Source organism: Bombus pascuorum, chromosome 16 (genome assembly GCF_905332965.1).
Source record: "Bombus pascuorum chromosome 16, iyBomPasc1.1, whole genome shotgun sequence".
Taxonomy (NCBI): domain Eukaryota; kingdom Metazoa; phylum Arthropoda; class Insecta; order Hymenoptera; family Apidae; genus Bombus; species Bombus pascuorum.
Window position 1 is genome coordinate 4663827 of NC_083503.1, and position 57616 is coordinate 4721442.

A 57616-nucleotide genomic window follows, 5' to 3' on the forward strand; every position below is an offset into this window, starting at 1 on the left:
ACAATAAAACTTTTTGTTAAAGTAAAAATATATAACGTTTTATTAAATACAAAATTTATATATAACAGAATAACTATTTTATATGTAATATAATAGCTTGAAGTATTAACGAACATCGCTCTATTCTCTTATACATCTCAAACAAGAATGAATTTGTTTTATTACATATTTATACTGTACAGCCCTCTTCATGGACATTGAAAAATGATTTGACAAAGTGAACCATGAAAGCCTCTTACAAACAATCAAACAACACTTCCCGGAACAAATCCACCACTTACTCAAATCATACCTAAGCAACAGAACCTTTGTAATAAAAATGAGGGATATATATTGTTACGCCACGAGGCTTAGTATAGGCCGTATTTCTAACCGTCGCTCGCGTTTTATGTATGCAGTTAGAATCTTCAAAAGAGATTGATTGCCCTTCGATCATTTTTTTGTCTTCTCGGGGAGACGACCCCCACTACGCTCGGATCACGCCACCGTTTGCGCCTATGATCACGTATGCCGCCTTCTTTGTGAGAATAAAATAACAGACCGTAATCGACGTTTCTGGAACTCGCTGCTTGGTGACAACTATGCGCTCGTCGATACATTGTATATTGCCCGTCAGGCAGATAAGACGATCCATCTGTGACACTGTAGGACCCGCGAGCGACGGTTAGAAACACGGCCTACGCCTCGTGGCGTAACATATATTATGAACTAAAAGACATCAAGGCAGGGGTACCGCAAGGAAGCGTCTTAGGCCTAATATTATACACATTATACACGGCCGACATACATCTAACATCTACCAACGGCAAAATACTGACATTCGCGGACGACGCTGTACTAATCACACTAATCCAGAAACAGCATTCACATTACTACAAGAGCACATCACAAAAATTTGAGGTGTTGTTGGATGCAAGTGCCCAAGAAATACTCTCGAAGTTCAACAATAAAGATTATTTAACAATTAACAGTCAACAATCAACAATCAACAATCAACAATTACGCTTCTGGAATGCGTTTGCTTCGCAGTTACGCTAGTGTCACGAATCAATTTTCTTTTTTACCATGTGGCACGCCAGATGTGACGGTCCTTGCGAGATTCCCCGTAGTCCGGACGCCAAGACCTATCTATTGTTCTATTAACTCGCAACAGGCCTAGGAAGACAAACATAAACCGAATCTGTTCAGTTTCAGTTTCCTTCACGTAAACATTTTCGGTTTATGTTTGTTGCACGCTCTTACCTAATACGGAGAAAGCGGGTGTCTGGCAAGATAAGAGTTTTTCCACGAACAAGGATGCCCACGAGCCATATCTAGCTCTCCTTGTCTTTACTACCTAATTCATTTACCAATGGGCATCGCGGATCATTACCCTCACCTTTCCACCAAAAAGTGTGGACAACGAATCCGCGTTTTGAATTCCAAAGGGAACACCCACACCGAGTTTTCCTCAGTAAGAGCAGTAGAGCAGTCAGATAGTCTTGAACGGTCACGTCTAGAGCTCGGAAGTGTATTGTAAACAAAAGAGAAAAATAAAAGTTTCTTTTCTCCTCAAATTCATTATTATTTTACGTGACATTTTGGCGATCCTGCCAGGATCCATTCGCTTCAGTGAAAACGAAATTACGATTTCGGCGTACGCGCATCATTGAAGATCGAAGGATCAGCGGACCACTGCGAATCTTTGGTACTACGAAACCCTGCAGCAACTTTCAACGTTCCACTACGGTGAAACTAGACGAGAGGACTACGGTCAGCGCAGAGCAAGCCTACAAATAAGATTCGGAATCTAGAACCAACCAGAGAGGAAACATCCCAGAGACTCCTCAACGGCCATAGCTACTACGGTAAGCTGGAAATCTGGATTCATTTGTACATTACCGTACGAGAAAATCAAGTTTCTCAAGCGTTTCGAGCGTTTCGAGCTCAAATAAATAGTTCAGACTCAGTAAACTTAATTAGAATCATGTCTACATCGCGAAAAGACGAAACCGAGACCGTTTCCGCAACCGGAGTTACGGATAATCCGATTCGTGCCACACTCGACGCGATATTAAAACAAAACGCACTTATTATGCAACGTCTGGAAGAAGCGGACAATGAAAACAAAAAACTTGCAGCGGAGGTAGAATTATTGGGAAAACATATGTCTAAAATAAATTCAGGACGTGACGCTACTACCGAATTAGACTCCTATGTTACGATAGATGAAATTAATACCAGCAGTATTCAGATAAAGCGACCACCTGTAAAATCTGACAAAACGGACGATATGGACAGTGAAGAAGAAGTAATAAGTGGTGACAACCCCATGTACAGTGCAAAAACCTGCTTAGACTTTATCCCCATACTCAACGGACAAGATGATATAGGAGTAGAAGGGTTTATTAAACGGGTAAGGGAAGCTCGAGTCGAATGTAGAGAAAAACGCACATTACTACGACTAATTCTAACACAAAGAATCATCGGAGAAGCGGAACGTAGTATCCGCCACTCTGAAATCAAGAACTACGAGGACCTATTCGAAAGCCTCAGAAAATTTGTATCCGTAAGTATTACTTCCAATGGAGCTCGTGATAAGTTACAACGTACGCGACAAACCGAATCGGTACACAATTATGTGAAGAAATTCCGACACAACCTCAACGAACTGATATACGCGCTTCAACATGAAATTCGCGATCCAGTGCGCCGAGCAGTCGCCATAGATCTTGAAACTGAACGAGCAACCAAAGTTTTCGTGCTGAATTTAAAACCCGAAATAGAGATACGCACATCAGCTACAAGGCCGAAGAATCTTCAAGAAGCGCAAGATGCAGCTTTCGAGGCGGAGTTAGTCATAGGGGAGATCGAACGCAACAAAAGATTAGGAAGAACAATGTATCAACCAATTGAGAGAGCTAAAACCCGATTCCAAGGAACACCTAAACCAATGCCAAGAAACTTCCAGCAAGCAGAGCGAACGCCACTTACCCAAAGAACTCAACTGAAGTGCTTCAAATGCAGCCAAATCGGACATGTTTCCAATCAATGTAGAAATTTTCGAACACCCAGCCAACACCCGAGACCACCAGCAGTTCACAATCTCGAGACACACAACACAGAAACGGAAACTTACGACAAAACGACGGAAGACCAAGGAAAATCCCAAGAGTCAACACCACGACAGGCAAACTTCTCACAATACGGTTTAACACAAGAACTGGACATGTGACACACCTCATCGACACAGGAGCAGGAATCAATCTATTGAAAAGGGGCAAAGTAGACTGTCAAACCTTCAAGGCCGATGAACCTCGAATGTTCTCCATGGGACAAGACAGATATACCACTAACGAGTTTATTAGATCTAAATTGTTTGGCAAGGAACATAAATTTTATATAGTACCGGATGACTTTCCCTTAATAGAAGATGGAATAATAGGTCTACCTTGTTTAGAGAAGTACCAATATGAAATCTCCAACGATAGATTAAAACTCGATAGCAATATTTTAGATTTTCAGAAACCAGAAGCGATACAACCAGGCGAAAAGAGAGTTCGAACCATCTACCTCGAAGGCAAACCAACGCGAGTATGCTTCTTCAATTCCGGTGAGTCAAACCATGAAATTTCTAACGACATTGATAACAGTAAAGAATTAGATCAAATTGTTAAATTTAAAACCGTAGTGAGAACAGATCATATTGAACGCGAACTCCGCGAACCCATAGAGAAAATATTGATACATTACATCGACGTATTCAATTTAGAAACCGACCTATTACCATGTACTAATCTGACAAAACATACAATCACATTAAAACAAGACAAAATCATAAACACCAAATCATACAGACCCCCAGAGTGCCACAGACGAGAAATCGAGGAACAAATGACAGACATGCTAAATAAAAACATTATAGAAGAATCAGACTCTCCTTTCAATTCACCAGTATGGGTTGTTCCCAAGAAACTAGATGCATCGGAAAAACAGAAATGAAGAATAGTTATTGACTTTAGAAAACTAAACGAACTGACTGACCAAGACGCCTACCCACTACCCGACATAGAGGACATATTAAGCCAACTAGGTGACGCGAAATTCTTCTCAGCACTTGATCTATCATCCGGTTTTCATCAAATCCCTATGGACGAAAATTCAAAGAAATACACCGCTTTCTCAACACCGCAAGGACATTTCCAATTTAACAGAATGCCTTTTGGACTCAAAAACGCACCAGCCACATTCCAAAGAATGATGGATACAGCGTTACGCGGATTAATTAATAAACACTGCTTTGCATATTTAGACGACATTATTATATTTGGAAGCACTATTCAAAAACATAATGAGAACTTAGCCATAGTATTACAAAGACTAAGAGAATTTGGACTAAAAATCCAACCAGATAAATGTGAATTTCTAAAACCAGAACTCGAATATTTAGGACACATAGTAACGTCAGAAGGAGTAAAACCTAATCCGAAGAAAATAGAAGCAGTCGAGAACTTTAAAATTCCTAGAAACCTTACCGAAGTCAAATCATTCTTAGGACTCGTGGGATACTACCGGAAATTTATACGTAACTTCTCTAAAATAGCCAAACCCCTGACGGACCTAAACAAAAAAGACACCAACTTCCATTGGACGGACAAACAACAGAACAGTTTCGATACACTCAAACGAAAACTTTGTCAAGCACCTGTTCTGTCATACCCAGATTTCTCTAAAACATTCGTATTAACGACAGACGCTAGTAACGAAGGACTAGGAGCCGTACTATCACAAGACGGACACCCGTGCTGCTACATCTTTCGAACGCTAAACCCTCCAGAGAAAAATTATACGACTACAGAAAAAGAATTATTAGCTATCGTATGGGCATTGAAACGACTACGACAATACTTGTTAGGAAGAAAATTTGTTATTAGAACAGACCATCAAGCCTTGAAATGGTTGAATAATTGCAAAGACCCGTCGTCTAGATTAATGCGATGGAGACTAAAACTAGAGGAGTACGAATACACGATCGAATACGTTAAAGGCAAAGAAAACCCAGTCGCAGATAGCTTATCTAGAATTCACGCGTTTCGAAAAGTAGAAATCCCTGAACGAACAGTAGCCTTAGATTTCTTACAACATTTTACTAAATGGAAAAGGAAGTCAGAAACCCCAAAACGATTAGAAATGAAACCCAACGATCAATCCTTCTATCAGTTAACTAAGACAGAATTAGGAGAGTTCGACGAGGCAATATGGTTACGGAAAATCGGCAACATATTACGAAATAACAAGAAAGTAGGTATAGGAGACAACACGTTTACAGAATTAGAAAAAAACCAGATCAAACTCATACTTATATATTTCAATGATACCCGATACCCTGTCATTTTCGCGTGGGACCTAATCCAAGAATTAACCGAGGAAGAGATAGAGAAAATAATTCACGAAAATCATAACGGTACGATAGGACATTTAGGGGTACAAAAGACCTACCAAAGAATAAAGGAACGATATAAAATTCCATATTTATTGAATAAAGTCGAAGAGTTTATAAAGAAATGTGAAGCTTGTCAAAAGGAGAAATTGACGCGTATTAGACCGAAAGAAGAACCAATAATATCTGACACACCATTACAACCTAACGACAAAATTGCTATGGACATCATAGGACCTATGACCAAAACTAAGAAAGGAAACCAATTTATACTCTCAATACATGACGAACTGACAAAATACTTGATCCTAGTACCACTAAAAACACAACGGACAGAATCCATAATAAATGCTCTCTTAGAACACTACATTTACATATTTTCTGCACCCAAAACAATTCTAACAGACCAGGGACAAAACTTCATTAGTGAACTTATGTTAAAATTCGAAGAGGCATTTAAGATTAAACACATTAAAACCACTAGCTTTCACCCTCAGTCAAATGGATCTCTAGAAAGAACACACGCCGTAGTAAAAGATTTAATCCGTACAAGTCTGCATGATAACAATGATAAAGAATGGGATGAGATATTAAACTTCATATGTTTGGGTTATAATACAGCCGTACACGAAGGTACCGGATTTTCACCTTTTAAACTAACGTTCGGTAGAGACGCAAACCTACCATCGGCAATCGCGAAAACTTCGAATTTAACTTACAATGATATGTTCTCACTCTGGCAAAAGCAATTAAATAAATATTTAGATATCGCGAGAAAAACATTAATAAACAACAAGAAACGATACCTTCGAGACCAGAAAAGAAGGATAGTTCGAACTCAAACGGTATTTAAAGAAGGAGATTTTGTATTAATCCATAATGATCACAAAAGGGACAAATTAGACACTGAATGGTTAGGACCATACAGAATCCACTCTATCAAAACTCCTTATTACGAAATCCTAGTTGATAAGATTATAAAGAAAATACACGGTAATCGTTTAAAACCTTACTTTCCAGGTCGACGCCCCTCTTTGTCAAAATAATGTCCGCGCAAATAAGTATTACACCACTAGAAGGAAAGGATATTTGTATAGCGATACTGCCAATATTATTGTAGGATTAGACATTAGCACGCCACGAAAACCTTCGATAGTCAATCGAAGTACGAGAAACTTCGACGATGCACATAGATTGTAGTATAACTATAGGGTTTCATTATAGGGGATGCTTCGGAGTAGGCACAGTTTGATATATAATGCTTTTTCAAGCACGTTAGAAAAATAATTGGTAAACTGTGGATATTTATGCAATTTTATGTTTTTGTGACTAACCTAACACCAATCTAACTAGAAATTAAGATTTATAATAGACGTTGTACTTGAAATATCGTTTTATACTTCTGTATATTATATGCATTCTGCAGATATTTGGATCCTAAATTTACCAAAAATGCATAAGCACCCACGGTCGAATAATTGGTATGTAAAAATGAGATTGGCGATCTTTTTCTTTTTTTTTATCATTCATGTAAAACACACGAATCTAATTGTACACGGCCTAAACAAGATAGGAGTATTCAAATGCGTCAAGAAATGTATACCGAATAATCCATGTATTAATTTATTTTGCTGTCGAAATGAAACCGTGATCAATAGCCACGATGCTACATCCCCACCAAGCGCCCCGGTCGCCACATCCAACGTCTATACCCCAACCGACTCATACCACTTCGAAGAAGGAGAGGGATCAGCTGTGATTTTCGAGCCACGCCGAGTCCGATTCCACAAAAGTCTTCTGAAGACAACTTGAGGGACCAAGTTCAATCTAAGGAGGGGGGAATGTCACGAATCAATTTTCCTTTTTACCATGTGGCACGCCAGATGTGACGGTCCTTGCGAGATTCCCCGTAGTCCGGACGCCAAGACCTATCTATTGTTCTATTAACTCGCAACAGGCCTAGGAAGACAAACATAAACCGAATCTGTTCAGTTTCAGTTTCCTTCACGTAAACATTTTCGGTTTATGTTTGTTGCACGCTCTTACCTAATACGGAGAAAGCGGGTGTCTGGCAAGATAAGAGTTTTTCCACGAACAAGGATGCCCACGAGCCATATCTAGCTCTCCTTGTCTTTACTACCTAATTCATTTACCAATGGGCATCGCGGATCATTACCCTCACCTTTCCACCAAAAAGTGTGGACAACGAATCCGCGTTTTGAATTCCAAAGGGAACACCCACACCGAGTTTTCCTCAGTAAGAGCAGTAGAGCAGTCAGATAGTCTTGAACGGTCACGTCTAGAGCTCGGAAGTGTATTGTAAACAAAAGAGAAAGATAAAAGTTTCTTTTCTCCTCAAATTCATTATTATTTTACGTGACACTAGACTCTTCACACTTCGCTGTTCGAAACGGAATGAATCTTTTGTTCAAAACTGAACGGATTCTTTTCTTTGTTGCCCCCGATATCCCCACTACGCACGCGTTTGTTAGACGTCCGCGACCGTTGCCGTGTATACATTTTTCCGAATATTCGGCAAAAGAACTGTAGGGATATCGATGGTACATTAGGCACGTCGGCCTTACGCTTTGGTGGTATAGGGCTTTGTGTCGTGAAGCCCTCGGAACGTTCCGTCGTCGAGTGCTGCCACAAATAGAAAGATGGCGACAAGATAAACAAATAAAAGCAAACACCAATAAGTGCAACCATATTACATTTACACTAAGAAAACGGAAACCACCAAATATCCAATTGAATGACATGCACATAATACAAACTAGGCAAGCTAAATACCTAGGACTCCACTTAGGCACACAACTTACATGGAAACAACATACTAAATTAATTATAGACAAAATATGGATAAAAAAAAGACAAATGTACTGGCTAATTAGTCGAAACTCTAAACTCGAGCATGGAAAATAAACTAAAAAACGATAATAAAACCAATTTGGACGTACGAAATACCGCTATGGGGGACAACAGCAATGAGCCACATAAATAAACTAGAGTCGCTAGAATCGAAGATACTGAGAACAATAATCAACGCCCCATGGTATGTCAGAAACGAGGATATATGCAAAGACTTAAAAATGTCAACGATCAAAGCAGAAATTAGCAGGTACGCAGAAAAATACAAGGAAAGAACGGCAACACATCCAAACCAGCTGGCTGCTGAAGCGAGCAAAACTCTCATAGAAAGAAGACTAAAAAGAAAACACCCCAGTGACCTCACTACAGAAATAAAATAGTCAAACTCGAAGATGATATAGCCATTCACATGTTATTCAGCAATTAAGTTAGAAAAATTTACCAAATGTCCAGCTGGACAAATTGTAAAGTACAAATTAAATAATAAAATAGAAAAAAACATTCTAGTGGTGGTTCCCCACTGGTTCCGTCAGAGTTCGACAGTTCAAGGTCATAGTAACAGCCCGCCGCATTGTCAAGACAATCAACGGCGATCGATAATTATTTTTCGTTTCGCAGCCACCGTTGGCATTTTCAAATTCAAATACTGAGGCAGTTTCAGCCGCTAAATTTTCAAAAATCTAGATTCTTCAATGAGATGAAAAGCAGGCAGCACTATAGATTGATGAGCCGTTGTCGGCTTGCGAACTTATAATCGCGAGGTCGCTGTGTACTTGCAAATCTACCGTTAAGTACTGTCTTTAATACGATGACGTAAATCTAGTCTAAAAACTTTTTAATTGTATGCGCTGGGATTTTAATTAGCACAGATTATTTTTAAATGGACTCTGCTCCCACATGCTAGACCGCGCGCATATGTTTTACCAAGTGTATTGTATAGCGATTGTGTTTCTTTTCATCGGTCGTTATCTGTTCTTCTTTGTGTCATCTGTAATACCTGTAATATCTGTAATATCTGTTTCTTTATTTCTAATCCCTGTGAATTCTGTGTAGGACATTAATCTTGAGTGATAATTACTTCAAAAATTCTGCTATTATGATTAAATTCTAACTTTGGTAGCTAAATGCATTAAAGATAGTTATGCGTAAAAGAGGCTAAGCGTTCGACGTCGATCAAATTTAAATATGTTGTGAAAAGTATTATGAAAAACATTTTTTATGCGTATGTCGCTCGAGAGACTGAGTATCGAAGCATTCAGTAAATATTAATTAAATGCCCGCGATAACCTGAGATCTTTAATTAAAAGATCAAACTTTCTTATTTTTGATTCGTGATCGTTGAAACTTTTACCAATATGCTCCTTATATTTTTATGATTAAAATGACACCAAATACGATATAGTTTGAAACATATTAGCTTACATAATAAATGATAATTAAATACACATCAATAAGTAACTATAATTCAAATTATATCGTGTTTGGTCTCATATTAATTAGAAACGTCACACAAATACGTTAGGAAGAGTCTCGTTTTAAAAAAGACAAAAATAAAAAAGTTTTGCTTTTGAATTAGTACTTAGGTACATTGTGACAATCAATATCTGACATTAGAGCATGTTACACTACTCGATCGCGGCTGGACGTCGAGTTTCTCCGTGCGTCATAGAGCTAGCCCTCCTCCCTCGGAATGCAGCTAATGACACTGCAATTATCAAATGTTTCCTGTACTTGCAATAAATTACTGCTACTAATACCATATTGAATCGCTTATCTACTGTTTCTATAAACACATTGCGACCGTCGGAAAACTACCTGTATAACAAGTTAATTTGTCGACAAGGTAGACTAGAAATACTTTTTAAAGGGCAATGATTGCAGTTAGGAATAAGAGGCTATTAGGTGTGAATTGGTTCAAAAGTCGTGGAGAAATACTTTTTTTGAATACGCAAAACTTATGTCACGTAGGAGACACAAGAAATCGCGAAATTAGCAGATCATCGGTGATCTTTTCGCGTCTTAGTTCAAACGTTTCACAAGTAACGTAAAAAATTTGAATTTCAGATATGGTAGTAAAATTTATTGTACGAATCCAACAGAGTGACGGTTCAAAGCGTTATAACAAAAAAAGTGCTGAGTGCTGATTTGGGAGGGTTCTTATACTAAGGTTTGGTCTCTCTGGAGGGGTTATCGTCGGATATATATCAGACGCGGCTATTCTGTTACTATCTGGTTATTATTTCGATAGCTGTGGCATGCAAGATATTTTGTCTACTCTGTTACTGTTTCTGAGCGAATGACATTCACAGATATTGACGCCCGCTATTTCAATCTACATAAGCTCAAACCTTGTTACAAGAAAATGAAAATATTTATTATCCGTATTGGATATGGATTACTTTTTTTCAATTTGACTGTCTTAGTGAACAAGATGATATTAATGCCAGGTGATAGCCAGCTTGCTCACGACAGCTGGATTAACCAGTATTTTTCATTTTTCCTTTGTGTACTTTTTAATAGCAGCTGTTAACACACGTCAGATCTATGCGTCTAAAAGATCCTTTTCTCATTTTCGAAGTAGTTTCAGGTTAATAAAAGAAAAAAATAAATATTTAAATGTTTGTGCGCTATAAGAGTTGTTTGCAGGCTGTCACGATGTGTTTTTAGAAGTAACAGTTGAGTAGACGTACAATGCAAACACGTACGTTGCCATGGGCATGCATATATGGGTAAGATTAAATGTGGTAGTAGCAACAATCTTTTGCAAATATCTCGCAAACTAAGGCCGAGTGATAGTTATGTATATAGAAAAAATTTTAAAATGTTGAACTTTACAACAAATTTAGATTTCACCAAAATCGGAGGTGTAGTCTCGTTTATGAGTAATTACAGAATATCATTGTACTCTGAAAATTTTTCTAATTAATTTGCGTAAGCAATACCATACGTTATTCTTCCTTTTATATTCCATTATTTATTATATGTGTTAGAATTTAATCTTGAAGTTAAGATTAATAATCTGTGCAAGACACAATATTTATGTTGAAATAATATTCAGTGATGTTTATTAAACAGAACTACAGAACCTGATGTATATAAGCGAGTGATATAATTAACAACTTATACAAGAATTGTTGATAGTTGGCCAGTTACTCTCAGACTAGACTTAGATAGTGACCTATGATCCCTTAAATATTTTGAACCCCACTCTCTATACAATAATGAGTATGACCTGTGTAAGTGTCCTGTTCAAATTCCTGTGTGGGTGACTGTGTAAGGGTATTGTGCCTATACGTGAAACATCGTTGTATTTCAACAATATGTTATTATTTATTATAATTCAATAATATCAAAAATATATTCTCAGCCGGGGAACCATTTCCATATGTTACTTTACTACATATTGCATAATAATTGCATAAATTATCGATTCTTATACCAACATATACTTACAGGTGCAGGATAAATTATTCCATTCTAGACTCATTTATGTTTTTGTCTTCCTTATTAACATCATAAATGTTAGTAATGAAAAAAGGTGATATAGATATTTATATCATTAATTTGCACATACACATATCATGTAGCTAACGTTACATTACATTTATATTTATACATGTATTATTTTTTATATTTTATCAATTACATTGCAATTTACATTTATGTCATAGAAGTATAGTAGTATTCCGTGTAGAAATCTAAGAACTAAGTAAGTTTGTGTTACAGTAGAATTAAATTCTAATTTTCTTAAATGGTACATACATTTAAGAAAATATTGTATCCTGCAATCGTGCAAACATCACACAAGGCGCAAATATTTTTTTATTTATTTGGATAAGCAAGCAAGCCATATCATGATGGAAAGAAAATAAACTGTGTTCTTTATATCGTATATTACGTTATATATTTCACCGTGGTCCTGTAGAGGAATAAAAAATTTCTTCGTAGTCATGGCGGTTGATCCAAGTGAGCGCCATGTAAACACTATGTTGAATATACAGAGTGGGACGTTTTGATAATATATGAGTGTTTGTTTGTTCTATGTATAAGTATTTGTAATGGTTCAATTAATTACATTTCTGTAGCTCGTATAGGCTCTATAAATTTCTCCATACTGAAAATGAAAAGAAAAATCAGCTTATTTAGCAAATTGTCAATTATTGATATTAATAAATGCTACTAGTACTGCATTCATTCTATCTAAAATTTCTTTTTCACCAGTGAAAACAGTTCCAGTACAATTACAACTAATGTAATTAACACTTCAATAGAAAGTGATGCAGATACATCTTCTAAGCAATCTACCCGAGAATCACAAAAGTTTACATCAGAATTCATGAAGTTAATAATCTAATGACTCGGTATTTTTAATACCAAATTTCTAACGGATCTACAGACTGTCCGGTTATGAGTGTAATAAAATTTATAGAGTGATTCTTGGAACCAAAATAAAACGAAAATTATGAACAAAAAGATTACGTATTCGGCTTTCTTTTTTAGTTGTAAACAATTAAATATCGGCTAGTTGTAAACAATTAAATAACTCCCCTTACAGGGACGAAAGTAGATTAGCCTGAGCAACAGAGTACAGAGCGATTCCAAATCGAACGATACATGGGTAGCTTATCTACAAGTCGTAGAGAAGAAGGTTATGGGATTCGCAGACGTAAACAATCCTTTTTTTTTTTGTGCGCCAGAAGGGGAAAATGCTGTTACGCATACCCAGCGACCCGTATCGCTGAGTTATGTGGGACTCGGGCAGATGTCGCCATACCCACTAAAAACCCCTCCTCCTTCCTCTCAGCTTCTTGATCAGGCAACCCCAGCAGAACCGTTCGGCATTCATCAGGGTTGCCTTGACTTGGTTCTATTTTCTCATTCTTTGTTAAATTACAGTCGACCTCCTTTAAGCCAATTTGTTAGTTTTCTTTGCCTTCCATCTGTGACTTGTCACTGTCTTTCGGAACTGCTTTCCCTACTCCGCGCTGTTGTTGCGCTCGTCCTCTTCCTAGCCGCCTCCATGGCCTTTTCCATTTCCCTCCTGTGACACATGACTGTCTTGCAGAACTGTCCGAATTTCTTCCAGTTCTCGTCGCTGGCGGTCACCGTGGCCATGAGGTTGTCCACGTCTATCTTTTCGCCAAGGCTGTTCTCCAGTGCGGTCCTTCTCTCGGTCCATTTTGGGCACCCGAAGAGGACGTGTTCAGCGTCGTCGTTTGGATCTCCGCAGTCGTAGCACTTGTAGTCGCTATCCTTGCCTATTCTCTTCCTAAAGGCGCTAAAGATTCCGTGACCAGTTAGTAGCTGCATGGTGTGGTGGTCGATGTCCCTCCTCTTTTTGGCAAATAGGAACGTGTTGGGTATTAGCTTCTTCGTGAAATTCTCTTTCTTGTAGGCACTCCACTCCCTTTGCCATTCGTCTTGAGCCTCCTTCCGGATTGCCTCCAGCTCTTTCTTCAGTGCGCTGTCGTCTCCTTCGCCGATCCTGGTTTTGTGGATCTTGGTTCTCTCCCAGGATTCTCTCAGCAGCTTCACCTTTATGTAGATCGGTAGATTGCCGGTCAACACGCTTTTCACTATCTTCTTATTCTTTCCGATTTCCATAGCGTCCGCCCATACCAGTGCACCGTATGTCACGATCGATTCCCATACTTTGTAGTAAAGCCTACGAGCTAAGCTGGGCGGCCCGTTGATGTTCGGTAAAATGCCCCTGAGGGCTCCGGTTAACTTATCGGCTTTATTACAAACCGTTTCAATGTGTATAACGAATTTCCTATGGGTGTCGATCGTGACACCGAGATATTTCATGTACACGACCGTTTCGGTGTCCGAGGTACCCAACTTGAGTTTGATCACTCTCATCCGCATCCCGGTAATGAGCATGACCTCCGTCTTTTCGCTTGCCAGAGTGAGACCGACTCTCTCGCACCAATCTTTAACGATTCTCATCATGGCGTAGACTTTGGTGGACGCCCCTTCGTTCTTTCCGATGGCACCATGTTATCCACCATCTCCAATAGCCGATTGTACACCAAGTTCCACAGGAATGGTCCAATAACCGATCCCTGTGGAACTCCCGCCGCCACTTCGTGTTCCACGGTACCGTAAAAGTTACTTACGATTCTTCTTCCAGATAGGTAGTTGCCGATCAGCCTTTTGATCTTCCATGACAACTTCCTCCTGTCGAATTCGTCATTGATGCTGTCCCAATTCAGCGAGTTGAAGGCGTTGCTGATGTCCAGGGTGATCATCATGCAGATTACCCTCTTCTGCTTGCAGGTGTCGGGAAACTTCATCACCTGCGTTGGAAATATTGCCTCCGATGGAACGAATCCACACCGATGCATCTTTTGATGTTCCTTTTCAAGCATTTCTCCCAGATCTTGCTCAAGGCTGGGAGTATGCTTATCGGCCGGTACGCGTTTGGAAGTCTGGGGTCCTTACCCGGCTTCCTGAGGAGTATCACTCTGGCCGTTTTCCAGCATTTAGCGATCCGTCCTGAGTCGGTGATGTCGTTTAGTACGCTGGTCACGAGCTCGCTCCTACAGCTCGCTATCAGCCTCATGATATCGCCCGGGACACCGTCTACTCTCACGGCCTTCTTCGTGTTTATCCTTCCGGCGATGTCAACGACATCGGCTTTGTCGATTACGATGCTACTGCTTCCTCCTTCGTCCTCCGTTGTCTCTTCGTAGCCTTCGTAACGAGGTCTGTGTCCCACAGTGAACAGCCTGTTTAGAACTGCTTCCACCTTATTCGTGAAACATTCGAACTGCGACGCGAGGAGATTATTATCGATTTTGTTATTTCTTGCGTCTCCGACGTGACACTGGTGCCAACGACTGGTAAAGCTGTGTTATATTTTTATGTTGACTTGGGAAAAGAAGGAAAGCATTTCAATTTTCATGTATTTTCCCTTTTTTTAATGTGTGTTCGCCGATTTCTTTGAAACGACGACCGATCGAGATTTTTTGCATCGTGCGGAGAATATTCTCCCGTTGGCCCCGTTAGAAAATTTTTTTGCATTTGTTTTTTGTAAATTATTTTTTTTTCTAAGAATTCAAATTTTTCGTATGTTTATCTGTTATTAAGGATTGCATTGAGCAATAGAAATGAAATCTGATAGTAATTTGTTTTTTACCAATTTCATTTATGTGTGTTTAACGATCAGCGATACCAATTGGTTAGAACAAACGTTAATAATGAAGATAGGTCTAGGAAGCCTCCTACCAATGTGGATTATGAGTGACATTGCTCGGGATAAGAAAGAACACCATGATTTTTAAGAACGAACAATAAGCCTAAGGAATGTTTTAAGGAACATTCGTAATAAAAGATATTTGTTTAGTCTGAAGGACCTTAACTATGAAAATGTTAAGATTAGTCTATCCTTAAGACTATTGAGGATGCGAAGTAATGGCATGTGGACATATGGTTGCCATCTTGTCTGCGGCGTGGAGCCTGGTTTAGGTAGAAAATCACCGGACATAACATAATAGATAGACAGAAATAAATTATTAATGACTACGAAAACAATTTTACTGTTTAGCTGGCTCTGAAATATTGGTCGCTTCACGAAAAAAAGGAAAATAAGAGATTTTTTGTCAAGAAAGTATGACCGATTTGAAAACGCCAAAAATTATGAAATAATTTTCATCCTATTTGTATTGTATTTAGGCACGTATGCAATAAAGTTTATATTGACCATTTATTTACGAAATAACATTCTAAACATACCGCAACCTTCTCCAAAGCGGTGCAAAATTAAAAAAACTACAAATATATTGCCTATTTCCATTTCTAATTGCATAATATCAATAACTGTAACGATTGTAGCGTGAGTTAACTTCAATCTTGCTGCTATTGTCGGCCATTTAATATCATCTTGTATATTATAGCTTGCAGCCGAAATGAAAAAATTAATCCAAACACAATACGGACGCACAATTACAATTATAATCTACTGCAGTGGTGAAGATATTTTTTCTGAATATCTCGGGAACTTGTGTGATTTTAGGCTTGTGTTCAATCTATATTTTCTGACTCAGAAAATTAATTTCGGATAAGAAAGGCCCCACGCATCTAACGCTTTTTTTATTACTAGGTCTTTCAGAGTCGTTATTAGGCAACACACAGATTGTACAGATTCTACGGGAAGATGTATCTGAGGTCACTCGTTTGGGGTGTCGATAACCTTATCCTCCTTGGCCAGTTCCATCAGCTTCTCCAAAGAAAACTGTCGCGATCTGCCTCTTTGTACTTCACCATTTGCTAACATCCTGAAAAGAAAATAATGTTTCACTAAGAATTGATGGAAGTGGAGATCACAAACCATCAGTTAAGAATTTCGATTTTAGAAATTACAATTATTATTTTCACCAACTGCTCTATCCGATCTTCTAAACATCGTCGAATTAGCATAAGGATCATAGTCGATCACAGAAAACGTTGTCACGATCTCATCTCATGCAAAATGTGGTCTATCCACTCGGCCAGTGCCTCCAGGTTTTACAATCTGGTCCAGCGATCTCTCCACTTTACATTCCAAAGATACGATAGATTTTAACCCTGGATTGCTTTATTTTCGTGCCTCGTGTTTGCCATTTAAAGAGCGGTTTCGAGTCCTATAAAATTCTAATTTTTCTTTAAATAAATTGAATATATATATAAATATACGCGCCACGTGCTTTCTTCCTGAATTCATCGTGATGTTTCACAGACTTGTTCCAAGGTACATCTAATGGAAAGTTTAGAATTTTCTTCGTCCATTCACGCGGATGTATCAGCGGTTTTTCGCACGGAACCATCAGATACCTGTCTCAGCCAATTTCTTTACACTAGTGTAGGAAAATGGTATAGTGCTAGTAGGTTTGATAACGGTATGATTATTACGATATCGGTTGAATCTCCGTCAATCTATGTTTACGCAATCACTATTCGTTACTAACTGACTTCGTAACAATGGTTCTTTTTCAAATACGCTGACAACACTACATGACAACGCTGAAAACATTCCATGACAACGCTGACAACACTCCATGACAACATTGAATTCTGTTATAGCTATCTGAAAGAAAGATCGTCATCTACGTGGTTATAATCAGGCAGAATACTCCTAACCTATATATTAGGTTGTCCGAAAAGTTTCTCTGTTTCATAAGGTGATAATAAATGAAGAACAATTTCTGTTTTATATTATTTTATTGAATTAGGTATGATCCATTTCGTTACATTTCTATTATCATGTTCGTGCATAATTTAATAAACCAATATAAAACAAAAAACATTGTGCGTCTATTATTTCCTCATAAAACGAAAGAAACTTTTCCTAACCTAATATTAGGTTGTCCGAAAAATGTCTTTCTTCAGCAAATGTAATTTCTATAACAATGCACCTTCATACAAGCGTGAAACCAAGTCTGTAAAATGTCGAGGTGTTTATCTCAACAGAACAAAATAGATCGTACGTAATTCGACAAAATAATATAAAACAAAAAAACGTTGTGCGTCTATTATTTCCTCATAAAACGAAAGAAACTTTTTGGACAACTTAATATAGTTATTGAGTTATTGGAAAGATAATTTACGCTTTTCGTTACGTTCCAAGCGAAAAAGTTATATTTTATTATTTATTAGCTGCATAAAATCAACAATAATCTCTGTTACAGAATTACAAACGGCATTTAAATTTTCATGATTTTACATGCTTTCATCGCCATTTAACTTTAATTTAAATACGCAAATTCCAGTTCGCTTGTTCACACGAGTACGTCGGATTGTAATATTCGCCGATGAAGTGGAATACATTTGCATATAAAATCCGAAACAGTCGGCAATACAAAGGCTAAGTTAATCGAAGCTGATGATTTTCATATCTCGATTTTTGATGGCATTGGTCAGGAACACTCAATGTCGATCTTATCGGCCGATAATTGGCAATTTGTCCGACAAATGGAATTCACCTGACGTCAGAGTGATGTCAGATAATGGTAGGTTAACGATAAAATCAGCTGCATCGCGTATTTCTGTAAAATATACCCGTCATTAATATTTATATTTCGTAATTGATTTACCAGCCAGAATAGTGAATCAATTCTTTGAACATACGTGAAAGGAAATACCCGACGAGATATGTTCACGCCTTGTTTGCCAACAGAGATATAATTAAAATAGAAAATTAAAGCGGAGCTGACTAAAATTTGGTAAGTTTTGATTCGCGTTGAGGTGCGGTAATTTTCCGAAGGTAACTTCTTCTTTGCTTCGCTGTTGACATTTATAAATTACAGATGACAGTAATTGGTCAATGAATGATAAGAAATTCTGGGATGATGAAATATTCAAGTTATACTCATATGGGGAAAGGCGCAGCAAAATGGCACCTATATAACTCAAGAAACACATGTACAAAACCGAAATGTTAATTGAGACGAACTTATCAGACGACCCAGTACATCGTCTGCTTGTGAAGAGCTGTCGATTTCGAATAGGACAGAATTTTTGGAAAGATATATTCGAAGGATGTGTTGGAAGGAGACGTCAATTTCTCCCTTGAAAACATCGAGAATAAAAGCCACGAGGAGATTAGAATTTAGCTCGAGAATAAATCAAATCGCAGTTTAGTTTGTAATACAAATAATTGTTCATAGCGGCAGCTGAATTCCGTTGGCACTTTTTGTACTTTAAATTCGAATAGAAATGAAATAAAATAAAGAAATGGATTTCAATACTTAACCATCTCGTAACGATATCGTAAAATAAAAATTGTTGGTAGCAGAAGGTAGAATTTCCACGTCTCACGAGAATTCTCCGGCCGGCTGACGATTCAACGGCAACTTCACAGTCGTGGTTTTTCTTGGGGAAGAGTCGATGTTTACCAGGCATCCTGCCCGCCGCAATATAATCAGCTGGACGATACGGTGTCTCGGCAATTGGTCCGTTAGGTCACGCAGACGGATCTTTCTGGCCAGTGGTGTAATCTTCGCCAACTTTCGCGGCACCAATCGAATCGAACTGAGTAGGTTTGATGCGTTTCTATCCCCCAGTCGATAAAAAGACGGTGTAACCCGTCGCGGTTTCTTGCGAAAGATCTTTGTCCCAAAGGTTGGTATTTTCGAAATGCCCTAGCACGGCGATGAGCATATCTGCTGTCAAATTTTTGACCTTCGGATAGTATGCCATGGACTGCGCAAATATCTCCCAATTGAGCGTTTTACATTCTTTAAAACGAGTGATGAAATCTTTGGAAAATAGAATATAGTGAGATATCTGCTCCTAAAGCGTGTAGGCCAAATAATAGGGGATTTCTGTTTTCAGATTTATTTTTTTAGGTGTTTCTCTCAGATTAGATTTGGTCGATTTGGAAAATCATTTATCATGAGAAGAAGAGGAGGTTGATCGAAAAAGGTTTGATATAACAAAAAGGAATTATGCGTATCCCAATAAATATATTTTAGATAACAATTAGGCACCCTTGACTACAATGATTAAAATTTAGGATCTAACTTTTTAATAACGGATGTAACCTTTTTAATAGCTAACATCAAATCATCGTCTGTAATTTCGAAAGAAAATACAAACCTAATAAGTGAATCGGACAATGCCAAACACTTGACGACAACGTGTTCGTTCTCGGCATCATCAAATTCTAGCAAACAATGAATAAACTTCGTTGCGTCAATGGTATCAGATTCGATGTTAACGAAAACTATATTTGTATGTACAATACTCAAATCAATCGAAAATATAGACGATTGGATTTCATTTAGCGCAGATGCAAAAGCGTAAGCCCTTCTATGATCATGAACTAATTTGGGGATATTTTCAAGAGCTACCAGCCCAGCTGCAGCAAGAATACCAACTTGTCTCATATCCCCACCAAGTACTTTCCTGACTCTTCTTGCACTAGTGATAAAGTCTTTAGTTCCACACAGAAGAGAACCTACAGGAGCACCTGAATTAAAATGAATATGTTTTAAATTAAAAATAGTTTTGGTTTTGTCTAATATAATCTCATTATAATATGATATAATATAATATAATATAATCTCAATTTTCCTTTGTGATATGTGATGTGTTTCATGCAAACGCGTTTTATACTGCACTACATATAGTGACTTGATTTATTTAACACGTTGAATGCTACGCCAGTTTCACAAAAGTTTAGCCGTAGTGCCACGATAAATTTTTTATTATGCGATACATATAATGTTGAAATATTACCTACAAGAGATATGTTACAATGTATAATCATCATTAACGAATTTATCTCACTGAGACCACCGGTAACCCCCATGGCGCTATATCACATTACTGTATTAAGTAATTATTTCTGGCTACATCGTATTATGAGTTCCCTTTTGACTGCCGAAGAGTGCAGACGTGCCGAGTGCCCGGAGAGGTCTCTCCCTCGAAACAGTACGTGGAGAGAAAGTGTCCCCGAAAATGCGAAAAACAGGGAAAACAAAAATGCAACGAGTGCCACCGCTCAGGACATCACACCATTGCAATGCACACCATTCTTCAAATAATGTATTTTTACTAATCTTGGTACGCCGGTCTCCGGTGACCGCTACAACCAAGTTGAGTGCCACTCACCGGTGAACCCCATAGCATTCAACATGTGAATGAATGGATTTATTTACAGTAATACTGTAATAATGACAATATAGTAATGTGCAACTAAATTAACTAAATTTGTTGGGGGGGGGGTCTACGACCGATGCTATCGTTCGGTTCCGCATTCTCGTTGAGGAGGCCGAGCGACGAAGAGGGGTGGCGTTAGCGGTGTCACTGGACAGCGTCAACGCCTTCAATAGCTGCCCCTGGGGGAAGATAGAGGAGGCCCTGGAGTTCCACCGGATGCCTCCCTCTCAGCAAGACCTAGTTCGAGCATATCTCCATGACCAGAGCATCATCTATATAGCGGCCAGGGCGTACTCAACGAAATGGCAGAAGTGATAATGAAACTGTAATCAAAAATGGAGAAGAGAAGGGCAATACAAGACGGGGAGGAACGACAATAAGGAAACACAGCAAGGAGGCAAAAGCCCAAAAGTTGCAACAGTTATAGTAGAATACAATATAACAGAGTGCATAACAACTGATGTAGCAAGAAGTCGAGAAGAGTATTGTGACGAGTGCTTATAACGAAAGTTGAAATGAGCGCAGTAGCAAGAGGTCGAGAAGGGTGTTGAAAATAATGTTGGAAGTGTTGTACGCAGTATTGAAAACAGAGTTGCACGAGAACTCATGAATTGTAGGGTCGTTGTATATTATAAGCTATAAGCTATAGATCCACAGACTTTCAATCATAAGTTGTAAGTTGAATTGTGAATCATCCATCTAAGATGCTTAGATATATCACATTACTGTATTAAGTAACTATTTCTGGCTACACCGTATTATAATAAATAACTTAGTAGAGATCACGTATCAGAAGAATTCTACTCTATAATATATATCAGCAAATTCTGCTGAATATCGCTTCATAAAGGACAATGTTTTCATGATTATCACAGTTAAAGAAACTACGAGGAATAATGGTAAATATATCCAGGAAATTTTAAGAAAGAATTTCGTTTAAGAAGATGTTTACATTCTTTTGTGATATTCCCAAAAATATTCGGTAACACTGATCAGGTCCGTTGCAGTGCTACGGCGCAACGATGTATTACAACATATTGAGAAGTAATAATAAATTGTAGGTAACATATAATGCTGTCTCATTTCAATGACGGATATAACTAATTAAAACCATAACAAAATTGGAATGTTTTCTATTATTTTATATTAGCGAGCGGGTCTACTGATGATTTAAATAACCAGGGAGCTGACATTTGAAAGCTTGAATCTCTAAAGGGGATCATACAAATCTCTAGAGCAAAGAACACCATTCCACGTGCAAGAATATGGACATTCGCACTGCATAGACAAGTATTTCGAAATGCAGGAGAGACAGTGCTAGATCTACACGTAAAAAATGTAGTTGACGTTATAACACGATGGTAAACAACGAGAAACTTAAATGTATAACAACCTGTTAACATATAAATGTAAAAGGAAGTAATTGTAAGAGCATTATGAAGCATCGATGGAAAACGAAAACAGTAAAATAACTTCACTGTATCGGAACAATTAAGAATACCAAATACAAGCAGTGAAGGAAACGCAGTGCTCTGTAATCGTGTAAATTGAAGGAGTTGCCTGCGATATCTTTCACTATATTGACTTCAATATCACAAACCTTTGGAAGGATTCACTGAATAGTGAACTAATGAAACATGAACTAGACTATGTTTCGTGCTGTGTATTGTCGTGTTGAGTTTTTGTTTAAGTAAAGTACAACATTGTTACAATACGCATCGTTACGTTTTCTTCGTTTATTCGAAGCTGGTCTCTTGGCGTATCGTTGGGGCCTCGACGAATTATCCCAGATGTACAAGGTGTTTGAGAGAGTGATAATGAAAAAGATTGAGCGAAAGATGGAAGGTGGAATGAATGATGCTCAACGTGGATTTCGTCGCGATAGTTCGACTGAGAATTCGTGGATAACAGCAAAAGGCTACATTCGCCTGAGTTAATACAAGTATATGTTGAGTATTTTTCTTAATTTCAACATTAATACAGTGAAATATTTGGATTTTATAGGTCAACACTAGGAGGTGTTTCCCTCATTTTAAGCAGGTGTATGGCAAGGCAAAGGCGTTCGTTGGCGCTATTAGAAACCTGTTGCCGAACGTAAACGGATCCACGGACTCCATTAGGAAGCTGTACTATGTGGTATGGGAGTCGGGAGTACTCCACGCTGCACCAATATGGCCATGTGTGCTGAGCTATCAAGAAAATAGCTAAGATAAAGTGTCACACGTGGCCCTATGTGTCGTAACGGGCAGTATGCTCATACACATTAATACCAGGCAGCAGGAGGAAAAGTAACCACTTAAGAAGAGTTTTGCCGCACTCCGGAAACAAGATACACAGGATAAACAAGAAGAATCTCTGATCAAGATCGACTGACTCAACTTTAATCAAGAGGCGGTGAATCGATGGAGGGAATGAGCCTTTTATAAAATTTCATCCAAATTTACTTTTGTCGAATTCGCTCGTCCTATTATTGCAGTATCTGCTGTTGATAAATGACAAATATGCATGTACACAGTATACAGTGTACAATATAGAGTTCGTATATTATTCGAACGACTTCTCAGCCCATTTTTAAGGGATTAATGTATGTTCTAGAAATTAATACAAAGCATTCATAATGCATGCATTAAAATTAAGGGGAATCAGTAAGTAATTCGTAATAATGTAATATAGTAAGAATTATAAATAAACGCAAGATTGGTATCTATAAAAAATTCAATGTATTTCATGTTGGAATATATTCAATTTTCTATACGTGGCAATCTTGCATAAGAAAGACCAACGCTTTGAATTGGAAGTGACGTAAATCTACAATCAGTTTATTTCTACGTTATATCGATGCGAAAAAGCAATTTCTTAGTGACTACGCAATTTTGTAATGATATTATGGCGAGTAGCTCGCCACTATTTAGCCTTACAATAATTTATCACTGAGCATGCGTGTATGAATGTTTGGAAAGTTGATATTAGACTCGAAGTCGCCGAGCTGAAGGAGAAGAAGTCGATGAGATGAAGAAACCGTTGGGTCGGGGTGCCGCAGGGGTCGGTCTCAGGACCAGCCCTCTGGAAACTCACGTACGACGCGGTGCTTCGGGCAACAATGAACCCGGAATCGGCACTGACGTGTTACGCAGACGACACGTTGGTGCTGGTCAGGGGCTCGACATGGGGTTGGACCATCCGTCTTCCGGAGACGGCGGTGGCCTGAGTGGTTGCGTTCATCAAACGATTAGGATTGGAGGTGACCTTTGAGAAGACTGAAACCCTGTGTTTTTTGTAGCAGGGCAGATCACAGAACGCCTCCAGCGGGATATCGCCTGAGACTGGGATTAGGTTGAGCCTGAGACAGCGAAGCTAGATCCCCCGGATGCGGGTCTAGTGTGTTACGCAGACGACACCCTGATACTGGCAGGGGGCCGATGGTGGCACGAAACCGTCAGACACACAGAGGACGCGGTGGCGTGCGCGGTGAACGCTATCAGGAGTCTCGGACTGAGCGTGTCACCAACCAAATCGGAAGCCCTGGGGTTCTTCGACCGGCGACGAAGAGGACCACCACCAACCGGACTGTCCATCAATATCAACGGAGAGGAAGTGCCGGTGAGACACCAGATGAGGTACCTGGGTCTCATCATCGACAGCCAGTGGACCTTCGAGCCGCACATTGAACAACTGGTCCCAAGGGTGACTGCCGCGGCCAACGCCCTATGCGGCCTACTGCCGAACGTGGGTGGAGCGGGAGTGGGCGTTCGCCGACTGTACGAGGGAGTCGTAAAATCCCGAGTACTCTACGGAGCCCCAGTGTGGGCCGAAGACATGATGGAGAGCCGGCGCAGCCGGCTACTACTAAGGAGGCTACAAAGGACGACCGCCATCCGCACAGCAAGAAGCTACAGGACGGTGTCATACGCGACGGCGACCGTGCTGGCCGCGTCCCCCCCCCCCTTCGAGCTGCAAGCCCTCGCACTTCGAAGGGTATACGACAAAAGGAAGATCTCACGCCTGGACGGGCGCGCAATGACGCCACCACCCGACAACAGACCACCGTCGAGTGCACGGGAAGAAGCCAAACGGGAGACATGGGAGCGATGGCGCTCTCAACTGGTCGAGGAAGACACTACACGGCAACACCGGGCTGTTCGCGCCGTGCTCCCCAACTGGGAAGCATGGAGAGAACAAGGCGGGGTACCGCTGACATTCCGTATGACACATATGCTCACAGGTCACGGAGTGTTCGGTGAGTACCTACTACGGATCCGGCGGGAGGTGACCTCCATATGTCACCAATGCGAGGAAGAGGAGCATACGGTACAACACACGTGGGAGCGATGCCCGGCATGGGCAGACCAGCGCCGCGTCCTGCAACTCGACATCGGCGAGAGCGTAGCCCCAGAAGCGATCGTGAAGGCCATGTTGAGAGGGCACCAGGAATACACCGCCGTCCGCTCCTTCTGCGAGCAAGTGATGCTAGCAAAAGAGCGGGCGGAGAGAGAAAGGAAAAGGAAACGCGACCCAGTAAGAGTGGAGCGACAAAGGATGCCCAGGCGCAACAGGGGGGGGGGTGGCACCGCCGCCGCCCCAGCCCGAGCGACAAGACTAGGAAAACGGAACACAAGGAATGTGGTCCCCTCCTAGCGGACCAACACAAATATGGACGCCTCCCTCCTGATAAAAAAGGGGAGAACACGACGAGGCGTGCCTCTGGTAGAAATTCGCGAGAGAACCCGGGGCCCCCCCTCCAAAACGTAAGGCTGCCCACCGTGGAGTTTTTAGTCGGTAAGAGTCCGACACTACTCGACCGGTGCGATGCAACGGCGAGTGTCCATGAGGATTTCTCCACGTCCAAAAAAAAAAAAAAAAAAAAAAAAAAAAAGCGAAGCTAGATGGAATATCTGGGTCTCATCCTCGACAGCCACTGGGCCGTCGGTACCCACTTCGAGCGCCTAGTACCGCCGGTCGAGGGCACAGCGAACGCCTTAGGACGTTTGCTGACACAGATTGGAGAGACAGGGGGCAAAGGGTACCAACTATACGCCAGGGTGGTGCGGTCGAAGTTCCTTTAAGGGGTTCCGATCTGGACGGCGGACTTGAAGACTGACCGTCGCAGTCTCCTGCTAGGCAGGAAGTTGCGTAGGACGGTGGCGATCAGGGTAGTAAAAGGAATGCGCAACGTCGCAACGACGGCAGCGGCGGAGCTGGCGGAGTTTTCCCCGTTCGCGCTGCCCAGCGGTGTCGTGAGTCTGTTGGGTGCGGTTGACCCTGCAGGTACCGAAGTTAGAGTCCGGGCGCGACAGAACCTGCCAGAGAGTTGGTGGGTAAGCTTCGATAAAAGAGCGGTCGCGCCCTGAGTTAGCGTCATCGAGGCCATCCTGCCAAACTGGGACGTTTAGTTGCACTACGTGCCATCGAAGAGGGGATTGTCATTAGTGTGTGACGGGGGGAGGGTCATCGTGGAGTTTTTGCCGGTATGAATCTGGCAGTACTACGTGCCTTCACTCCCAAGGGCGCGGGCTGCTTATGAAGGTACCCTCCACGCAAAAAAAGAAAGTATCGAGAAGAACGCTCCGGCGAATGCTACAACGAAAGTTGAAACGAACGTTGTAACAAAATGTGGAGAAGAGTGTTGCGACGAGTGCTACAATGAGAGTTGAAACAAGTGTTGTAGTAACAGGTCGAGGAGAGTGTTGCGACGAGTGCTACAACGAGAGTTGAAACAACTGATGTAGAAAGAAGTCGAGAAGAGTATTGTGACGAGTGCTTATAACGAAAGTTGAAATGAGCGCAGTAGCAAGAGGTCGAGAAGGGTGTTGAAAATAGTGTTGGAAGTGTTGTACGCAGTATTGAAAACAGAGTTGCACGAGAACTCATGAATTGTTGGGTCGTTGTATATTATAAGCTATAAGCTATAGATCCACAGACTTTCAATCATAAGTTGTAAGTTGAATTGTGAATCATCCATCTAAGATGCTTAGATATATCACATTACTGTATTAAGTAACTATTTCTGGCTACACCGTATTATAATAAATAACTTAGTAGAGATCACGTATCAGAAGAATTCTACTCTATAATATATATCAGCAAATTCTGCTGAATATCGCTTCATAAAGGACAATGTTTTCATGATTATCACAGTTAAAGAAACTACGAGGAATAATGGTAAATATATCCAGGAAATTTTAAGAAAGAATTTCGTTTAAGAAGATGTTTACATTCTTTTGTGATATTCCCAAAAATATTCGGTAACACTGATCAGGTCCGTTGCAGTGCTACGGCGCAACGATGTATTACAACATATTGAGAAGTAATAATAAATTGTAGGTAACATATAATGCTGTCTCATTTCAATGACGGATATAACTAATTAAAACCATAACAAAATTGGAATGTTTTCTATTATTTTATATTAGCGAGCGGGTCTACTGATGATTTAAATAACCAGGGAGCTGACATTTGAAAGCTTGAATCTCTAAAGGGGATCATACAAATCTCTAGAGCAAAGAACACCATTCCACGTGCAAGAATATGGACATTCGCACTGCATAGACAAGTATTTCGAAATGCAGGAGAGACAGTGCTAGATCTACACGTAAAAAATGTAGTTGACGTTATAACACGATGGTAAACAACGAGAAACTTAAATGTATAACAACCTGTTAACATATAAATGTAAAAGGAAGTAATTGTAAGAGCATTATGAAGCATCGATGGAAAACGAAAACAGTAAAATAACTTCACTGTATCGGAACAATTAAGAATACCAAATACAAGCAGTGAAGGAAACGCAGTGCTCTGTAATCGTGTAAATTGAAGGAGTTGCCTGCGATATCTTTCACTATATTGACTTCAATATCACAAACCTTTGGAAGGATTCACTGAATAGTGAACTAATGAAACATGAACTAGACTATGTTTCGTGCTGTGTATTGTCGTGTTGAGTTTTTGTTTAAGTAAAGTACAACATTGTTACAATACGCATCGTTACGTTTTCTTCGTTTATTCGAAGCTGGTCTCTTGGCGTATCGTTGGGGCCTCGACGAATTATCCCAGATGTACAAGGTGTTTGAGAGAGTGATAATGAAAAAGATTGAGCGAAAGATGGAAGGTGGAATGAATGATGCTCAACGTGGATTTCGTCGCGATAGTTCGACTGAGAATTCGTGGATAACAGCAAAAGGCTACATTCGCCTGAGTTAATACAAGTATATGTTGAGTATTTTTCTTAATTTCAACATTAATACAGTGAAATATTTGGGTTTTATAGGTCAACACTAGGAGGTGTTTCCCTCATTTTAAGCAGGTGTATGGCAAGGCAAAGGCGTTCGTTGGCGCTATTAGAAACCTGTTGCCGAACGTAAACGGATCCACGGACTCCATTAGGAAGCTGTACTATGTGGTATGGGAGTCGGGAGTACTCCACGCTGCACCAATATGGCCATGTGTGCTGAGCTATCAAGAAAATAGCTAAGATAAAGTGTCACACGTGGCCCTATGTGTCGTAACGGGCAGTATGCTCATACACATTAATACCAGGCAGCAGGAGGAAAAGTAACCACTTAAGAAGAGTTTTGCCGCACTCCGGAAACAAGATACACAGGATAAACAAGAAGAATCTCTGATCAAGATCGACTGACTCAACTTTAATCAAGAGGCGGTGAATCGATGGAGGGAATGAGCCTTTTATAAAATTTCATCCAAATTTACTTTTGTCGAATTCGCTCGTCCTATTATTGCAGTATCTGCTGTTGATAAATGACAAATATGCATGTACACAGTATACAGTGTACAATATAGAGTTCGTATATTATTCGAACGACTTCTCAGCCCATTTTTAAGGGATTAATGTATGTTCTAGAAATTAATACAAAGCATTCATAATGCATGCATTAAAATTAAGGGGAATCAGTAAGTAATTCGTAATAATGTAATATAGTAAGAATTATAAATAAACGCAAGATTGGTATCTATAAAAAATTCAATGTATTTCATGTTGGAATATATTCAATTTTCTATACGTGGCAATCTTGCATAAGAAAGACCAACGCTTTGAATTGGAAGTGACGTAAATCTACAATCAGTTTATTTCTACGTTATATCGATGCGAAAAAGCAATTTCTTAGTGACTACGCAATTTTGTAATGATATTATGGCGAGTAGCTCGCCACTATTTAGCCTTACAATAATTTATCACTGAGCGTGCGTGTATGAATGTTTGGAAAGTCGATATTAGACTCGAAGTCGCCGAGCTGAAGATACCGACAATACGATTGCTTAATAATATATGAGATATTGCATTGTTCAGATAGTAATTTCCTTTCTTCCATCTATATGTCGCTAGCCGTATCTTTAAACAGCCAACTTCGTTCTAACATAAAGAATCATTACACATTTTCACAAATAATACTTCAAACTTCATTTAAAAACAGAACTTATTTTGCATCTACCAAGTCGTTTTTGTTTCTTTCGTCGTATTAAAAATGAGAAACCAAAGTGAGCGTTTTCATCGTTTGCTCTTCATTACCGTAAAGACGTAAATGTAGTGCCAGTAAGAAAAAGCAGAAATTAAAAGGTAATTTCGATCTTAAGAATGTGCCACGTTCTAAAAGGCCGGTTGAGGCTGATAAAGACCAAATAAATTGTTATAACATTATGTGTACTACTCTTAAATCATTAGGTTTTATCATTCATTTTTTTACTAATTTTAAATACATTGTTGCTATTGAGTCATTGTATTTTTAGTTAGTTCCTTTAATTATAGTATATAGTAGTTAAGTCAATTAGAGTATGGTTCTCAATTGTTAATGGTTTTCTCAATTGTTAAAACACAACCTGATGATTGAGGGAGTGCAGCATAAATTTCTTAGAAAAATAACTTTTCGCTTAAACAACTTTATGCTGCCTATGCAACTATATATAAACCATTGTTAAATATACTTAATTTGATCTCATTACCTGAACGCAGAATTGTCAACAATCTTCCTTTTTTATTTCAAATTATAAATAGCAAAATCTCATCTCCTGCAATTATTATAACTAATTTATTTGTTTTCGTTCAAAAACTCTTAGAAAAAGTCACATATTTTATTCCGTTGCCGTAAAATCTAAATATAGTTCAAATGATTCAATTAATCGAATATTGAAACTAGGCAATACATTTACGAATAAGATCGATTTTTTCTGTAATTTTATTTATTTTGTGTCAAGACATCTTTATATAGAGCTTTACTTGCTGTTTCAATCGTGTTTTTAATTATAGAACTTTTGTAATTGCATTAAATTTAGCTTTTGTATTACTATGTTTGTTTACTTGAATACCAACCGAGAATAAGCGTCTAATCCATTTTGGTCAAAACTGAGTTAACGACATAGTACGGTTCTACAGTTGCAGTTTGTATCAATACAGTCTACAGTTTGATAATTTGACAAAATATGATGAAAACGCATGTAAAAAACAAAGAGAAGAGAGTTTAACAAGAGTACTTAATCAATTTGTAAAAAGCCTCATACGTTTACAATGCTTGGAAAGAAAATATGCGAAATAACTTATCTCATTTGACATATGCGAAATAATTTAACTCACTGAACATAGATCGCGTGCGTGCATCAAATATGATGCATATGCATGTGATCATACTGTATGAAAAAAATTCGATGTTCAAAAATTCTATACGGAAATCTGAAACGACACATAACGCTGGTCGATTAAGAAATATCGAATGACAGGGCTCGCACATAAAAATTCTTGCTACGTTGCTTTTTGTATGGATTTCTCCAATTTCACCAATTCTCGAATCGCCATAGAGCGAAATCGTGTTTTAGTAATATTGTACGGGACTTCTCCGACTCTCATACTCTTTTATAACAAATCAGTGTTATATATGTCGAAGATGAACGGACACTTTGCCTTCCCTTTGGAATTCTTTGGAAAATCCCTAATACTTTAATCTTTACTTATTATTCAAATTATAATTGTCTGAGATTTGCCATAATGAGCTTGGGCTTGAGGCGACAACTAGTCGCCGAACGTAGCCGCGGTCACGAGATGAACGTTTTTACCTAATAGAGGTATAGAGTAATTGTATAGCTCTCCTTCAAAAGAATAGTTTTAGCTGCACTCGACATTAAACATTCCAATGGTTTCTGCCCCGTGGCTCGCCACACACAGACCCTATTCTTCGGGTAAGATGATTACCAGATGTCGATGCATCTCCAAATTTGCTTTTTTGCTAATTAGTCCATAATTGTTAAGATAATATAGATATTCCCTAAGTTATGATAGTTTTTGTAAAAAAAAAAAAAATGAGAGTAAGATATATCTAAAGAAATGTAATCGTATTCTTATCAATTTATATGAGAAATAATTAACTTACAAATTGTTAAAGGATGTTAAATGAAATGTGTAGAAGACCAGAATTGTTGTTAAAGGAACACATAGAAAATATCGATCTAAACATAGAAATAGTAAAAGAATATATACCTAGACCTTTGCTGAGACAGAATGTTACTGAATCAAAGCCTGAAACAATTTCCTTCCCAGATATTCCTGATCCCACGCTTGCATTCCATAGCCTGGTTCCGTCCATGTGTAACTTCAAGTTATATTCTTTGCACAGTGATACTAATTCCTTAAGCCAGTTTAGGGGAACAATTTTTCCATTAATTGTATTTTCCACAATTACCAACGTAGAAATGGGCTCGTAATTTCTGTCATGGCGCAGCTTCGATCGCAGTTCAGAAAGATCGAAAGTGCCATCGATATTGTTGCGTAACGATCTAAGACTCACTCCTCCGATTTGAACAGCGCCGCATTGTTCGTGTAATAAAACATGAACAGAATCGCCACAATATGCTTCACATCCACGAACGTTGCAATGGCTCATTACTGAAAATTTAGAAAATAATTAAAAGTTTTTTTAAAAATTAACGTGCAAAGTAAGATTTAAATAATTATGCAACTCTCGAGGCCTAGAAGATTACGGTAAACATTTTGTTTGCCTACAAGTATTCGGTGAAGGATGAAGATTTTTGTAGAGAACTTTCAGCAACATCTTGACTCTATGTTCATATTTTTTCTTTTTTCTTATATAAAATTACAAAGTAATAGAATGGTGGCAAATGTGATTGGATTTTGCAAAGTAAACAGTATTTATGCGAACTTACACAAAAATAGATTACCTTCGTCCGTAGGTACGATTTTTCCATAATTTTGGAAAGTAAGAAACTTGAAGGTGCCCTTAAGGACAAGATCTTACTTTCACTGACAATCTGGGGTGTATTTTCGGCTTATCTGGTCTAGTCGTTTGATTTTTGTTTCTTTGTCTTTTTTAATTTTTTCTGAAAGTTTTTGGCGCAGCTCTATGATTTTGGGGCACCCTTTGTATGACGCGGGGTGTCCGTAGCTTTTGCAGTTGACGCAGAATATTTTATCCTTTGTGATTGAGTCGTCTTTTTTTATTTTGCACTCGCCTGGGCCATGGGGCTCGGTGCATTTTACACAGCGGTAGATTAGGTTGCAGTTTTGTGCTGTGTGGCCTAATCGTTGGCATTTGTGGCATTGGGTAATGTCATTTTTTCTTATTTTTTCCCACGTTATTTTGTAGTAGCTTAGTCTATTTATTTTTTGTAATTTCACGACGTTGCTATTGGGGGATACCTGTACTATGTATATTGGGAGCAGTCTGTTACTTTCCCTTGACTTTCTTGTCGAGAAGCGCGATACTTTCGTAAACTGTATGTCGTCTATTTTTAATGCTTGTAAGTCTTCTAGTATTTCTGTCTCTGTGAGGTTAATGTCTAGTCCTTTTAATAGGTACGTGTGTTGTTTTTGTGCTTTTGGTGTGTATGTGTAGAATGTTGTGTTGGTTGTTATCAGTAATTCTTTTGCTTTGATGTAGTCGTTTAGATTATGTAGGTATAGAGCGTGTTTGCTCGCGTGTATTCTGTTGATGTGAAAGTTTCTGATTTTGAGAGCGTCTTGTAAGAGAGCAATGGTGTCTTTTGGGTCTTGATGCGTTATGTTGATTGGCGGGGGCCTGTTACCTTTTGTGGGTGAGGGGGCGTCCTGTTGTTCCTCTGTAGGGTGGTTGGTGGGCTGTTCCTGTTGTGCTTGTTCCCTCGGTGCCTTTGTCGGTGGGGGTTGCTCTTTTGGTTTGATCAGATGAGTATGTCGATTTTGTGGTGTCGGCGGCCTCCTAGGTGGGGCGAGGGGGCTGTTTGTTCGTGTGTCGTTTGATTTTTTTGGGTGTGTGGTGTTCCCACTGTGGACGTAGTCCTCCTGTTTGCTTTGATTCGCATTTCATTGTTCTTCCTTCTTATGGTTTCCACGATCGCATTTTGTATTGTTGATTCTTTTGTTGACGTTGCTTGAGTGTGATTCTGTTGTTGTGGTAAGGTGGTTTCCTGTGTTTGTAATACTTCAAATCTGTTTTTTGTTGGTATCACTGGTGAGGGAAGGCTTCTTGTAGTTTTCATATTTTTGTTTTCTTTGACGGTGGTATCTTGTGTATTGTTTTCTTCTTGGATTAGTACGAGATCTTCTTCTGTGTTTTCCGGGTTGTCTGGTAGACTTTTGGACCTTCTCACTAGCTTTGGTTGTGGGTTGAGTTTCCGCGTTTTTTGCGCGGAAAGTCTTATGCTAATGTTGTTTTCTTTGTCCGTTTTTGGCGAGATTGCTTTTTTTTTAATGGTTTTTTTTGTTGGGCTTACGGAGGGTTCCGTTTTTTTGCTTTCCGCTTCATTATCGATGTCGCCTATTTTTTTATTTATTTTGTTTTATTTTATTATTATTTTTTTCCCCTATTTATAGCGATGGTGTCACTAATCAATTTTCCACTTTCTGCCACTTTTTTCTTTTTTCCACTTTGTCTTTCTCTTCGCGAAAGATTGTCTAGTTGGCGCGCGCACTGCTCGGGTCTGGGCCAGCTGTCCCTTTTTTTTAGGGCTGAGAGGTCCGTTTGGCTCGGAGGTTCGCAGTCGACTGGCACTAACCACTGTGCTGCCGTCGTCCGGCTGCATTTGCTGTCGAATGCCGCCATATTAGACAGCACGAAAATGCGCATGACATTCGAGGGTGAAGAGATGGGAGAATGGAAACTGTCCCAGTTCTAGAAGAACTTGAAGAAACTGACTGCCCCGTCAATATCGAATGACCTTATTCTGATACTGTGGAAAACCCGCAGAACAGAGGTAATTCTACAAAGTATTCAATTACAAAAAACATGGAAAACCTTCACTAGGCGAAACATCTTTTCGACTCCAAACGCAATATTGGGCGAAATACCCAAAGCATATCGATGCGACGCCGCGAAAAGAATCCAACGCGTTTATGGCAAACTTTAATAAACACCGCACACGGTGGAAGTGCCCTAACCGCCCACACTGATAACCATGTTAACCTTCATCTAGTGTCAAAAAGTAATGTGTCACCACAATCCAATCACTGCAGGTCTTCCACTTATCGCAATTGCAACTTTACGATCTTTCCTCGTTCGGTCAGAACTCTTTTCATAGCTTGTACTTGATGTCCCGATAATAATCATCGAGCAATGTTTCTAGCATCTGTATTCTCACAGAAATGACGGTCAACTAATTACGTATTTTATGTCTAGGTCTAGATCGTACGGAGGCTCGAGATGAGCTAGCCGTTTCTTCGCGGGCTAGGAAACAGAAAGGCATCGCGAAGAATGTGCCGACTTTCCAGCATATAATCGTACGCCTTAAAGGCTGTTAGCTCCTGATAGCAATCGAAATGTAGAGGTGCATAGCTTCGCAGATGCATTAGAATAGCTGCATATGGCGGCAATATATGTAGGGATCGTCGACAGCTATAACCATGTTAATCGCCATCTGGTGCTATCCAATGCCAAAATTGGGTCGCTGACGGTCATCCTCCTACCGCCGTTAGAGCTGTACGATCTTTCCTCGTTCGGTCTGAACTTCCTCCTTAGCGCTGACTTTCCGGCACATTCTTGTTAGCAAACGAAATATAGAGGTACATAGCTTCGTACATGCGTTTCAATAGCCGCTGAATGTATGTGCGAATCGCCACGCCAATAATTGCTTCAAATGTAATTTCCAAACTCGAGAACTCTTCCAGTGGTGGGGAATATATAAAAGAAGTGTGCGGTTGTGATTATTGAGGATGTATCTCAGAAGTGTATGAACTCATGTGGAATTGTCGGAATATGGCCGAGAGTTGAGACGAATGTTATGTGTGCATAAAAGTCTATACAGAACATTATTATACACACAACTCGGAACCCGCGCTGGTAATCCCTTTGCGGACGGGACAGTTCGAAGTCAACCATACTGGGGGACACTCTAAAATGTCACATTGTAGACATATTTACATGCACAAATTCTAGACAGGATAAATAAAATGACACACATGTGAATCTTTTAATTTTATCAGTTGCTTCCATCGAACGCATATATGAATTCCTCGACCAAATTGATGATTTACGCGGTAGCCCACAAAGATAAAAGTATATATAGTATATATAGTGTATATATAGAATATATTATATATATATAATATACTATATATACTATATACATACATGTATATAATATATATATGTATGTATATAGTATGTATATAATATATATAGTATATATAGTGTATAGTACATATAGTATATATAGTGCTATTTAAAATAATTCCTCTGAAACGAAAATATCACAAGACAAAACCTTAACATCAGAAAGACAAGCAAAAATCGCAGCATATCGCGGTGAAGGCTTACTTATCCAAGACATCTCTACATCTATTCATTTATTTATTTAAAAATGCCGGAATAGTAAAAACTATACAGGCGGTAATACTAATTTCACAAGACAGGATCGTTCAGCTGAACTATGTAAGAATTAGCGAAGTTTACGGTAATAAAAGAGCAAACCATAAAAATGTTTACTCTGGTTTCCATCGTCGATATGACAACAAACAAACATATCCTGATAGATTCAGACGTAATTCTCTTTTAAATGAAGCTTGAAATATCAAGCGTCAAAATGTATAACGCTTTTATAGACGTGTCATTACTTGTTCAATGATTTTAGAATGAAAATCGCTGCTTAAAAATACGACTAACGACATCTAAGTTAAAAAATAACGAAAGTACTTTCCGAACAACCCAGTAAGTGAAAATGGCGCAATTGAAAATAATGTGGAAGAGGAAATAATGCGAGCTTGGAATGCAACTCCCGAATCCTTCACTTGTTTAAAAAAATTAGCAACAGCTATATTATCAATTTTGTTCTCTACATATGTTTGTCTAGAAGTTCAGTATAGAAACACTTGTATATTCTGTATTTTATATTCAGTTTAAATATATTTTTTATTATATTTCAAAATGTGTTGTCATTCACGGACTCGCTACAATTATGTGTTGAAATACCCAAGTAGTGAATTTGATAAAATACATAGTACATTAATTACCATCAAAAAAAACTTTGAATAGAACCTAAAAATTTAAAAATCGTAAAAATATTATTAGAAATTAGATGCGAATATTTGTCGAATTGTAGCGAAATTAGAACAAAAGGAGAATAAATTATTGGATTTGAGCAACGATTTAGTGCATCGTAAAGCAACTGAGAAAATATCGTTTTATATTTCGTCAACGATGGAAAATGTTATATACGCAAGCCATGAAAAGATTCGCATATCAAGGAATTAATAAGACAATGGAATATATGTGTCGGAGATGAAATGACACCTTTCTTTCGGAATGTTTGGGAAGGTCCTCAATGCTTCAGTCCAGACTTTTTATTATAGCCGTACTTAAACAATAAAACAGAGAAATAGCTGTTTATGAGTTACGTCGATTATGATCGTCCGAGATTTATGACAATGGGCTTGGACTCGAGGTGACATAACGGGTCACTGAACGTAGCCACGGTCACGGGAGGGACGTGTGTCTAACAGAAGTATAAAGTAATTAAATAACTTTCCTTAAAGACAGAGATTGACCTGAGGGATACAGAGAGATACGGAGAAGAGAATATAAGGGCAGTTCCACTTGGACTGACTCTCAATCTGGTAAGTTCGACTAGCCCAATAAACACGTACATCGAGTTCCTAATCGCAATCGTCATCCCGTTGACCGTGTGTTCGTTATCGAACCTAAACTCATAGTCACCGACATCTCAATTATTCACTCACCGAAATCATTTGTTAACCTCTGCAATACATTCTCTTCAATAAATATCATCTGGTATACAACAACTAGCAGAAAGATTCATTACACGCCCCGACTTACAACGTTACCACCGACATATAAGTCAAGTATATCGGTTTCCATTTACGAAAGATAAAATACAGAAAAATATTTAAAAAAATGCGTAATATTTACAACCACGGCGAATCAGGTCAAGAGATAGATATCTCTTTGGTATATCTCATATCTCATATATCTCATATCGGCCATTGTGGATCATTGGAACGAACGAAATATCCTCAAAAATATATCCAGGAGGGTGTCAATTCGGTATTAGAACATCTTTTTATAATTAGAAAAATTACTGGAAATAAAAATTCGGTGTATTAGAGACTGTTAATTGATATTTCCGTTACATACGTTTGCTTATTAATCAAAAGAATTAAATCAAAACGTCGTTTGATATTTGAACGGCGTAGAAACGCGCGTTTCTCAGCTACCATCTTTGTGACGTCACGACTCTGTCTCTCCCCATGCACAGTAGCGTATGAAGATATTCGAACTTCAAAATAGAATAACTGTTTTAAAATTGGTGCAAACGATTCAAGCTTTTTTGAGACATTAGCTGGATCAGTTGGTTAGATGACATGTAAAAAACAATTTTGAAGAAAATGTAACTGATCAGAATCGTCTAGAAAAAAGTAAGAGTCAGTTCTTCCAACTTTGTTCAATTTCACTGAAATTGGTTATCGTTGCTATGAGCTACAAAGGTTGAAAGTGATGAAAATCGCAGTTTTCCACGACTTTCCATTTTTTGGTGTCTGTTGCCTGTTCCTGCATCAAATTTCGATGAAATTTTCAGCATGTGTATATTTGGCATAACCTAAAAATATGTTGTTTAAATTTTCATTACAGGGCCAAATAAAAAAGTTATAAAACGTAAACTTTACCATTTTCTTCGGCATTCCGACCAACTATAATTAATGCGAAATTTTTTCTACACGATATCAATAGGTCCTTTTATCTCCTCAGAAAAAATTAAAATCGCCTGGTCCAGTTTTATGAAAGTTGTTCTGTTCTGAAGCGCGAATTTCTACGTGACCCACTGTAGATACACGATCGTATTTTGATGTAAACGCGTCGGTTATCGGATTTATATAGCGAGTTGAGAAAAAGTATGTAGCGCTCTTGCAGACTTGTGACGTCACGTGATCTTCGGGTATATTCGGTGCATGGTCGGAAACATTCGATTTTTCTCATTTCGAACTGCTCATAACACTTTTGTTACTAATATTTTAAAAGAGGAGACGTGCCTACTATTTTTGCTTCCAGAAAAATTTTGCTTCCATTTACATAATTAGTAAAAAAATGTTCAAATATCGAATTACACAAATCACTGTTGCATCGTCGTTATCATTACCAATTCTTGGAATCGTAAAGATTATTACTTTAAAAATTGAACTTTTATAACATTAACCGATTTTATGTCACAGTTAATGCAAGATCTGATTGAACTGAACTACTCAACACCAAACATGTGTTATTTTTCCCTTATCAACTCCAAACAAATGGAAGGTCACCTAAGGTTAAAGCATTAACTAAAACATTATATTAGTGAAAAACAGATGGATTGTGACGAATTCAGGTAATTATCGATATCTCAGCCACTTCACCGATGTGATGATTTATGATTCCGTTATCCATCGAACATGATTTTTATTACACATATAATCACCGCTCGGTCTTAGTTTTTGAGATATTTGTAAAAAACTATCGATGCTACTATAGTGAATTCTGCCCATAACACTGCTGTGTTAAAACAAATTCAACAAATTTGTCACGTGTTTTGTCAAATTATTTCGCTTTTACGTCGAAATCAAAACATAATTTTCTAGTTTTTCTCGGTATTTCTTAATAAATCTGTCTGCTCTATCACGTATTATGGTATTATGGTAGCAACTCGATAATTGCTACAGTAAAACTCAGTAAACATCTCGAAAGCTGAAAATTTCACATCTTTTTCCGAACTGATTTTTTCAAAAACTATAGGTTCTAGTAAAGGACGGTTGGCAGAATCATGTTTAACTCGCAAAATATTTAGCTCTACAAGAATCGCTCATTGAAAGTTGCAAAATTCTACGTGCGTACGTGTATGTGTATGTAATTATGAAATTACATACGAATAAAATTATAGATGAACAGATTATAATTTATTTAGATATTTTCAAGCAAAGAGTTTGAAGAAAACATAGTAAGATAATATGGGCACGTATACTTTAGTAATTAGTAACACAACTTTTTAAAAAGTCAATACAATTTTGTATGATATATTTTGATGCAAGGGACTACGCGGAGTCCAACGTCACAACTTTAAAATTCGTAGTGTGACCTTCGCCTTACATCGTTTTTTGTATGCACAACATAATTTCTCTTTTTTGTGTGTGTGTTTATTGTTTTACAAAAAGACAGGAAATGTCATCTAGCAAAGTTGGTCTGCGATAGATTTATGCCAATTGTTAAAATTGTTATTTTTCTCTCCATACTTCTTTACGATTTCGTTAATTAATTGAAGCTAAAATGCGCGAGTTGCCTTTTTTTGTACAAACAAAACGCATTCTGAATGACTGCATCAAGTAGATGGAAAAAATATTTTGTGCACTGCTATATCTACGACATAATGAATAGGGACAGATTATTATATTATCGCACCCATGTTTGCAATATAATTTACTGTGCAAGACGATTTTTGGATAACCTCTTTCGTTCGCTAATTTATTTTTCTTGTATTTATAAAATCCGCAGAGGAATAAGTGAACGGCATATACACTTTGCGTTTGTCTTGCCATTTGACTGCGAACATACTTGGCGAGAATCGAAAACACATTTCACCTCCAATTAATTTTTCACTCATGATAGGAATACCTTCCTTCTGACAATTCACCACATAGGGTTCTTTTTCGGAGATAAGTGCAGGTTGGTAACGCCAGGTTAGTATACCAAATATCAACAAAGTGTGGCATTTTCCTAATCCTAAATATCATTCTAATAATGAAATTACAATTTCGCCTGATTTTCCAGAGGCTTTTCATTTATTTTTTTTTTTTTCCTGTATACACAAGAAAATATAATACATATCCACTTTTACAGTCACACAGTATAAAAGATTTGATGCCAAATCTATTATTCCGTTTGGATGGAATATACTGTTAGAATGATAATCTCACTTTATGTAGTGATAAACCTTCATTTATGCATAACTTACTAAATGGGCTAAAATAATTTTCAAATGAAAAACGAATCTTACTGCAGAATTCTCTTACTTCTACTAGCCAATCAGAATTAGCTGTCGCAATATCGTTAAAATAAAGCATTCATAAGAAAAAAAAAGGGATATCTATCTCTATTCATTATGCGTCCGAAAATGTCAGTACGCAAAAATTTTTCCTTTGTTCGATATTCGAAATAATGTAACTCTTTTACTCGCGACATAAGTAACTTGATTGCAACAAAGCAATACATCTCACTTAGAGTTGTTTCTACTTCGTGAGGTTTTACAAAAAAGCACATAGAATTTTTCCTTTTGTATTTACGATATCGATTTGTTTATTCCACAATAAACGATATTAATACCTCAGAAAAAGAATAGTTCAAAGTAATCTTAACGGAATAGCTAATCGATTAATTTGTATTTTCATTCCAGAATTAATCAAGTTAAATCTACGTATTTGCGGATTCAAATTTTTATGCGATCAGATCATTTCCTTGTACGCCGTCTCTAGATAAGTATCAGAATCATAAAATTCTGACGAACTCAGTATCCTTCTTTGCAATTTTCTTACACGTTTCCTATCGCTTATATTTTTGTTCGGCGCCTTTTTAATTCCCGAGTCCACTTCGAAACCATCACTAATTGCTCTCTGCTTTCTGTTTTGTATTGATATACTCAAGAATTCAGAGCTCAAGAATTCTACAAAATTATAAATATACGAAGCGGAATGTTAAAAAGGTTACCGACTAATGGTACATATAATAAAATAAAAAGTAACAGTACTCATAACTGGTGCATTCAAAAGAAAAGACGGTATGACCCGTTGACATCTCTGACAGAAGCAACTTTTTACAATAGTTTATATATCGTTAGGAAACGTGGTTTGAGCGAAAAAAAATGCGAAACTAAACAAATAACGGCCAAGCGATAATTTACACATATCTACAGACAGGGTGAGCCACTGTAGTGACGTCCCGTTCAAAAAGATGCCATAAGTAAAAGTCACTATATAGATTGTCGAAAAGATTATCTACACGAAAGACACTACAGTGGCATTCATAGCTAAGAGGTTAATCCAAACCTATTTATTATCTTTCGTTCATAATTTATATAGATTTGAATTAGGTGCTATTTGTCTAATGTTAACGAATATTCCAGCGCATGCGCTGTCACAGACGCACCATTACAAGCAGAATTCGAAAGCGATACTGACAACTTTTTCTCAATATCTCGGAAACTAATGCCGAACGGTGGTTACACGAATAGGGAAAAGTTGTTAGTAATATAAATTTCAACATATTCGAAAATTATCGAGATCGATAAGGTGCATGAGATAAAGATAACTACTAGAATTCATAATCTCTGCATCGTTAGCCTATGTACGCGTGTTTAAATCGAAATAATCTTAAATATGAAATGCTTTTCGGAACTAAAGCGTGTCTAGTAATATAATTCAAGAGTCTTGCAATAACTTATTATTTTAAGGACTATAGAATCAACTTGAAATGGAAACTAAGCTATACGGAAAAAATAGTTAGAGATAACCTAATTCGATTAAAAATTTACTTACAACTAAGTCGACGATTTAGTATATATTCTAAACAAACAGAATACGCCGAGATTAAATAAAAATACTGTCACCAAACGACAAAGGTTCTTTACAAAATAATCAAAATCAATTCCAATAACACCGTCTAAATTTTGAAGAACGGAAAGTTAACAGCCTATCACGTTAATTTTCTGAAACCTTTTGTTTTAGGCAGCAATGACGAGTAATGGATATTATTAACGCAAAGACAATAGATTCCGGTTTGTCCTACTGACATTCGTCTCAACCATCCTTAACCATGCTCGTGAAATTAACGAACCCTGTTACAAAATCTCCCGCCTAAACAATCAAGTAGGACTACATCACTAACAATTAGGCAACGCGAAACTGGAAATTCTACTAACCTATCTCGATCTCGCCATCGCAGGCGAAAAACTCGATCGATTATCCAAATGCCACTCAAGATCCTTGAATATGTGTACACACAAATCCGAACGTGCTATATACAGTAACAACATCTATTTTCATCAGAGCTGTCTTCGAAATATACAGTCACGCATCTGAACGTTCTCACGCAACTGTGAATGGAATCAAACTTATCAAATACACGACAGCCACATAAATCGAACAAGGAAAATAAAATAAGTAAAAGAGGGCGCGTTTGATGTTTTGCGCTGGTTATTCCCCTGATACCGAAGACGCTAAATTTCATAAGAGGACGAAGAAGGCGTAATGGATGGATGAAGCGTTGGAAACTGACGTGGTTAGACCACAAAAAGTAACATAGTTGATTAATAATGTCCTAACTGTAGATAAGGTTGAATTAAAATACAGATTGGGATTAGGTGAAGGTAATAAAAATAGAGATATGGTAGAGATAACGTTTGGTCAATAGTGGTTTAAGGTAAAAAAAATTATATGTATGTTTGAGTTATGGCAGTATGAGTACATAGAGTTGGGTCATGGTTGTATATGTATATATTTATTTGTATGCATTAGATTATATATAGTATATATTTAATTATTTAAGATATATTTTATTGTATTTTGTCATATCGTGTGTGATATGTGTGTGGGAACGGAACATTGTAATCCTGTTAAGGAAAACAATAGATACATATTTACTACTAAGGTCTATTACGCACTGTTTCAAAATCTCGATGTGTCCGACAGTCGATAACAGCGAACACGTCTATATATTTAAAAAAACTATAATTTCGGATATTACGAGTCTAGGAATCTAGTTTCAAACCAAAGTGGACATTAAAAGAAATAATTCGTATAGAAGTCAAACGTTTTCTCCAAACTCGAATATAATAAACGCAGTACATACAGTAAATGCAAAGACGCACGAAAGATCTGCTCTTGAATTTTTATATGACGAGATCAACGATAACAATGACGTTTATAATAAAAAAAAAACATGTATGACCGAGCCACAATAAGGCTTTGATTTAAATTAAGTTAAATGGTGGAAGGCTAGCGTAGACAAATACCCAGTAATTTCCGAACTTTCGAATATTTTCATGTGCTGAAAATATTGTAACAAAAAAAAGAATATCTACTTGCACAAAATGTTAATATTTTAGCTTTCTTATCTCGAAACAAAAAATTAATAAATTAAACTTTATTAACCGAAACCATAATGTTTCTTATTTTCACCTGCAAACCAAAAAATGAAGTCTCATAAACAATTTACACATCTAAACATTTTGATATTTAATTATAAAATAAAACATGAAGTACGGGTTAATACACGTGAAACTATACATTTAGATACGTGTATTCGTGAAGCCCAGTACATGTACAGCTACATGTATAGATATTATGATCCGTGTGCTCCTGTATTTTGATACACGTGTACCCGTGTATTGAGAAGTACATGGATTAAAACGCGGATATATTAACTACACGTGTACGCGTATATTTTAGATACACGTGAAATCGTATCAAAACCTTCGTCCAATTCTTCGATCCATACGATCTTGGAATCCAACAAGAATAATAAATATTTTGAAATTTCCGCATGTATAATACATGGATATAATGTGAGGATAATCTGTGTATAAATTTCATTCAAATTGAGGAACGCACATCTAAAATAGAATGATTTATTGCAATTAGTAGCAGATCATCAATCGCAAAAGTATTGAAAATTTGTATAGGATCTTCATAATAATTTCGTTTCGGTGGATCAGAGAACGTAAACAAAGGTTGCCTAGTTTACAGACAGCTAGTCTGTAAGAAATACTGCGTAGAATTTCCCGAAGATCGAGTGCCTATGTAATGAAATTTTAGAAGAAATTGGAAGCGGATAAGACAGAAATTTATTAGTATAGTGGTACGAGGAAAGAAAATCTACAAGCGAAACTGCAAAGAGAGGAACATTTCTACAATTTATTATATTCTAGGGAAGAAGGTCATCCTGGACGATCAAAGAAGTTAGCGAAAAAAAGCAGAAAGAGCAATAATTTGCGAAATTCAGAGATACGAGAATAATAATAATAATACTTTAATTCTTCACTTGAACCATAACTGACGAAGATGGTAGCAGCACAGTACGACAAAGAAGTACATACAGAGTTGTATCGGAGATTATTAAGAAAACGCGGTTTAAATGCACGACTTGCAAAAACAGATAGCGAACGTTGATATAAAGTTACCACTGGTGAGGTCGCCAGGAGTTCGTTAGTTAATGAATGCGATAATTCGCTCGTTCGTTCATCTGTACCAAGTTTGTTAAGAATATACATCCAAAAACCTAAGTTCTCAACATTTGTCTTCGAAATGCTGAACCATTTTAAATAGAAGGGACTCTGTCTCTAAGAAATATCGTAAATTTCTTACGAAGAATCTTCAGATCTTTCAACCTACCTGCTGAGAAGCTGCGGCATAACAATAAGAAGAATAAAATATTACATTTAGAGTATTCTAATGAATCTATTAACAAAGATAATCCTCACTGGAATACGGTATTTTTCTCCACAGTATTTGTTGTTATATGAAAGTAAATTCGACATTTTATAAATTTTTACGTTTGTAAATCTGTATAGAGGAATAAAATACAGAATTAAATCCAAAGAATCTATATCCCACAGTAAAATATGGTGATAGATCGGCGATGGCATTGGATTGCGTAGCAAGCAAATAACATTGGAAATCTCATATCAATCGATGGGGTTTTGAATAAGATGAAATATTTGAAAACTTTGGAAGAAAGTTTGAAGGATAACGTTTTTAAAATGAAAAATATAAAACAAAAACAAATATTTGCTAATGTAAAAAAAATTAGTTGAAGCTTTATTATGCCTACCTTATTTATCAGGAACAACCAGCATCCAGCAATAACAATAAATAAAACTAAAATAAAAAATCAGTTACAAAATCCCCCGATGAATAGAATTCCTTTGACAAAAGGAAAATTCACATATTCGTCGGCTACACATTTCGTTATTTCTAAGAAATTAATTCATTTGACAAAATCTGCTAAAAATAATGAAGTATGATGATTGATTTCAGTGATTTTCTTATGAGAGAATTTATATATATATGTAAATAACAATAACTGAAAATTTAAATTTTCTGAATAACTGAAAATTTACTTTTGCTCTATTTTTAAAACTAAAATGAGACTAAAGATCGAATTAATACATATTAAGTGTTAAAATTATAATTAGCATTTCTGCTATAAGGATGAACAGCTACAGCTTTTCGATTCATAGATGACTACTTATAATAAAGTGTGTTTGGACACTTTTCTTTTCGTATTTGTCATACATTTTAGAATATTCAGATGCTACCAGGGAAAAATCACATTATACGTAAGTTTTCCAACCCGAATAATCGCATACTCGACTATCCGACAAGTAAGTTATTTATTCGAGTGTTAAATTAATTTACTAAATACGATAATAGTAAATAAAATTAATCGGGTAATTAAATCGAGTACTCGGATTAATTCGTATATTTTGTAACACAAAAACTAACATGTTCGTAACATTTCTTTCAAAATGATAACAATTTTTAAATTTCTAATTTTTTAATTATTGCTATTATGTCATTATGTAAGTACGTTTATATCATTAAATAAGGAAATATGCTCTTTAATTACATTGTGTTTGGTCTTTTTTTAATCAGAAAAGCTTCATAATTACATTGGTCAAAGTTTTATTCAATAAAACTTGGAAATAAACAAGTTCCATTGTTGGAAACATTGCTAAGCCGACATGTTTCTTTTCATCAAGCCCATTCCCGAACATTTTTCTCTTTCACTCGCACTGTATTTTTCTGAGTCCACCAAAATGACGAACCGTATTTATTTTATCGACTTTCGATCGATTATGCAAAAAATGATGTATTTATATTTTACTGTAAGAACCTCGACTTTAAAATAGAAATATGTCGATATGAAATACGAGAGAAAGTAAATAAGATGCTACATGATACAGCGGCTCCTTCGCAAAATAAAACAAATTTAAGAGAAACAGTTTTAGATTTTATACAGTTACGCACATTAATAATGGACACCATACTATTTTTGTAATTATTGCTGCGTGTAAGCGGGAATGATTTAAATATTATACTGTTTATTTTACAAAAGGATAAACTATTGAGATTAAAAATATATAAACTACTCCAATCTAACAATAACATTTAATTATATATTACTTTTTAAACAATAAAAATTGTCACATTTTCGTGTTATATTAATGTTTGTATGGTATGTTGTGTAATCTAGTAGACCTCAGGAAAAAGGTAAAATGCAAAATAGATTTGTTTTATATACAAACTGCTACATATAATTCTATCTCAGTACAAAGCTATATTTCAAAGTGCTAATGTTCAAAATCTGACATGCTACGAAAAGGATAGAATAACAGTTTTTATAATAGATAACTTGTTATTTTTCATAGAGAAAAAAGTAAAAGTTATCATGAAATTGCACAATTAAAGCCATCACAAAGAGGTAAGAGATATAAAGAAGAAAACCGTATTGAAGTTAAGAAACAGAAAGAAACAAATCGAATTTTTAATGAAGAGATGGTAAGAAAAATAATATGGAGTGTTAAAGAAAATTCGCATTGTAGTGAAACATAATTGGCCTCAGAGATTTGTCATGGAACTAGGAAAAAAGTCAATAGTGAAACAGCACGCGGAATAATCAGATGAAATAGGTTAAGTTGTCGTGTAGCAAGAAGAAAGCTATATATGGGGACGGATTTCGAACGTCGGTGTATCTGAACTGGTTTCTATCCAACATATATTAGATAAGGATAAATATTTAGACCTTTTAAAAAACAATCTGCTAAAAAGTGCAAACAATATGAGAATACGAAGTACTTTCAAATTTTATCAGGACAACGATACAAAACATAAAGCGAGAATAGTACAGGAATATTTGTTATACAATTGTCCTAAAGTTTTACATCCACCTCTGTAATCTCTGGACTTTCTAATATGCCCAAATTGTTACATGAAGTCGTTAAACAAAACGAGCATGCGATAAAATATTAATATCGTAATTTTTCATAAAATGATTATTGGTGAGCCAGCTTTTACTCTTTCTTTTTATCAAATACGATATTAATAGTGATCGCGTCACCAACAAAATAACCGGTATGTACTTAAGAAAACACATAAGTAGCCGGTGATGATAAAGAAAACAATCTAATGTTGAGATAAAGCAAATTGAATTCCTAAATCCTGCGCATTGCTATTTGGCACGTAACAGGAATTCGCTTTATATAGAAGTCTAGGGTATAATATCTAAATTCCCTCTTACACACAGCAATAATTATAAATTTTTAATACCTATAATTTTAGATACCTATAATATTAAAGATAGAAATAATTATAAAGATAGTATAGTAATATGAGTAACTGTATGTCGATATGAAATATGAGAAGAAATAAATAAGATGCTACATGATACAGCAGTTTATTCGCAAAATAAAACAAATTTAAGAGAAACAGCTTTAGATTTTGTTACTCAACACTCAACACAGAATATTGAAAATACATCACTTACCGAGCTGGAGATAAATCAGGAATTGGACATAATCTTGACCACGTAAATTGGTAGCAAATTTTTACAATTCACAAGTCAGAAAGCTTCTCGTTTCTATGTATTCCGGTAACTTTAGCGAGTGCCGATTTTTTAAAGCAGAAAATATTATAAACGGGAAAAAATCGTACTGGTTACCGGGAAATATCAACAAAATTATGAAATTAGCAGTAACGGTGAATCGAGCAAGACTTACGGTTTAAAGTTAAGGTATTATAGACTACAAAAGGATGAAGGCGAACACCCACTTAAATCTTCTTAAGTAAATTACCGACGAATTTGCAAAAACCGAGTAATTTGCCAAAAGGCCGAATAGTTTAACAATAAAGCCGAACGCGTCTCGTCGATTTATACCCCTGCATGCTTCTGTGGTTCTTTTGAACATGCAGAGGTCGAAACTGTTTGAACGGCTAATGTACAGAGGTTAACGGCGGACATTGAAGAGTAAACAATTAGCAGACGCCGTTGTTCGCTATGATAAAGAGACGTCCCGTAAAACAGCAATGGCTGTGCGAAATTTGCCGATTGGGCGATAGCACCGGAGTCAACAAAGCCGAAAATTGCCGAACAAAGCCGTTGGCTACCACCACTATATTAAAAAAACACACAACACAAGAAGAAAATCGAAAACAAAAGAACTGAGGCAAAACCCCAATATAATTCTTATATGTAAATTCTTCCAAAGTTAGAACGCCTTAACGATTCTTGTCCTAAACAACAAAGTCGAAAATTTAATAGACGAAGAAAGTTCTGATAATTATGCATTATTATATAATACCTGAATTATATAATATTATATATTATTATATCTGTATTATATAATATCTACATAAAACCTGTATTAAACGCGAAAATTCATCAAATTTTTTAAAAATTCATCAGTTCGACCTGAAATCGAATCGCCAATCGCCGGCATTTTTCACTTAGTATATCATTATTATTATTATATTTATTAGTATAATTATGACACTTTTTAAGAAAATTGCATTGAATGCGTCATCATTATTGAATCTTTGTCGTGTTACCCTAATTTATTTTGTGCACTTATGCATATATGAATTTATTTAATTATGTTCTAATTGATCCATACAGTTACGAATATTATAATCATTTTCTAATCATTCGCTATTACTAGAACATTAGACTCGCAAACTGCCGCTTTTCAGTGCATATAGAAATCGTTTCACTTCAATAGAACACTTTGGAATATTGAAATCATTTGTCTAACGTGTAAGTATCGATTAAATAAACTAAAAAAATAAAAAAACTGGGATCACGAAAAGGTGACGGCGGCCAACAACAGATGACACAGCGAAGTCATGTTTACGGGACAGCGGTCGTCAAACATTTTAAAATATGTTAAAACAGGTAAGACAAAAAGGGAAAAAGACTTAATTTTAAGACTAATTTTAAATGTAAGAACTCGTTGGAATACATTTATATCAACTATAAATAGATTTTTTAAATTAATTGATTGTATAAATAAAGAATTAATCGATCTTCGTTTGGAATGTTTTGCCAAAAATTACGTTACTGTTGTTATTATATTAACTGTAATTATATTGTGTGTAGAATCATATATTAATTGTCCTAGAGCCAACAGTGTTAACAGTTCAGGATCTAAGTAAAGAAAGTACTAATTTAATGACTACAGAAGGGACAATTCCATGTTTTCAATAAACTAAAGTGCATAAATACTAAACTACCACTAAATTTTTTAGAAGTAGTAAAAAGTGAAATTGGGAAACGCAGAAATAAAAACATTTTATCATTCTTTGTATTTTTACATCAGTGATTATATCCCAATACAAATGAATTTTGAGCTATTCATCCAAATATGTAGTCAAAAATTGTGCAGAACAGCTATTTAAAAGACCATTCATTGAGAAAGAAAGAAATGAAAATCAAATTGACAATTGTGAATCAGAATCAGAGAGTGAAATAAAAACAGATGAAATAAAAGAATATGAAAACTTACAAAACAGTACCAAAAGTTAAAATGAATTAAAACAAATCAAATGTAAAAGATTCGATATAGATAAAGAGTTTTAAAGTGTTGAAGGAAATGAAGGGAAGAGAAGTAACAATATGGATATTTTATGCAATGCTTTATTAACTATATAGATCAACATCAATATCATGCAAAAGAATTTTTCTATTTCAGAAAACACTATTACAAAAATTTGCAGCCGATTGAGTATTAAAACGTTGAACGCACTGGTCTTTCTAAAGAATCATTTTACTAAACAAAGTTAAAACCAAGACATTTAAAAATTATGAAGTTATATCCCCTTACACTCCTTATGGATGAATACTACGTCATAGAAGTTTTCCTTTTTTAGTAACAAAAACTGAAATTTTATCAAACTCAAGCACAAAAATGCATACTTTTTTAAAAGGGGTCAAGAGAACAGAGAAAATCACCAATGTCATTCTCTTCTTCATTGCAAAAGGCAATATGCTTCTATCAAAATTTCGGTAAATGGAAATCTTCATAGAAGATTTAAATTCTTCCCTTAAGATTAGGATTACCAAGGTTTTACTGTACTAACAAAAAATACAAATATATTTAGGATGTTAGTGATACCGGAGCACCTGAGTAAAGAAGTTAGGAGCGAAAGGCTAAAGTTAATAGCGTAGATCAGATGTGGAAACATAGAGAAATGGAACAAATAATGATAAGACAGTAATAAGAAATAATTTGTAGAAGAAGGAAAGAATGAACGAGGAGAATGAATGGATGAGATATTTGTAACATTGCAAAAAGTATTGTAAACCAACTCCTTTCTTGGCTTCGAGGCCGAAATAAAGAATATATTATATGCGAATAAAACTGTTCAATTAAAACAACTGATCTTTCACTTTAACTGCAGAAACTTATGTATGATTCATTACATATAGCATTAATTTCTAAATACATCGCATATAAAAACCTGTATATTAACATCATTCTTTTTGAGAATATGTTAATGTTTTTTCTGACTTTTATTATGAGAAATGTTTCACACAAAAGATGGAGTTTGAGATTGGAAATTTATTTATAATTATTAAATTGCAAAAATAGTTTTTCTTGCACTTAACAAAAATTATTTGAAAAGCTCATCTGCTTGAATACGCAGAAAAAAATAATACTTGTAATCAGTAATTGTAAAAGCATATTTTTATTAAAAGTATATTTCTATGATTCATATTTTGAACCTTATAGGGAAGAATGTAAAGCAATACTTTTTATTTATGTTCTTTCTATCTTTCATACACTAAATTTGACAAAATCACAGTTAAGGTATTTTTCAAATTAGTAGTAATAATTAGACTATAATCTTGATGTAATTATAAGAATCGTGGAACCATTTAAGATTTTAACTGATTATTATAATTCTTACATACAGAAGCTACTTTTATGTTGTCCATGTTGATGATGTCTTAATTGCTTCTTAAGTAGTATTTGCATACCTTTCTGAATCATCAAATAACTGACAAATTTTACCACTAATTTAAAAATAGCATTTAATTGTGTTGATCACTATTTTATACGTTCTCAAGCATATGCAAAAGTTTCAAGCAATATTTTTACCTATTTTAAATATTCTTCTGATAAAGCAATGTAAGCGATATACACACGCATTAAATTTAACAATCTAAGGTTAAAATATCTGGTAAACTAATAGCTTTTCAATACAAATAGGCTAATACTTTCACATAGGGAATGACAAGCTGCATCGATTAGTGCATTAAAAAAATGTATGATACCATTTAAAAAATCAAAGTTGTTCTTTATAGATCCTTAACACGTCCACCTGCAAAAAATCTAATAGCATCAGAATATGTACCCTTCGAAACCATTCAACTTCTATCCAAACATTTCTCGCTGAGAATAGTGACAAGCACGTAAATCGAAGTGGTAATATCTGGTGAATCACCCTGTATATTCTTCTTCATCAGAAAATTTATTTTTTAAATCAGCTAACTATGCTGAAGTATAAAAATACTGAACACCGATTCTTAAAATAGAATAACCGTTTTAAAATTGGTCCGAACGACTTGAATTTTTCGAGAAGTTCGAAACATTAGATTATTAGATAACATGCAAAAAAAATATTGAAAATATTGCAATTGATATAACTGTCTTCATAACTTAACTTAATCTTCGAATCAACGATGTTTAGTATTGATTCAATAACACGTAGTTACGTATCGTGCCTTTTTTGTTCACACTATCTGCTTTGACTGTTTTACCATGAAAAATTACGTTTCTGAGTCACTACAAACGGCTGTTGACTCATGCTTCATTGCCTTGAATGCTTTACTCGAAGCTTATCGGGTCTCTCATATCATCTTATACTTCATGAAAATATATGCTATCTATTAAAATTTATGGATTGACCAATACATCAGTACTCATCAAACCTATTTATATTGTTTCATATATTTTTTTTTTTATTTATCTATTATTTTTATTATGTATCTTTTTGTATTTTTATTATGTTTGTAATTTTATTTGCATTATACATATTACACTTATATTCTATGAAAAATTAACACGAATAAAAGGATAAAGATTCCAATTTCTTTTTTAATTTGGTCATAATTTGGTCATAAGGTAAAAATTGTTTTCCTAAGACGAACTCCCAAAGTATAGTTTTAACATTTTGATAGAACTGCACAGTGGTATTGATTGAAAAATATATTAATTATATCTAGTTTCAGGAATAGATGATAAATAGTTTAAGAGTAAAGTTTCTCCATTTATCTTCTGAAATATAAATCTTTCTCCAAGAACTGTTGTGAGATCAAGTATTACAATGATGTCTCATTATTAGAATTTTTCAAATGCTTGTAACAACTATTTGTAATTAACCTCTGCATATTACAATTAAAAAAGTTGTAGTAATCTTCTAATTAATTCTAATTAAGATTCATAATTAAAAAATATATGTTTGGAATAAAAAAATTACATATATATCTAACTACAATATTTCTGAAGAAATCTCTAATAAAATAAAAGAAATCTTTACTTATTGTTTACTTATTATCTTTATTATTATAATTATAAGCATCTTTATTATAATATATTTATTATGTATGTAATTGTCATGAATTATATAACTGATACTAATACCATGTTGTAAAACAAAAAGTGATGATTTTTATATATCAATATGAAAATAGAAAGATTATTTGAATAGTCTTGGAAATATATCATACCTAGCTTAAAAGTAATGCAAAGCATAATGCTTTTTTTGAAAAGAAAATGTATAATATACAATCCTGACCATTTTCTCTTTTTTTCATCAATATAGCTACATACCAATACCTTTATAAGATATAAATAAAGCATCTTGCATGAAAACAAAAATATTCGTTGCAATTAAAGATAAAAACATTATTGAAGAAATTACAATTAGATTAAAGTTTAATTAGACTATTAATTAAGTGGAAGAAATAATAGATACAATACAGAAACTGAAATGAGTATATGATCTAAATATTAATTTGCATACAAAATAGTAATAAATAGATAACTATTACTATCAACATGATTATAATATACATGCAATGTGTATGTATGTGATATATATTTACCAAAATTAATTTGTTAACTACTGTTATTAAAGAGAATATTTATGTTGCAATATAATTCTTTAATGGCTAAACATTGTAGATTCTAACACAGCATGTAGAACATAAATTTCTATTTCTATATTTGTATGGTATAAATTATATCTAAAGTTTACACTTAAATTATAATTTTAGCTTTTTATAATACTATACTACTGTATAAAAATCAAATAAAATTTCAAGCATTCCTAATGTTTACAGTGTCTACTTATCATTTAAAGAGTTGGAAATATTTATATTTTTACAAATAATCATTAAATATAAAATTGATGTTCTTTGTGTTACATACTTAAGAAAGTACAATTAGATACCACTAAATATTTCTTATTCATTAATAAAGTTTAAATCTACATTAAAGACATAATAATTTGAATTAACAGTATTGTTTATGAATTAATATATTTTAAGCTAAGTAATGAAATTAATAAAACTTGTAGTACTTTGAATAAAAGTGCAACTTAATGTACATATAATCTGCTATACCTACTTGCAATTAAATTTGCCATAGTTCCAGAGAATACAAATAATGCATCTTCCATTCCAACCATTTTGGCAGCTGTTTCTTGTAATACTAAAAACCAAAAAATTCTTTACAAAACCTATCTACTGTTAATAATATTGTATATAATAATTATATTGTTGACATTAATAATTATATCATGTAAGCAAAAAGTTCATGCCATTTTTAGGTTTATCTCTATTAATTAAAATGGCATGAATTTTCTTGGATATTTAATGTATTATCTTATAGTTATTTTACAAAGCAATTAAAATATTTAATTTATAAATAAAGAATTATACGAATGTGTGTGTATGTATTAATACTAAACATAATATTTCAGAACAACATTTTCATACCTTTCACTGTTGGATCTTCATGAAAAACATCATCACCAACTTCAGCACTGGATAGTGCCTCTCTCATCTTTTGGGTTGGTTTTGTTAAAGTATCACTCCGAAGATCAACAACTTTTACCTGGAAATGATTTGATTATTATATTTTATTGAACAAAAAGTTGAAACAATCATAGGATGTTCTTCAGGGGACCAAAAATTATTGACCTCTTTGTCTGCAATCCTATAGTTCTCAATGCATAAAATCTGAAAATGCAAGTCTTACATTGCAGAGTCCACTAGATCAAAAATTATAACTAAGATAGAGTATTTTTAGGGTATTTTTTGTAGTTAAATTTGCAAAAAATTATTTTGTACTAACATAACCAGCCGTGATAGCTAGAAAATAGGTACTATCACAAATCATAATCAACCTCACTTATTTACAAATTCCATGGTGCGATTAACTGTTCTATATAGAATAAAGAATAATAAAAAATAAAACGAAAAAAATTTCAAAATTGTGAAAAAAGGAAAATAAAACGGATAAAACGTAAATGTAAAAAGAAAAAGTGAGTACTTTGAACACATTTAAAAACTATTACGTGCTTGCCATGAGTCATATCAGAGTGAAAAACCAAACATATTCAAAATACGTATAGTCAAACACATATGATTTAACTCAACCACGTTTACTCAGTGCTTTCATAGATTTCACTTACTGGAAAAAGCATGGATAGAAGTCAATATATTGTCGAAGTAACATGTAAAATAGTCTAAAATACTTAGTTTAATAGATTTCTAGCTTTTGGATCACTGGATTCTGCAATTTTAAATCTACATTTCATTAGATTCTATGCATCAAAAAAAATTATAACTAAAAGAGAATATTTTTAGGGTATTTGTTGTAGTTAAATTTGCAAAAAATTATTTTGTACTAACATAACCAGCCGTGATAGCTAGAAAATAGGTACTATCACAAATCATAATCAACCTCACTTATTTACAAATTCCATGGTGCGATTAACTGTTCTACATAAAATAAAGAGTAATAAAAAGTAAAACGAGAAAAATTTCAAAATGGCAAAAAAAAGGAAATAAAACAGATAAAACGTCAATCCAAAAAGAAAAAGTGAGTACTTTGAACCATTTAAAAACTTTTATGTGCTTGCCATGAGTCATATCAGAGTGAAAAACCAAACATATTCAAAATACATGTAGCCAAACACACATGATTTAACTAAACCACATTTACTCAGTGCTTTCATAGATTTCACTTACTGGAAAAAGCATGGATAGAAGTCAATATAGTGTCAAAGTAACATGTAAAATAGCCTAAAATACTTAGTTTAATAGATTCCTAGCTTTTGAACCACTGGATTCTGCAATTTTAAATCTACATTTCAGTAGATTCTATGCATCAAAAACTATAGGATTGCATATAAAAGAAATCAATAATTTTTGATCCCCTAAAGTTCGGCTCAATTTTATATACATACTTATTCTTACCTTATCTTCCTCATAAGTTGCATATGAATAACCTTTATCATAATACATGTTTCAACTATAAAATTGTATTCTTTTTCAAATAGATATATATTGCTGTGTAAATTATTATATTGAAGAAATTTTATAAGTTAACACAATCTAATTGCAAATTACAAATTAGATATGAAAAGAAATTAAATTTACAACAAAAAATACAGAACGATAAAAACCACTATGATATCCGTACTTTAACGTATCTATCGTTGATATTATTAATATCGTTTTATACTAGCCAAAAATTTGATCGTGCACGTTTCACGTTCAACTATACATTGTTTCTGCGTAGAATACTTTATTACACTTTTAGCACTTCACCTTCCTGCTAGAACAGTTAAAGAATATTAATCGCAAGATTAGATATAGCATTATGTAAAACATAAATTTAACATGATTATTTTTACGACATTATGAATTCATTTATATTTGACGATTACCGATAACGTTACCCTGAACACACACAGGCGATATTTTATCGTGCGATCCATTATGTCGTGCCTTCCTTTATATTCCTATTAACATACAAAAAAAAATTAATAAGAAATATTCTACAGTTGCTCCAACCAGACAAGGCAGCAACTGTAAACAAAACGTGATTCCTACGGTTGCAACTATTGGTCGCCAACTAGTGACATTCGAGAGTAATCAGTTTGACCAATAGTTGTAATCCACAGTAATCACAGTTTGTTTACGTTTACTCCCTTGTCTCGTTAGACAGATTATAGGAACTTTTAAATTTAAAAAGTATTATATACCTGTGCTTAATAAATAAAATTTGTTATAGTTTCTTTAAATTTATACAAATTATTTGTGTATATATGTACATCATTTATAAACAAAAACATGCAAGAAGTTCATCTATTGCAATAAATAAAGTTAGTTACATAATTTATTAATTTAATATATTTCTTCATAATTCAGTTTATAAAGTAGAAATAACAAGAATATTTACTGTTAATATATTAAAGAAGGCTATAAAGAAAAGAAATTCAATCTTAAAAATCCTCATCTCCTTAAATTATTTTTACTATTAAATACATTAAAAATATATGTAAATCATATATCTTTGAAAAATATTTAATTAAGGCCTAAATTTCGTGGAAGGTAAATAATTTTTTAAAGTATTTTAAAAAATTTATATTTTACGTACATATGTATATAGACGCATATAAAAAATATCATCAAAAATATATCTACATAATTTTAAATGGACAAGATTTTCGTATTTACTTTATACTATTTATTTAATGATTCTAAATACGTATAATAGAAAATCCCTAACAATTAAATCAATTATCAACTGATTCTATTAAAATATTACATTGTTTTATTATAACTTTCGAATACAAATTTTATATGCAAAAAGCAATGTATTCTTTCGCCACTATTATTTTTATATTAAATATGTATCTTACATAAAAAGTAAAATATCATTTAATTTGGAAAACACAGTAAATTAATATGTTATATGATATAATTAGACGTCTTTATATTGTAAACTTAGGAAATAAAAATATAATTTATATAACAAACGAATAGAGAAAATTCTATAAAAAGATTTTGGGAATAATTAAATTGTGTATCATCGATATACTTATACTTCATTACAATTGCGCTACTATGAGTTGTCGGTTAAGAATCGTCAGGT

At 35.6% G+C, this 57616-nt stretch overlaps 1 protein-coding gene across 3 annotated transcripts; it reads right to left on the bottom strand.

Moving 5' to 3' along the window:
• Positions 1-19714: 19714 nt before the first annotated feature.
• On the bottom strand, positions 19715-56599 carry LOC132915248 (L-allo-threonine aldolase). 3 transcript variants are annotated; one of them, XM_060975052.1, is made up of 6 exons: positions 56418-56599; positions 55933-56290; positions 54448-54565; positions 54077-54160; positions 31410-31814; positions 19715-20240 (listed from the first exon to the last, which is right to left on the bottom strand). In XM_060975052.1, the coding sequence occupies exons 2-6, from the start codon at positions 55978-55980 to the stop codon at positions 19774-19776; spliced, it is 1122 nt and encodes a 373-aa protein (XP_060831035.1). In that variant the 5' UTR covers positions 55981-56290; positions 56418-56599; the 3' UTR covers positions 19715-19773. The 3 variants fall into 3 exon arrangements, with proteins under 3 accessions (XP_060831035.1, XP_060831034.1, XP_060831033.1); XM_060975051.1 differs by having other exon boundaries at positions 56406-56599; XM_060975050.1 differs by having other exon boundaries at positions 55933-56293; positions 56406-56599.
• Positions 56600-57616: the final 1017 nt, after the last annotated feature.

What these genes read in the sequence shown, in the direction of transcription:
- LOC132915248 (XM_060975052.1), bottom strand. Translation starts at nt 55,980, where the DNA reads ATGTATTATGATAAAGGTTATTCATATGCAACTTATGAGGAAGATAAG. An exon ending in TGAAGATCCAACAGTGAAAG is followed by an intron (nt 54,161 to 54,447) that starts GTATGAAAATGT and finishes TTTGGTTTTTAG; the next exon opens with TATTACAAGAAACAGCTGCC. An exon ending in TATGGCAAATTTAATTGCAA is followed by an intron (nt 31,815 to 54,076) that starts GTAGGTATAGCA and finishes CTAAATTTTCAG; the next exon opens with TAATGAGCCATTGCAACGTT.